The sequence below is a fragment of the Fringilla coelebs genome (genome assembly GCF_963513975.1).
Source record: "Fringilla coelebs genome assembly, chromosome: 26".
In the NCBI taxonomy this organism is placed as follows: Eukaryota; Metazoa; Chordata; class Aves; order Passeriformes; family Fringillidae; genus Fringilla; species Fringilla coelebs.
Genome location: NC_140052.1, coordinates 3,982,619 through 4,052,896, shown reverse-complemented (window position 1 = coordinate 4,052,896; position 70,278 = coordinate 3,982,619). Strand labels below are relative to the sequence as shown.

The 70,278-nt window shown below is 53.7% G+C and overlaps 1 protein-coding gene across 1 annotated transcript; it reads left to right on the top strand.

Moving 5' to 3' along the window:
* Nucleotides 1–22,877: 22,877 nt before the first annotated feature.
* Nucleotides 22,878–38,729, top strand: STC1 (stanniocalcin 1; the record flags this gene model as incomplete). Its single annotated transcript, XM_084221852.1, has 4 exons — nucleotides 22,878–23,016; nucleotides 26,685–26,827; nucleotides 30,113–30,324; nucleotides 38,459–38,729. The coding sequence occupies exons 1-4, from the start codon at nucleotides 22,899–22,901 to the stop codon at nucleotides 38,727–38,729; spliced, it is 744 nt and encodes a 247-aa protein (XP_084077978.1). The 5' UTR covers nucleotides 22,878–22,898.
* Nucleotides 38,730–70,278: the final 31,549 nt, after the last annotated feature.

Here is a 70,278-nt window from a genome sequence, read left to right as displayed (position 1 = left end):
GAGTGCATCCCAGGGCTGTTCCGAGGGCTGTGGGCAGAGCACCCCCGGGATGCTCCAAAGGGGAGAGGGCAGCGCATCCCGGCGCTCGCTGCACCCCAGGGATGCTCCAAAGGGGAGAGGGCAGAACATCCCGGCCCTCGCTGCATCCCAGGGATGCTACAGGGTCGGGCAGCGCATCCCGGCCCTCGCTGCATCCCAGGGATGCTCCAAGGTCGGGCAGCGCATCCCAGGGATGCTCCAAAGGCTGTGGGCAGGGCATCCGAACCCTCGCTGCATCCCAGGGATGCTCCAGAGTCTCCGGGCAGCGCATCCCGGCCCTCGCTGCATCCCAGGGATGTTCCGGGGGCCGGCAAAACATCCCAGCCCTCGCTACATCCCAGGGATGCTCCAAAGGCTCCGGGCAGCGCATCCCGGCTCTCGCTGCATCCCAAGGATGCTCCACGGTTGGGCAGCGCATCCCGGGGATGTTCCGGGGGGCGAGCAGAGCATCCCTGCCCTCGCTGCATCCCAGGGATGTCCCGGGGGCCGGCAGAACATCCCGGCCCTCACTGCATCCCAGGGATGCTCCAGAGTCTCCGGGCAGGGCATCCGAACCCTCACTGCATCCCAGGGATGCTCCAAAGGCTCCGGGCAGCGCATCCCGGCTCTCGCTGCATCCCAGGGATGTTCCAAGGTCGGGCAGCGCATCCCGGCTCTCGCTGCATCCCAGGGATGCTCCAAAGGCTCCGGGCAGCGCATCCCAGCCCTCGCTGCACCCCAGGGACGCTCCCGGGGCCGGGGCTCTCCCGTGCCGGGCGGGAGCGGGGCTGGAGCCGTGCCGGTCTCCTCCAGGCATTGCTGCCATCTATTGGGAGGAACGGGCTCGCTCCAGTCCCGCTGCCTGCCAGGAGCCGGGCTCTGGGAAGGGGAGCGCGCTTCCAGCCCCGCCGGAGGTGCTGCCGTGCCCCGGGAGTGAACGGCTCGGGGGGATCTTCAACCCCGGCTGCTGCAGGCGGAGAAACTCCAGAAAGTTCCAGAAAAGTCCTGGAAAGATTTGGGTGGGAAGAGACCTTAAAGCTCATGCCACGTCACCCCTGCCATGGCAGGGACACCTCCCACCGCCCCAGGTGGCTCCAAGCCACTTCTTGGACACTGCCGGGGATGGGCAGCCACAGCTCCCTGCGTCTTTCCTCGTATTTTTAGGAATTCTGTGGCGGCCCCCTCGCCCTCCCGGGCTCCCAGGTGCTGGTGGCACAGTCTGGGCAGAGGCCCTGCTTGATAATCTCAGATTTGTGGTGTAAGAGAGCAGGGTTAGGTGGGATATTGGGAAGGAATTCCTGGCTGTGAGGGTGGGGAGAGGCTGGGATGGAATTCCCAGGGAGCTGGGGCTGCTCCTGGATCCCTGGCAGTGCCCAAGGCCAGGCTGGAACCCCCTGGGACAGTGGGAGCTGTCCCTGCCAGGGCAGGGGTGGGACTGGATGAGTTTTAAAGTCCCTTCCAAGACAAACCTTTGCAGGGCTCTGTTGTTGCAGTGACACCGGAGCCGAGCACACCCGGGGTGAGTGACCTGCTGAACCGGGCCCGCAGGAAGGAGCCCCACGGACTCTCTGGACAGATTTTATTTTTTTAAGCAGCCAAGATGTGCAGAGCTGGAGCTGGAGCTGATCAGGGTGCTCATATCAAGTGTGTGCTTTCAATTTGGGATGTTCCTGGCCCTGCTCCCGGGAAAGGCTTTGAACTGGAGCAGTGGCCTGTGGCTCCCCACGGCTCTGCTGACACAGGACAGGATTTTGGCTGCTTTGGGACAAAAGTGCTGCTGGGAGGGGTTGGTCCTGTCACAGGATCCTGGAATGGGTTGGCTTGGAAGGGATTTTAAACCCCATCCAGTGCCACCCATGCCATGGGCAGGGACACTTTCCTCTGTCCCAGGGTGCTCCAAGCTCCATCCAGCATTTCCAGGGATCCAGGTGATGCCTCAGGTTTGAGCTTTTCTGTTTTTCACATTCTGTGCTGCTTTAGTGTGTGAGTCTGGGCTTCATATTATGGGATGGTGAGCTTTCTTCACCGAGCAAGGAGACAAAACAATTCCTGCTCCAGTTGGACACCAAGGACAAATTACCCAAATCTCAGCCCAAGAGCACAAACCCCGTGGGCTGGAGAGAGAAAAACAAGCAGGGTGGGGCTGCAGGGGCTAAAGCTGGGATGGGACAATGAACTGCAAGGTGCAAATGGAGCAGAGCTGATCCCAGGGAGAGACCCCGTGCCCGGCAGGGCATTTTGGGGCCATTTTTGTTCATCTTGGGTTCATTTTGGGACCATTTTGGTTCATCTTGGGTGCATTTTGGGACCATTTTGGTTCATCTTGGGTTCATCTTGGGTTCATCTTGGGGCCATTTTAGTTCATCTTGGGTTCATTTTGTGACCATTTTGGTTCATCTTGGGTTCATCTTGGGGCCATTTTGGTTCATCTTGGGTTCATCTTGGGGCCATTTTGGTTCATCTTGGGACCATTTTGGTTCATCTTGGGTTCACCTTGGGTTCATTTTGGGACCATTTTGGTTCATCTTGGGTTCATTTTGGGACCATTTTGGTTCATCTTGGGTCCATTTTGGGACCATTTTGGTTCATCTTGGGTTCATCTTGGGGCCATTTTGGTTCATCTTGGGTTCATTTTGGAACCATTTTGCTTCATCTTGGGTGCAGCCCTGGCTGGGCTCTGGTGCTGCCCAAGGTGGATCCATGGAGGAGATCCTTTGAATAAATCCCTGCTTTATTCTGTAACTCTGCTCAGCCTCTGCTCTGGGCCAGCCTTTCCAGAGCATCACACAGGCAGCCACAGCTCCTCTGGGAGAGCTGCTCCAAGAGGAAAATGTTTGAGGCTGCAAAGACCCCCAGGCTGTTATCACATCACCCTCGGGGTTGATAAGGCTGAGGCAGCTGGAGCTCCACAGAGCTGCCACTGATGGAGCTGAAAACAGAGGCCAGACTAAATTAAGGGAATAAAAAGTATTTCTATTTATTGAAGGGCCTTCAGGTACATTTAGGGCAGACAAAGCCCCCCAGGGCTGCACCCAAAATGGACTCAGAGGTTTCACACTTTTATAAATTTGGTCCATTTGCATATTGGGGTTAATCTTCCAATTACAGCTGCAGGTCATGAACTCATTGACCCCAAATTTGCTGCCCCCAACTCCCTTTGGTTCCCATCTCTGGGCCCTGGGGCAGTGAGGTGCCCTTGGCTGCCAGGCCTGGAGAGGAATTGTTGTGTCTGCCCCAAACGGGAGAGCAGCAGCTCCTGCTGGGTGTGGAGCTCAGAGTTCTGCCCTGAAGAACTGCAGGGTTACAGAGGGATGGAAAATGGAAATGCTGAAATCCTGGAGAGGAATTGTTGTGTCTGCCCCAAACGGGAGAGCAGCAGCTCACAGTGGGTGTGGAGCTCAGAGTTACACACTCAAGGACTGCAGGGTTACAGAGGGATGGAAAATGGAAAAGCTGAAATCCTCAGGCACCACCAGGAGGGCAGGGAGGGAAGCAGAGCAGGATCTGGGATCCCAAATTGCTGTTCCTGCCCTGGAAGGGTTGGGGTGCAGCAATTCAAAGGAAAGGACCAGGAATGAGGCGCTGGGGTTGTGCTGACCCCTCTGGAAAGGATTTGGATCCACTCGGTGGCTTCAGGCTGCCTGTCCTGGATCCTCATTCCATCGTTCCCATTCCCATTGGAGCTGTCCATCGAGGACAGACACTTCCCCTTGGAAAAAGTTTGGGGGATGTCACGAATGGAGCAAATTGAGGGATGGAGGGTGAAAATCCCCTGTGTTCAACCCAGTTTTCCACTGGGTGCTTGAGATTAACTTGTGTTGGGTTTATCCTCTTCCAAACTAAAGAGGGAAAACTGAAGCGAAACTGAAGGGAAAACTGAACAGAAACTGAAACTTTTTCCCCTGAAAGTCAGGGAAAAATCCCATTTTCCTGCGTGTTCAGCAGGAACTTGTGCTGCCCGTACCCCACAGCTGAGGTGTGTTTCAGCAGCTGCTTCGTGTGCATTTCTGTAATCTCTTAATTAGAAGGGGGTTGTGCCTGGGAGATTAATTTTGAGGTTCTGAATGCCTCGATTTCCTGGAAATCTCAAAGCAGCACCTCCTGCTCAGGCCTTTTTTGGTAAAAAAATTGAGCTTTTGGAGGCAAAATCCATTGAAGATGCATTTTCAGGTTAATCTATGAGAAGGGCTGGATTTATCCAGCAGAACCTGGGAGCTGAGAGGCTTTTTGGGAGTTGGGAATTTTCTTGCAGGCACCTAAAAATCAGAACTTCTTAAAGAGGAAAAAAAATCAGAACTTCTTAGAGAGGAAACTTTACCTGAAAGAAACAACTTGCAAAGGGACAAACATCAATAGCCTTGCACATGGCTGGAGTTCCAGCTTCGTGTGCTCTGTTCACCAAGAATTTGTCAGACAAACGTCTGGGCTCTCACACATCCCAAAGAGGCTTCAAGGCAGCTCCATCAGAAAGGGCAGGAAAAATTGGATTTAGGGCTTTTCTCACCCAGAAATTGCCAGCCTGCTCCAGAGCTGCTTGTTTCCCACCATAACCGTGCTGGGGAAACTCTAATTTGATTTATTTCATTATAAACTCGTGTTTAATGACTCAGGAAAGGGAGGCTGTGAGGCTGTGAGGTGTTTTCTGAGGAGGGAGGGATAACCAAGGGAATTAATTCCAGGTGATCCCATAAACACCAGGGGGTGGGCAGCCAGGGGATGGAATTCCACAGATTCTGCAGCATTCCATGGTGCTGGGCACACCTGTGCCAGGGCTTCAGGTGGTTTTAGGGGTGAACTGCTGGGTTCCACCCTCCCAAAATCCCGAGCCAGGAGCCTTTTCCTGGGCAGGGAAACTGGGGAGGGATCAGGGCTGCCTGGAGCTGAGGCTGCCTTTGGAGGTGTGTGACAGGGACAGGGACAGGGACAGGGACAGGGATGGGGACAGGGACAGGGGACAGGGAGAGGGAGAGGGAGAGGGAGAGGGAGAGGGAGAGGGACAGGGACAGGGACAGGGACAGGGATAGGGACAGGGATGGGGACAGGGGACAAAGGACAGGAACAGGGACAGGGGAAGGGGACAGGGACAGGGGACAGGGACAGGACAGGGGACAGGGACAGGGAGAGGGAGAGGGACAGGGACAGGGACAGGGACAGGGACAAGGGACAGGGACAGGGGACAGGGACAGGGCACAGGTGCCAAGTGCTGCTCTGCTGTCTCAGGTTGGCAGCTGTAGCTGGGGCTGTGTGTTCTGTCCCCACCTGTCAGAGCTGGGGCAGTTCTCTGCTGTTCCTCGGGCAGTTTTTATCTCTCCCACACCCAATCCCCCTCCAGGAGATCTCTGCTGTTCATGGGCCGTTAATTATTAATTATCTTCTGTCCACGGCCAGTGAGTGTCCCTGCAGGGCTGATCAAATTCCATCATCCCATGGGGAGAGGCTCCGCCCAGGGGAGGAGCCAAGCATTCCTACCTGGATACAATCGGGATTTCACACATTCCTACCTGGATACAATCTGAGATTTCACACATTCCTACCTGGATACAATCTGGGATTTCACACATTCCTACCTGGATACAATCTGGGATTTCACACATTCCTACCTGGATACAATCTGGGATTTCACACATTCCTGCCTGGATACAATCTGGGATTTCACACATTCCTACCTGGATACAATCTGCCCTGGAACAGCCCAGCAGCCTTTGCCCCCTGCATTCCCAGAGGAGCAGCTTTCTCCTGCCCTGCATTCCCAGAGGGATTCCAGGCCCATCTCCAGCAGCCCTGGAGCTGCAGAGGAAAACTCCCCCCTTGTGCAGGATCTGCTGCAGCAGAGCCACAGCTGGCACTGCAGGAGGGCTGAGCCCCCATGGGATGGGACTGTGCCACCACCCTGGGACTGTGCCACCCCTGGGATGGGACTGTGCCACCACCCTGGGATGGGACTGTGCCACCCCTGGGATGGGACTGTGCCACCCCTGGGATGGGACTGTGCCACCACCCTGGGATGGGACTGTGCCACCCCTGGGATGGGACTGTGCCACCACCCTGGGATGGGACTGTGCCACCCCATGGGATGGGGCTGTGCCCCCACCCTGGGATGGGACTGTGCCACCCCATGGGATGGGACTGTGCCACCACCCTGACACACAGGGGGACAGGGACTGCTCTGACCCTGGCCAGGGGTTTGTTTATTTGTTTGTTTGTTTGTACCATTGCATTTGTATTTTTAATTTTCCCAGTAAAGAACTGTTATTCCTGCTCCCACATCTTTGCCTGAGAGCCCCTTAATTTCAAAATTACAATAAATTAGAGGGAGGGGGTTTGCATTTCCCATTTCAGGGAGGCTCCTGCCTTCCTCAGCAGACACCTGGCTGCTCAAACCCAGACATCGGCTCACAGCTCGAATGAGGGAGCTGAGCCTAAAAGGCTCCTGGGGGAAATGGGAAGGCAGGAATGGGACAAATCCTTTGGAGCAGCCACTGGAATGTTTGCCCATGATCCAGGGAACCCCCAGCTGTGTCCTCCAGCCCATCCCAGTTATCCCAGGCTCTCAGGCTGCTGATTCCCTCCTGGTGCTCCTGAAAATGCCTGTGCGAATCTCACCCCTAAAAATCCATCACAAGTGATTTCAAGCCTGAATTTTATTCTTTTCATTTTATTCCTGGAGCATCTGGAAAACCAAAGGGCTCCAGGAGGTTTGGCAGCTTGGACAGAAAAGGGCTGATTTAACCCTGATCTCACTCAAATCCCTTTGGGCACGGATGGGGCAGGACCAACCCTCCAGGCAGGGAGGATCCCCAGGGATCAGAGCTGCCCCAGGATATTCCTGAGAGGATTAGAACTGCCCCAGGCTGTTCCTGGGGGATCAGAGCTGTTCCTGGGGGATCAGAGCTGCCCCAGGATATTCCTGAGAGGATCAGAACTGCCCCAGGATATTCCCAGGGATCAGAGCTGCCCCAAGATATTCCCAAGAGGATCAGAGCTGTCCCAGGATATTCCCAGGGATCAGAGCTGTCCCAGGATATTCCTGGAGGAATCAGAGCTGTTCCTGGAGGGATCAGAGCTGCCCCAGGCTGTTCCCAAGGGTTTGGAGCTGCCCCAGGCTGTTTCTGGAGGGATCAGAGCTGCCCCAGGCTGTTTCTGGAGGGATCAGAGCTGCCCCAGGCTGTTCCTGGGGGGATCAGAGCTGTCCCAGGCCATTCCTGGGGGATCAGAGCTGTCCCAGGCCATTCCTGGGGGATCAGAGCTGTCCCAGGCCATTCCTGGGGGATCAGAGCTGTTTCTGGAGGGATCAGAGCTGCCCCAGGCTTTTCCTGGGGGAATCAGAGCTGCCCCAGGCTGTTCCTGGAGGGATCAGAGCTGTCCCAGGCCATTCCTGGGGGATCAGAGCTGTTCCTGGGGGGATCAGAGCTGTCCCAGGCTGTTCCCAGGGGTTTGGAGCTGTCCCTCAGGACATTTAAATGGGATTCTGTCCCTGGATCAGCGCCTTTGCCTGCTTCCCAGCTCGGCATTCCTCGCATCCTTGCCCAAATTTGCACTTCAGCTCCCGGGAGCCGCTGACTCCGGCCCCGGCTGGAGGGGATGATTGTGCAGATTTTGCTGCCTGGTGGCTCTGTACCCTAAAATAACCAAAACTCGGGGCTATTTTTGGAAGCAGAGCATTCTCCAAAGCTTCCTGCCTTGATTTCCCTGCCTCCCCCCACTCACTGTTTGCTGCTCACTGCTGTTCCAAGCGTGATCCCGAAATCCTACCTGCCCCAGAGGGAAAAATCCACCATTTCTGTGAATTGGACTCTTTAATTACATTTCTGTACCCACAATTCTTCCAGGCAGCAATTAAGCGCTGTTAATTAGCCAGCCTTCATCCTGCAGCTCCAGGAGATATTTGCTACCCCCAATCCAGACCTTGGCAAGCAGTTCCAAGTGGAAATTTTTCTTTGGAAAAGATCTGAGCTATTTTCAGTCATTATTCCAGGCCCATTTCTCTCTCTGGTGAGCAGGAGGTTCCCAGCTCTGAAACCCCTGGAAATAACACCTGGAAATCCCCATCCATGAGGAATTCTCCATGGGAAGAGCTGGGGAGTCGGGAATTTCCTGCTGTGGGATTGTCAGAACCTTTCCAGAGTCAATTCTTTGGGTCAGTCACTACTCCAGTGTCCACTGGGGAGGAATTCCCTGGATTTGAGGTGGATTTGGTGCTTTGATAATTCCCAATAATGATAAATTTCCCTTGGATGATTCCCTGCTGCAGCAGCTGAGGTCTCCAAGCCTTGCCAGGGGTTTCTGCAGTGAAGGGCTGGGTTTAACTGGGGGGAGAGGAGGAATTTCCAAACCAATTCACCAGCAGGGGAGGTGGAATGGGAAGAGCGAGGACAAAGTGATGCTCAAACCCATCAGCCCATCCCATCTGGTTGGTTCCAGCTTCCTCAGGCGTTATCCAGCCTGTTTTAAACACCACCAGAAACACAAATTATTTGTCCAGGCAGCTCTGGGGTATTTAGACCTGAAGGGAGCAGTCAGGGAGCTCTGGAGGCGCCGTGGGGTGTCCAAGGTCCCCGAGACACCCCCGGTCCCTGTGGGAAGGCAGCTGGCAGGAAACGGCTCCTTCCTGGGGCAGGAATGGGAATTTCCTTCAGCACAGGGATCCACAAAGGCTGGATTCCCACCTGGGAATCCCGGGGGAGGCTGTTCCCACAACTGGGATATGGGATATCCCCCTCCCCACTTCTTCCATGGAGTCTCTGGTATCCAGGGCGGGTGCTTTAGGTTTAAATTGAGGGATTTTGGGGTTGTTTTCTATCAATCTCACGCCCCAAAGATGTTCCCAAGTGTTCCATGGGGATAAAAGATCTCCAAAATTTCCTTCTATTTAAAATTAAAACACTGAGCTGAATCAGGGGGGTTTCCCAGAAAAAAAGAAAGAAAAAAGAAAAAAAAAGAAAAAAAAAAAACAACAACTCTCAGTGTTCAGGAGTTTGTGATGGACAAAGAAAGGGTTTGGGGATGGGGCAGGGAATGGGAATGGGGCCGGGATTGGGGCTGGGATTGGGGGTGGGAATGGGGCAGGGAATTGGGGCAGGGAATTGGGGCAGGGAAGGGATGGGATTGGGACTGGGAATAAGGGAATGGGGCGGGGATTGGGGTTGGGAATGGGGCTGGGAATGAGGGAATGGGGCTGGAAATGAGGGAATGGGGCTGGGATTGGGGCTGAGATTGGGGCAGAGAATGGGGCTGGGATTGGGGCAGGGAATGGGGCAGGGATTGGGACTGGAATTGGGGTTGGGAATGGGGCGGGGAATGGGGTTGGGAATGAGGGAATGAGGCAGAGATTGGGGCTGGATTGGGGTTGGGAATGGGGCAGGGAATGAGGGAATGGGGCTGGAAATGAGGGAATGGGAGTGGGGCAGGGACTTGGGAAGGGAAGGGAATGGGATTTAGGATAGGGCAAGGAATGGGAATGGGATTGGGGCTGGGATTGGGAATGGAGCAGGGATTGGGGCTGGGATTGGGGCTGGGAATGGGAATGGAGCAGGGATTGGGGCTGGGATTGGGGCTGGGATTGGGGCAGGGAATGGGAATGGAGCAGGGATTGTGGCAGGGAATGGGGCTGGGATTGGAGCAGGGAATGGAGCAGGGATTGGGGCTGGGACTGGGAATTGAGCAGGGATTGGGGCTGGAATGGAGCAGGTATTGGGGCTGGAATTGGGAATGGAGCAGGGATTGGGGCTGGGATTGGGGCTGGGATTGGAGCAGGGAATGGAGCAGGGATTGGGGCTGGGATTGGGAATGGAGCAGGGATTGGGGCTGGGATTGGGGCTGGAATTGGGAATGGAGCAGGCATTGGGGCTGGGATTGGGGCAGGGAATGGGGCTGGGATTGGGGCAGGGAATGGAGCTGGCCCCTCCTGCTGCAGGGAAGGATTAAAACCCCTCCTGTCCTCAACCCCAAATCCCAGCCAAACCCCCTAAAGCAGAGGCTCGGACTGGGCCGAATTCCCGGTTTGTGCGAGGCCTGGCAGAGGCTGATTCCTGAGGGCACCAACTGAGCACCCATGTGTGGCTGTTCTCCATCCCCTTCCATCTGATGGGAGAGAAATCTGGGATTTGGGAGCACAGGGGGTGGTTTTCCAGGGATGCAGCATGGCCAGGCAGTGTCACTGTCCCTGTCCATGGAATGGATTGTCCCTTTGGAGAGGGCTCTGTTTCCCTACAGCTGGGCCAGAGAGAGCTGCTGAAAATTAATGGAAATTCTGGATCCTGCTGTTCCCTGGAAGCGCCCCAGGCCAGGTTGGAAGGGGTTTGGAGCACCCTGGGATGGTGGAAGGTCCCTGCCCATGGCAGGGGGTGGCACTGGATGAGTTTTAAGATCCCTTCCTGTTGGAACCCTGGTTGCTGAGAATTTCAGATTTTCTGTGCTGGCAGGCACTGACCCCCAGGAGAACTCTGCATTTGACCTGAGGCCGTGGAGAAGCTTCCAGAATGGAATGACAGAACTGGGATTGTGGGTGTGGAGTCGGGATAGAAGTGTGTGACATCACAGGGTGGGAAATTTAGAGTTTAAAGTTTTAGAATACAGTAATATCTATAAAGAAGAACAAGGTTGTGGGGTGGAGGTTGGTCCTTCTTCTTTACCTGCTCCTTCACCATCTCCTTCTTTTTATCCTCCTTCTTCTTCACCTTCTCCCTCTTCTTCTTCTTCTCCTCTTTCTTCTTCTTCTCCTTCTCCTCTTTCTCCTTCTTCTTCTTCTCCTCTTTCTTCTCCTTTTTCTCCTTCTTCTCCTCCTTCTTCTTCTCCTCTTTCTTCTCCTTTTTCTCCTTCTTCTCCTCCTTCTTCACCTCCTTCTCCTTCATCTTCTTCTCCTCCTTCTTCTTTCCCTCCTCCTCCTTCCCCTTCTCCTCCCTGGCTTTGGGTGGTTTTGTGGAATTGGATAAAAAGTCCCCATTTCAGGCCATGGGTGGTTGGTTATTGGCTTAAAAGCAAAAATCATTTCAGTGTCATTTTTTAATTGGACAGTTTATCCTTAAAAGATAAGATCCTTGTAGAGAGAGAGACAGGGCTCCATTTTTACCTTGTTAGAGACAAGTGCTGCAGAACTCAGGGTTTGTGAGACTGTGACAGAGACAAGAACTGAAAAACCTCTGAGCTGAACAAGAAATTCTGTCCTGTGGTTGAATCCCAGCCCTGGCAAAAAGAAGTTGAGACTCTCCACCTTCCCACCCAAACCATTCCAGGATCCTGTGACTGCTGCTCCACCTTCCCACCCAAACCATTCCAGGATCCTGTGACTGCTGCTCTTATCCCACCTCTTCTCCCTTTCCCTTCCCAGGCTCCTGAAAACTTCACCCATTTGCCTCGACCCCATTGGAGTATTTGAAACTCTGCTCTGGAAAATCTTCCCTCCTGCTGCTTTTGGGGAATGGCACGGAAAGGGGAAAGCTACTTTAAAAGATGTGAACCCTGGAGCTGTCAGAAAACAGCTGGAGGTGAAAATTCCCTCGGGAAGCCCAGGAAGTGTTCAAAATCCCCTCAGGAAGCCCAGAAAGTGTCCAAAATCCCCTTGGGAAGCCCAGAAAGTGTCCAAAATCCCCTTGGGAAGCCCAGAAAGTGTCCAAAATCCCCTTGGGAAGCCCAGAAAGTGTCCAAAATCCCCTTGGGAAGCACAGAAAGTGTCCAAAATCCCCTTGGGAAGCACAGGAAGTGTCCAAAATCTCTTCAGGAAGCCCAGAAAATGTCCTTGGAGGGAGAGGACAGCTCAGATTCTTTGTCACTCCCCATGTCCTTTACACTTTTCCCTTTGGTTTGATCCCCTCCCAGGATTTCAGGTCCTTTCCTTCACTCCCATCCCCAGACCTCTCCTGTGGCTGCTTTGGGAACATTTTCCTGCCTCTTTTCCTCATGAATGAATGGGAACAGCCCTTCTGACTAAGTTAAAATCAGCTTTTCCCTGCTCTGGTTCCTGCACGAGGCTGTCAGGGATTCCTGCACACCTTTTCCTCCTCTATTTTAAGTTCAGTTTAGATCAAAAAGAGGGAGCAGGGGAAAAAATGGGGATAAAAAGGACTTAAATCAACTTGGAACCCGTGGAATTTCAGCCAAACACCACAGAGGGGCCCTGAGCTCAGGGTGCAGCACCCAGAGCAGCAGACGGGAGCAGAGCAGGGTTGGGAACGAGCAGTTCCCGGCTGATCCCAGCCAGAGGAAGACAAAAATTAAGAGGCCAGGCAAAATTAAGGGAATTAATTTATTAATTAAAGCATTTCTATTTATTGAAGTGCCTTCAGGTGCATTTAGGGCAGACAAACCCCCCAGGGGCTGCACCCAAAATGGACTCACAGGTTCCACACTTTTATAAATTTGGTCCATTTGCATATTGGGGTTAATCTCCCAATTACAGCTGCAGGTCATGAACTCATTGACCCCAAATTTGCTGCCCCCAACTCCCTTTGGTTCCATCTCTGGGCCCTGGGGCAGTGAGGTGCCCTTGGCTGCCAGGCCTGGAGAGGAATTGTTGTGTCTGCCCCAAACGGGAGAGCAGCAGCTCCTGCTGGGTGTGGAGCTCAGAGTTCTGCCCTGAAGAACTGCAGGGTTACAGAGGGATGGAAAACAGAAAAGCTGAAATCCTGGAGAGGAATTGTTGTGTCTGCCCCAAACGGGAGAGCAGCAGCTCACAGTGGGTGTGGAGCTCAGAGTTGTGAGAAATGATCCTCACTTTCTGTCCTAGGTTCCAATATAAAAATGCACTTTATTCCCACCCTCAGGAGCTGCTGAAACCAGGAGGGGCATGGGTTTTTTCCTTATCTCCTGTTAATAGATACCACATGACTCAGAGATAACCCCCCCCAGGAGCCATCTCTGTTTAACAGGTAATCAAGGACCCACAGCATGGCTCAGAACGATTCCAGCCCATTGTGAGATGCTCCGCCCACAGGGGAGGAGCTAAGCATTCCCACCTGGATATAATCTGGGGTTTGGGACACCACAAGCAGTTTTTCCACTGCATTCCCAGAGGAATGGCCGCCCTCACCCACTGCTTTTCCAGAGGACAAGAGCCACCAGACGGTTTCTACAGGATCATTCTCGGAATCTCTGCTGGTCAGGATGACCCTGAGATGAGTAAAAAGTCTCTTTTCCCAGCCTGGCAGTCGAAGGAGTCAGAGCTCTTCAGCTGTGGCTCTCAAGGTTGATTATTTTGCTGTTATCTAGAACATTCTTTCCCTGGCCTGCTGAGATCCGTCCAGCAGGTCTGTCCATGGCACACTGACCTCCCTCAGGGTGGTGTTGTCTTTTATACTAAAAACAACCTGTACTTTATTTACAATAACTTCCCAATACCTACCAGCTATGTTAGACAGTGTGTGCCTTCCTTAAACCAGTCCAAAAGTGCCACCATCACCCAGAACATGGAGGTTAAAAAGAAGGAGAAAGAAGGACAAGGCACGGCCAAATTCCTCCACCTTGGGACCCCAAACCTCCATTCTAAAAACCCCAAAAATCTGCTTTTCACCCCGTGACAAACTGACCATTATTCTACTTAAGCTCTCTTGACTTGTCACTCTTCATAAGAAGGTGGTGATTTGCTCCACGGGTCAGAGTCAAAGGCACAGGGGTCCTGGGCTCTGTGCCAAGGTCTCTGAGCCCCAGACCATTCCAGGATTTTAGAATTTCCCCGTCTTCCAGAGCCCTAGAAGGAGAAGAATGTTGAATTGCTGATGTGGAAACTCAGGGAAATACAGAAAACTTCCCCGACTCTCCTCTAAAAATCCCCAGTCTGTGTTCCTGCAGGTGGCACATGGGGACATTTCAGGGTGGGGGCTGGGACAAGAAGCTCCCAGATTATCCCAAAATCCAGGAGATCAAATGAATTCCAGGGATCTTCAGCCTGTGCAGTTCTGGGATTTCACGCCCCTCTCGCACAGGCCATGATCCCATGGGGAGTTTCCCCATTTCCTCTGATATATTTTAATTATGTCCTGCTCACTCAGCCCCTCTTACCTCACTTGTATTCAGGCCTTGGCAATTATTATTCCCTGAGAGTTATCTTTCCATCTTCTGAAAAATCACAGGGATGGAAGGATTCTCATCTTAAACAGCTTTTTGTCAGTACAGCAACCAGAGCATTTAATATACCAACCTTAGGATCTGTGAGTTGTTACTTCAATAAAATTAAAAACCACAAATTGACCTCCTTGGCAAACAAATCCCAGCAAGGCTGGAAAAGTCTGAAGGGACTTTCTCAGGAGTGGAGTGGGGAGGGTGCTGTGTCATTCTCTCTTTTTTTCAAATTTCTTCCCCTCTTTTTTAAAAGTTCTTTTTAAAGAGCTGCCCTGCTGGTGGAAATCCCAAATCCTGCCTGATCCCTGCCTCATTCCCCACCTGGGAAAGCTCTTCCCTGCCTGTGGAGAGGAGCCAGCTCCTCCTGAGAATCCTTCCACAGCTCCCAAATCAGGAAACACAGGGAATGTGTTCAATCCTTCCCTGCAGCAGGTGGGGGGAGCCAGCCCCATTCCCATTCCCAGCCCCATTCCCATTTCTATTTCTATTCCCTTTCCCATTCCCATTCCAATTCCCTGTCCCATTCCAAGCCCCATTCCCAGCCCCATTCCCATTCCCATTCCCCTTCTCATTCCCTACCCCATTCCCATTCCCTGCCCCAATCCCAGCCCCATTCCCTGCCTCATCACCAAGCCCATTCCGAGCCCTATCCCCAGCCCCATCCCCATTGCCACCCCCATTGCCACCCCCATTGCCATGCCCATTCCCATTCCCATCTCTACCCCATTCCCTGCCCCATCCCCATTCCCACCTCCACCCCCATTCCCATTCCCATCCCCATTCCCCCCCATTCCCATTCCCCACCCCCATTCCCACCCCCATTCCCATTCCCCACCCCCATTCCCACCCCCATTCCCATCCCCATCCCCATTCCCATTCCCTGCCCTATTCCCATCCCCATTCCCATCCCCATTCCCACCCCCATTCCCATTCCCCACCCCCATTCCCCCCCATTCCCATCCCCATTCCCATCCCCATTCCCATTCCCCATTCCCTGCCCCACCCCCATGCCCATCCCCATTCCCCCATTCCCATTCCCCCCCCATTCCCATCCCCATCCCCACTTCCATTCCAATCCCCATTCCCATCCCCATTCCCATCCCCATCCCCATCCCCATTCCCACCCCCATTCCCATTCCCATCTCCATTCCCATCCCCATCCCCATTCCCATCCCCCCCCCCATTCCCATCCCCACCCCCATTCCCATCCCCATTCCCCCCCCCATTCCCACCCCCATTCCCATCTCCATTCCCATCCCCATTCCCCCCCCCATTCCCACCCCCATTCCCACCCCCATTCCCATTCCCATCCCCACCCTCATTCCCATTCCCCATCCTCATCCCCATTCCCATCCCCATTCCCCATCCCCATCCCCATTCCCATCCCCATTCCCATTCCCCCCCCATTCCCACCCCCATTCCCACCCCCATTCCCATTCCCATTCCCATCCCCATTCCCCCCCCCATTCCCACCCCCATTCCCATTCCCATTCCCATTCCCATTCCCACCCCGTTCCCATTCCCAGCCCGATCCAGCCGCTCCCAGTGCAGGGAGTTCCGCTCCCGGGGCCGTTCCGGCGGGTCCCGCGGGGCGCTGCCCGGCAGCCGGAGGGCACGGCCGGGTTTATTTTAACCTTTGGGAACGACACCGATGATCCCACAGCTGTCAGCGCGGCCGGGCCGCTCCAGCTCCCGGCAGATCCGCTCCAAATCCGCTCCGGGGCAGCCGCGCGGGGCGAGGGGAGGCGGAATCTCCGCGTTCGTGGGGATCTTTGTTCTGGAGGGATCCTCTTGTGCCTGCCGAGAGCCGCTCGCTGCTCCAGGCAAGCCGCTGCAGGAAGCTCCCGAGTTAATTCGCCGGAGTCAGGCTCGGGAGCAGGGAGGGGAATTCCGGGATTTCAGGGGCTTCTCCGGGCTGAAAACTCCCCCGGGGGAGTCCCTGAAGATCCCTGAAGATCCCTGAAGAAAAGGCTCACCCAGAGCCCCTCAAATCTGGAGTTGGGATCTCCCTGCCGGAGATTTTGGAGCTGCCAGGATTCCCATCCCACCGCTCTGAGATTTTGGGGGGCTTCCTTCCTCTTTTAATCCTTTTTCCTGCTTTTCCTCGGGGTGAGCAGCTCTGTCCTGCACGCAAATCCTGGAGTTCTGTCCCCAAAATCCTCAGCTGGGTGTGGGGTGACCTCCAAAGCCTCTTCCCCCCTGGAAATGCCATTTCCCCACCTCCACAGGGCAAATCCTGGCCCTGTTCCTCCACTTGGACACTGCTCTGGAGCTGGGAATGAGGCAGGGAATTGGGCTGGGAATGGGAATGGGGGTGGGAGTGAGGGAATGGGAATGGGAATGGGAATGGGAATGGGGCTGGGAATGGGAATGGGGCAGGGAATGGGGCTGGGAGTGAGGGAATGGGAATGGGACAGGGAATGGGGCTGGGAATGGGAATGAGGGAATGACAATGGGGCAGAGAATGGGAATGGGGATGGGAATGGGGCTGATAATGGGAATGGGGCAGGGAATAGGGCTGGGAATGAGGGAATGGGGCTGGGAATGAGGGAATGGGGCAGGGAATGGGGCTGGGAGTGAGGGAATGGTGCTGGGAATGGGGACAGGGAATGGGAATGGGGCAGGGCATGGGGCTGGGAATCAGGGAATGGGGCAGGGAATGGGAATGGGACATGGAATGGGGCTGGAAATGGGAATGGGGCTGAAAATGGGACAGGGAATGAGGGAATGGGGCTGGAAATGGGGACAGGGAATGGGAATGGGGCAGGGCATGGGGCTGGGAATCAGGGAATGGGGCAGGGCATGGGGCTGGAAATGGGAATGGGGCTGAAAATGGGACAGAGAATGAGGGAATGGGGCTGGAAATGGGGATGAGGCAATGGGGATGAGGGAATGGGAATGGGGCTGAAAATGGGAATGGGGCCTGGAATGGGGCTGGGAATGGGAATGGGGCTGGGAATGGGACAGAGAATGAAGGAATGGGGTCTGGAATGAGGCTGGGAATGGGGCCTGGACTGGGGTGGGAATGGGGCTGGGAATGGCACAGAGAAAGCAGATGGGGCTGGGAATGGGGTGGGAATGGGGCTGGCCCCTCCACCTGCTGCAGGGAAGCATTCAAACCCCTCTGAGTCCATTTTTCAGGGACAAGCCAGGCCAAGGCAGCGATCCCCACGTTCGCTCGGTGCCCAGCGAAGCTTCCAGCAGCGCCTTTGAAGGACTTTTCCCTTTTCAGAGCATTTTCAGTGCCTGGCAGAGCAGGAGCCGAGTGCTGGAAGTTCCTGATGTGTCTCATCCACGAGGCACATTTGGTTTGAATCAAAATCCCATTGCAGCAGGCAGTGGGAATTCCAGCCTGGGATTACGAGTAATTCCAGGTTATTATTAGCAATCACTTTTCATCAGACACCGCAGCTACAAGAGGCAGAACAAGCCCAGCAGAAAGAGACTGAAACATGGGATTCCTGTTGTTTAAAAAAATCAAATTGTGCAATGCAAACCAATCACAATAATATGAGAAACCCTTTACTTTGCCCTCATTTATGTTGCCAATTCAAGCTGAGCAGAAGACAAAAGTTCACAGAATCATTAAAGTTGGAAAAGCCCTCCAGGATCATCGAGTCCAAACTGTGCCTGACCCAGCCCAGAGTGCCAGGTCCAGTTGGACACCTCCAGGGATGGGGACTCCAAACCTCCCTGGGCACCTCTTCCCAACATTTAACAGCCTTTTCCAGGAGGAAATTCCTGCTGATGTCCAGCCTGACCCTCCTCTGGCAGAGTTTCCCCTCGTCCTGTCAATAATTGCCACCTCACATCGGGCATTAAACAATCTCTGTGACACAGCCAAACCCACCCTGACTTCCTGCACACAAAGCTGAGATATTAAATCCCTGTAATAATCAGATTTGCAGCAGTTTTCTGCCAGGTTTATGGAGCCCCGTAGCCAGATCCAAGTGGCTCTGTCGGGGCAGACTCCCAGGTAACTCCAAAATTGCATCCTGCCTTTTGGAACAAGTTCTGACACCCCTGCCCCTGCTCAGCCGGGTTGTTCACCTGGGCTAAGCAAATTAAAAGGTTCTGCTCGGCCTCTCCCTTACTTCGCTTTTCTCCTGCCGGGTAATTGCAGCTGCTGCCGCGGGATGGGGAATCGCATCCCGGCAGCGTGCGGGGACGCGCCGGAGCCATGGCGGGGAGGGAGGAGGGGATGGAATTCTGCGGTCGGGCTTAATGTGCACCTGCTGGGGAGCTGGTCCGGCGGGCTGCGAGGGCGGCTGGCCCGGGGCCAGGGCCGCCACACAGCCAGGTTTGATCCCTGGAAATCCTGGAGTGCTTCCCGCGGGGTTGGGAGCACCTTCAAATCACAATGAGCAGGAATCGCCTCGCCCTGCTGGACACGGGTCCTGCTGCTCGGCAGCCCGGAGGGGATCCGGAGCAGCCCGGGCTGGTGGAGAGGGGCTGGGATCGTCTTCCCGGCCACACCACCCCGGGATCCTCGCGGTGTCCCCAGCCGCCCCTCTGGGCTTTGGGAAGGGCCGGGGGACCCGAGGTGGGGAAGGGAAGGGAAGGGAAGGGAAGGGAAGGGAAGGGAAGGGAAGGGAAGGGAAGGGAAGGGAAGGGAAGGGAAGGGAAGGGAAGGGAAGGGAAGGGAAGGGAAGGGAAGGGAAGGGAAGGGAAGGGAAGGGAAGGGAAGGGAAGGGAAGGGAAGGGAAGGGAAGGGAAGGGAAGGGAAGGGAAGGGAAGGGAAGGGAAGGGAAGGGAAGGGAAGGGAAGGGAAGGGAAGGGAAGGGAAGGGAAGGGAAGGGAAGGGAAGGGAAGGGAAGGGAAGGGAAGGGAAGGGAAGGGAAGGGAAGGGAAGGGAAGGGAAGGGAAGGGAATGCTGGTTTGCTGGGAAGGATCAGGGAACGATCAGGGAAGGCTGGTTCGCTGGGAAGGGAAGGCTCAGGAGCGCTGGGCCGGGCCGGGCAGCGCCGCTCGCTCCCGCTCCCGGGGCGGTGCAGTTGCTGCCGTCCCTCCGGAGCGCGGGGAGCGGAGGGTCCCGGCTGGGAAAGGGGGATAAAGGTGGGAAGGGATCCAGTTACACAATGGGAGGGAAGGGGGGCCGCCCTCGCAGCCGTTCCCAGCCGGGAGCAGCTGAGCAGAAAGCCGGGGGGGAGGGCGGGTCACTGACTTCAGGTCCCCTTTTCTCTTCTCCTTCGTTTCTTTTCTTGTCCCCCTCGATTTTTTTTGAGGGAGGTTGGATAAAAATCTTAACACCTTGGGAATAGAGGAACAGCGGCACAAAAGGCCGGGCTGTGCAATTTAATAGGGGCTGTGAATGGGAATGGAAAGAAGGGGGGGATTCTCCCAGGGCTAACAGTGCCTTTCTTTTTTCTCTCTCCACACACCAGCCAGGAAAAGAAACCCTCCAGCGTTTCACCTCCAAGGGAAGCCACGGGGAAAATCTTCCAGCAGGTTGTGCCAAGCTCTTAGGCACAAATAGGGAAACTTTTTATTTTGGTTTTTGGGTTTTTTTAATGAGCTCCCTGGGCTGCAAGGCAGCTGTCACCTGAGATAGGGAGGAAGGAAGGTTTTTAGGGAAAACCTTATCCCATAATGGGTGTTCTTGTCTCCCTAAACCTTCTAACAACAGTTTTGAAGGGTATGGCCCTTGAATGAGCCAAGCAATGATTTTGGGGGAGTGGATCCATCACTGGCTGCTCCTTTTTCCCCTCAAAACCCGGTACAGGATTGAAGCCAAGCTCCTCTGCCACCAAAACTCCTCGGAAATCCCACAGCGAGGGCAGAGTGGAAGTTTCCAGGGAATTTTGAGCCCTGGTTGCCTTCAATATGCAAAAGAAAAAATGCAAATGTGCTCTGCTAGCACAGGACTCGAGGCCTTGGGCACAAATTTGCTCCTACAAGTCAAATTTGGCAGCGGCTCAGCACGGGCCCCTCACTCCTGAAATCATCCCCCCACTCTTTTAAAGCAAAATAATCAAAGTTCTGCCCCCACGGGGTCTTTTTGGAGGCTGCACAGTTCCCCTGGTGTTTGAATATTTGTGATATTTGTGTCCTGATGCAGCAGCGCTCACGGGGTCACCCTGCCCATGGCACCGAGCTGAGCCTCACCCTCCTCCTGTCCCTGCTGGTAAGGAAGATACAAATATCAAATGTGGCCCCAAAGGAGCAAATCCCTGGGAAAATAGTAGGAGAAAGAACAAAAAATGTGCTGGGAAAATCTCAGGGTGCCCCTGGATTAATTCCTCCCCACACCTGGGCTCCCCTGGATGTGGACGGGCTCCTGGGGGGCTCTGCAGCTTCAAAAAACCAAAAAAGGCAAAAAAAAGAAAGTGGGGATGTTCAAATTGGGGTGGAGGGATCGAGCTGGGAGTCTGAAATCCAATGGTGGGAGAGGAGAGGAGAGGAGAGGAGAGGAGAGGAGAGGAGAGGAGAGGAGAGGAGAGGAGAGGAGAGGAGAGGAGAGGAGAGGAGAGGAGAGGAGAGGAGAGGAGAGGAGAGGAGAGGAGAGGAGAGGAGAGGAGAGGAGAGGAGAGGAGAGGAGAGGAGAGGAGAGGAGAGGAGAGGAGAGGAGAGGAGAGGAGAGGAGAGGAGAGGAGAGGAGAGGAGAGGAGAGGAGAGGAGAGGAGAGGAGAGGAGAGGAGAGGAGAGGAGAGGAGAGGAGAGGAGAGGAGAGGAGAGGAGAGGAGAGGAGAGGAGAGGAGAGGAGAGGAGAGGAGAGGAGAGGAGAGGAGAGGAGAGGAGAGGAGAGGAGAGGAGAGGAGAGGAGAGGAGAGGAGAGGAGAGGAGAGGAGAGGAGAGGAGAGGAGCCATGAGTCAGCCCCCATTGAAGTGGCTGCCAGAGTAACTTGTGATTTAATCAGGATCAAACCCTCTGGGATTATTCTCGCTTCCAAACTGGACCGGGGCTCTGAAGTGGAGAAACCACAACGCTTTGTGGGGCTGCTGCTTCTTTTTCTTGATTTTTTTTTTTTCTTTATTTAATGAATTTGGCTCGGCGTCCCAAACCGGAGCCGAAACCCGAAACCCTCCTGTTTGAGGGCTTTTGGCGCGCGCTGGGAACATCTGGCACAGCTGTTCCTGTGAGCCCCGGGCAGCGGCACAGCCCCGCTGCCGCTCCCGTTCCAAGGGAACCGACACACCGGGAATGGGGCAGCGCTGCCCGAGCTGGGCTGGCAGCGCCTTCCTGGAGAGAGGGGGGACAGGGATGGGCAGGGTGCAGGGGGATCCCATTTCCCCAGGGACAAAAGGCAGGAATGGGGCAGAGCACCAGGCACAGCCTCTGGAGCCCCATGGAAAGAGCTCCTCCTGCTTCTCTTTAAATTCTCCCTTATTTCAAATTCAGCTGCCATAAACTCGGATAAATGCCCCAAAATGGGGAGTTTTGCACCTCCGTGTGAATGGGATTTGTGCAGCTGGTTTGTCAAATGGGAATTCTGTACCTGGCTGGATCCATGGATCGATCCAAGCTGGATTTCCTCGCCTGGCAGTGCAGAGCTGAGTCCTTCCTTCCCCTTCCCAGCCAAGGTCCTGGGGGTGGCAGAGTGAGCCCCAAACGCGCTCCTGATCCAAAGAATCTCAGCTCAGACCAGCCAGAGCTGATCTTTAAATCCTTGGGTTCGTTCTAAGCTGCAGGAACTTGTAACTTTTTACCTGGAAATCTTTCTGCACTCACCTTTCCCCATTTCCTTCCAGCTCTAAGAGCCCTGCTGCACTTTCATCCCTGAAACACCGGGAGCTTTAAACCGTCTCTGGGATGGGGGATAATCAATCCTGCAGCGCGTTAATCCTCATTACGTGCCCATTAGAACCGAGCTGGAATCAGGCATTAGGGTGCCTCCTCCCGTTATGAAATCTGAAAAACAGGATTGAGTTGGGAGCGGGGTGGGGGGGCGAGGAAAACCACGAAACACCAAAAATTGGGGTTCGGGGCGCAAGCGAAGGTTGGGCTCGGTGATTTTCTGGGGGGAACGGCGCAGGTGAGGGGAGCTGAGGAGGGCGAGGCGAGGTTCGGGGCAGGGAGGGATTTGCATGCGCCTACGTGAGCGCAGGGCTGAGTCCCGGGGCTCGCACGTGCTGGGGCAGGAGGGAGGCACCGGCAGGGAAAGGTGAGAGCCGGGGCAGGAGCGAGGGATCCCTGCCAGCCCCACCCCCACCCCCGAGCCCCTCCGAGCCGCCCCTTCCCCCCTCCCGAGCCGCCCCAGCCCCGCGGTCCCTCTGGGACGGATGGGAGCAGCTTTTCCCCAAGGGCAGGTGATTTTCTTTTGGGGTGGGGGCGCTTTAGGACGGCGCTGTCATTTCCTCGAGCGTCCCCCCCATCCCCTCCCTTTCCCACCGCTCCTCCAAGGATGAACTTTTCGCTCATTGTTCTTTGGCAGGTACTTTTAATGGGCTGGAAAATATTCTTCCTGTGAAGTTGCAGTTTTTGCGGGGCTTGAATGAGTCCAGTCCTCCCCTGGCTCTGCCCAGCGCCACCGATTGGCTCCGCAGCCCGGGGGGGACCGATAAGGGCGGCTATAAAACCCTCGCAGCTCCCGGTCCCCCAGCGAGCAGCAGCCAGAGGGGCCACCCGGATCCTCCGCACATCCCTGCGCTCATCCCCGGCCTCGCCAGGATCCTCCCTCCCTCCCTCCTTCCTTCCCTCCCTCCTGCGAGCGCGTATCCAGCTCCACATCTTTGCTCAAGCCGGAGTGGAAGAGGAGAGGCGCACACATCCAAAAAAAAAAAAAAAAAAAATCAACCACCAAAAAAAAAAAAAAAAAAAGAGAAGGGAAAAAAAAAAAAAAGAAAAAAAAACCAACCCAACCCCACACTTAGCGGAAACTTGTCAAAGAATGCTCCTAAAGTCTGGTTTGCTCCTGCTGCTGCTGATCAGTGCATCCGCATCCTACGAAGCTGAGCAGAATGACTCTGTGAGCCCCAGGAAAGCGCGGGTGGCAGCGCAGAACTCAGGTAACGCCGGCGAGCCGAGCCCGGGGCCGCAGCCCCGGTGCCTTAAACTCTCTCACATTTCTCTGCTGCTGATTTTTCTTCTTCTTTTTCTTTTTTTCCCCCTTCTAAACTTACCGGCTGGCAGCACAAATGTTCCTTGCAGGGCCGGCAGGAGCTGCTGGTGCAGAGCCGGAGCAGGAATCTCCCGGAGGAGCCGGGGCAGGGAAGCGCTGCGAGGATGCGAGCCGGGCTCTCCCCTCCTCCCGCAGCTCCCCGAGGAGTTCCGCGCACTTTTCATCGTTTTTCTTTTCCTGCTTGCATGCATCCCTCTCCCTCCGCGGGCGCAGCGCTGCTCTGCTGTTAAACCCTTGCTTTTTAGGAAGTTGATGGGATCGGCGGCGCTGGGACTGCCCCATTGTTCTGGAACATCTGTCTGTCTGTCTGTTCAAAGAGGGGCGCTTGCAAGAATGCGTAACCCAGAGAGTGTCACCAGCCGATCGCTATCGGGCAGCTGCCGCTGTAAAAATACATCGGTGACATTTCCCAAAACTTGCTTCCACAATGGAGAGAGAGAAAAAAAAAATAAAAATCCATTTGGATGTGCGGACTTTGCCGCTTAGATAACTCGGAGACATTGTCTGGAACAATGGGAATTAAAAATCCGCCTTCTACTGTACTGCAAAGACATGAACGCTCCGATCGGAGCTCATTAGCAGCTGCCTTATTTTAGATCCGCAAGGCTCTGCGGCGTTGGAGCGGGGTGTTCGCTCCATTTGCTTTTGTATTTGGTTGCTATAGAAACGTGGGGTCTCCCTCTCGCACGGTGCCTGAAACAATCAGAGCTCGGCGCACCCGGAGTCTGCTGCGAGCGAAGTTCTAATTGGAACCTGTGGAAAGCTAATTATGGGGCTGGCTCGTGCTGCGGGAGGTTATGAACCGGGGAGGGGATGAATTACCAAATATTCCTCCCTTCAGGCACGTCAGCAGCAGCGCGGAACCACCAGGGGTTAACTGGGGGGATTTTTAAAATATTATTCTTTTTTGGGGTCTTTTTTTTTTTCGGAAAAAATCCCGGTTATAAAGAATTCTCTTGAGGATGCAACTTAGATTGAATGAGGTGTGTTCTCTCGCGGTAAAGGTTCGCTTTTCCCCTTTTCCCACACCTCAGGGCTGGATGGGGGACCCTGGCTTGGCGTTTCTTCCCCAGGAATGTCTGGTAACATGAGCTGCGGAGGCAATGAACGTGCCTTGCCCGGGCGCGGGAGGGGACAGATGCTCGGCTCGCCCAGAAAGGTTAATCCCGGCTAATTTCAGGGCAATCATGTGGCAATTCTGCTGATTCATTGTTAAAATGCGCTGGATCTGCTCTGAGAAAGCCGGGCTGACACGGATACCCTCGTGTTCCGCCGCACCGCTGCCTCCGGGCTTTAATCCTCCCCGCAGCGGCGTTACCTGAACTTTCTCTGCCCAAATTTCCCTTCCCCTCCCGAATCTGCAGCAAAATGACCTTTTTTGGCTGCGCCTGCGAGCTCCAGGGCAGCTTTAGCCCCGAGCTGCTGGATCGAGCCCTGTTGGGTGCTGAGAATTGACTCTGAAGCTCAAATCTTCTTTCTAGGTAATTCAGGCGTTTCAGAAAAGCACAAATGCCTCCCAATAAATGCAATTTCCTGCCAACTTGTTGGCTTCCAGCTCATTTTCCAGCGGTTTTGTGAGCCAAGGCTGCTCCCCAGAGAAGAGACCTGAGCACCCAGAGCTTTCCACGGGCCATCCTCACCCCTGCTCCTTCTTCAGAGGGATTTGGGGTGAAGATGTAAATGCCTGAAGAGAGAATTAGGTTGGGGTGGACATTCGGGTCCCCATCTCAGCAAGGAGTGTGAGGTGTCACCTCTTTTAATCCATGTGTGACCCCTGAGGGCTTTGGTAGCTGGAATTTCTGTTCTTTGGGGTGCTGGTCATGTCTTCAGAGAATTCTGGAATTGTAGAATCACGGAATTATAGAATTATGGAGTCCTGGAATGGTTTGGGTTGGAAAGGGACCTTAAAGCTCATTCCACCCCCTGCCATGGGCAGGGACACATTCCACTATCCCAGGGTGCTCCAACCTGGCCTGGGAACTTCCAGGGATGAGAAATCTCTCTGGGCACCCTGTCCCAGGGCCTCACTGCCCTCCAAGTAAGGATTTTCTCCCTAATATCTGACCTAAATCTCTCCTCTTTTAGCTTAAAACCAATCCCAGCCGTTCGAGTGCTGTGCCTATAAAAAGTCGCTCTCTCACTTTTTTATAATCTGCTTTTCTGCTCCAGAAGGGGCTCTGAGGTCTGAGGTCCCTCTCTCACTTTTTTATAATCTGCTTTTCTGCTCCAGGAGGGGCTCTGAGGTCTGAGGTCCCTCTCTCACTTTTTTATAATCTGCTTTTCTGCTCCAGGAGGGGCTCTGAGGTCTGAGGTCCCTCTCTCACTTTTTTATAATCTGCTTTTTTGCTCCAGAAGGGGCTCTGAGGTCTGAGGTCCCTCTCTCACTTTTTTATAATCTGCTTTTCTGCTCCAGAAGGGGCTCTGAGGTCTGAGGTCTCTCTCTCACTTTTTTATAATCTGCTTTTTTGTTCCAGAGGGGCTCTGAGGTCTCGCTGGAGCCTTCTCTTGTCCAGGAGGAGCCTTCTCTTCTCCAGCTGCTCCTTCTCTTCTCCCAGGCAGATTTTGGGGTCTCAGGGAGGCTCTGAGCCTGGATGGGGTCTGTGCAGGATCTGTGCAGGATCTGTGCAGGATCTGTGCAGGATCTGGGCAGGATCTGAGCAGGATCTGGGCAGGATCTGGGGAGGATCTGGGCAGGATCTGTGCAGGATCTGGGCAGGATCTGTGCAGGATCTGTGCAGGATCTGGTCGGGATCTGGCCGGGGTCTGGGCAGGATCTGGTCGGGATCTGGGCAGGATCTGGCCGGGGTCTGGGCAGGATCTGGTCGGGATCTGGGCAGGATCTGGCCGGGGTCTGGGCAGGATCTGGTCGGGATCTGGGCAGGATCTGGCCGGGGTCTGGGCAGGATCTGAGCAGGATCTGGGCAGGATCTGAGCAGGATCTGGCCGGGCTGTGCAGGATCTGGCCAGGGTCTGGGCAGGATCTGGGCAGGATCTGAGCAGGATCTGGCCGGGGCTGTGCAGGATCTGACCGGGTCTGTGCAGGATCTGGCCGGTTCTGGGCAGGATCTGGCTGGGGCTGTGCAGGATCTGGTCGGGATCTGGGCAGGATCTGGCCGGTTCTGGGCAGGATCTGGTCGGGATCTGAGCAGGATCTGGCCGGGGCTGTGCAGGATCTGGGCAGGATCTGGGCAGGATCTGGGCAGGATCTGTGCAGGATCTGGCCGGGGCTGTGCAGGATCTGGCCGGGGCTGTGCAGGATCTGGCCGGGGCTGTGCAGGATCTGTGCAGGATCTGGGCAGGATCTGTGCAGGATCTGAGCAGGATCTGTGCAGGATCTGAGCAGGATCTGGGCAGGATCTGGGCAGGATCTGACCGGTTCTGGGCAGGATCTGGGCAGGATCTGTGCAGGATCTGGCCGGTTCTGTGCAGGATCTGGCCGGTTCTGTGCAGGATCTGGCCGGGGTCTGTGCAGGATCTGGCCGGTTCTGTGCAGGATCTGGCCGCGGGCCGGGCTCGCTCTCCGTGCGCTGATGTTCCTGTGCCTCTCTCCCGCAGCCGAGGTGGTTCGCTGCCTGAACAGTGCCCTCCAGGTGGGCTGCGGCGCCTTCGCCTGCCTGGAGAACTCCACGTGCGACACGGACGGGATGTACGACATCTGCAAATCCTTCCTCTACAGCGCTGCTAAATTCGACACTCAGGTACGGCCCGGGCGCGGAGGGCACGGGAATCAAACCCGGCCGGGAGTCAAAGGCGGCCGAGAATGAATCAAACCCGGCCAAGAATAAAACCCGGCCGAAAATAAAACCCTGCCGAGAATAAATGGGAGCCGCCTTTTCATGCCCCGGACAAGTCCTGCGGGTTCTAAAGCACGTGCTAAGAGCTCCGCTCAATGCCTGCCTTAATTTAAGCCGTGCTTTGGGCAGGATTAACCCTGCCCTCCCTGCAGCCCTTCCTGCTGTTCCTCTCAGCCCCCCTTTTTGGCTCCGAGCGCATCCTCCAGGGCTCTTTTTCCACCCGCTCCCTGCTCCGGGTGAGGACTTGGCACGGAGGGTTCTGTGGGGTGGGGAGCGAGGTTTCCTCTCCAGGAGGAAATAGAAATGTTCTTCTAACAAAATAAATCTCCTGACTGTGTGACCTGGCACAGGGCTGGGCTTTGACTTGGAAGTGTTTGGGTCTGGGAATGCACGGCCAGATTCGGGCTGCGGGGAGAATAAACGGGATAATATTGGAGGGCTGTGCTCTGCCAAAATCTTTTTCCCTCTGTGCTTTCCTCCCAAAATTCACCCAGCCCCTGGTTCCCGTGCTCCTGCTCCAAAGGACAGGTTTAAAAGCTCATAAAGGCTCTTGAGGTCTGAACCAGGAGTGTCAAACTGCTGGCATTAAATTGATGTTAAATTGGTCTGTGGGGCAGAGCTGCTCCATCTCTGCTCCTGGCACTTCCAGGCCGAAGATTCCCACTGCCTAAATCCTTTGGGAATGGGAGTTCAGAGCATCCCAACTGCCTAAATCCTTTGGGAATGGGAGTTCAGAGAGTCCCAACTGCCTAAATCCTTTGGGAATGGGAGTTCAGAGCATCCCAACTGCCTAAATCCTTTGGGAATGGGAGTTCAGAGAGTCCCAACTGCCTAAATCCTTTGGGAATGGGAGTTCAGAGCATCCCAACTGCCTAAATCCTTTGGGAATGGGAGTTCAGAGCATCCCAACTGCCTAAATCCTTTGGGAATGGGAGTTCAGAGCATCCCAACTGCTGAGAGTGACAACTCCGCAGTAATTGGGAGCATTCAAATCCCATTCCCTGCCGTGTCTGTAATTGCAGGAGGGTAATTAGCACAGCCAGGCCTGGTGGAGTGTCCATAACACTTCGCCTTCCTTTGGATTCTGTTAAAAACAGGTCAGAAACTGCTGTAAAATAGTCGATGGATCGTTAAACACGCACTGTTAGTTTGGTTATTTTGTTGTACAAGGGGTTGGAAGGGGAGTTGTAAGAAATGCAGTACCCAAAGTGCCATAACACAGCTCAGTGAAGTGCACCCTGAGCCAGCCTGGAGAGAGCTGTCATGGCCAGTCAAGGCCTAAAACCTTCATGCAAATGAAGGATCCAAACAGAAACCAACCCAAAGGGACAAAAAACAGGATAAAAAGGGGCTCCTGACCCACAGAATGTGTGCCCTTCCCCTGGAACATCGGGGCCAGTGCAGCTGGGCAGCCCCAGCGCCGCCGCTGCAGCGTCCTGGACAGGAACGATCCTGCCCCATTCCCTGCCCCACTCTCTGCCTCATTCCCAGCCCCATCCCATTCCCATCCCCATTCCCTTCCCCATTACCAGCCCCATTCCCATTCCCCTTCTCAATCCCATCCTCATTCTCATTCCCATTCCCATCCCCATTCCCCATTCCCCATTCCCCATTCCCATTCCCCATTCCCATTCCCCATTCCCATTCTCATTCTCATTTCCATCCCCATCTCCATTCCCCTTCTCTGCCCCATTCCCCTTCTCATTCCCCTTCTCATTCCCATTCCCCATTCCCATTCCCCATTCCCATTCCCCATTCCCCATTCCCCATTCCCATTCCCCATTCCCCATTCCCCATTCCCCATTCCCATTCCCCTTCTCATTCTCATTCCCATCCCCACCCCCTGTCCCATCCCCATTCCCATTCCCCATTCCCCATTCCCCTTCTCATTCTCATTCCCATCCCCATCTCCATTCCCCTTCTCTGCCCCATTCCCATTCCCATTCCCATTCCCATTCCCATTCCCCATTCCCCATTCCCATTCTCATTCCCATCCCCACCCCCTGTCCCATCCCCATACCCATTCCCCATTCCCCATTCCCCTTCTCTGCCCCATTCCCATTCCCCATTCCCATCTGCAGCAGACACTGAGGTGGCTCAGACCCCGTGGAGGATGTAAGCCTGAGATAAGCATTTGCTGAGTCAGAATAGCTGAGCCTGGAGTCCTCACTTAGCTCCTCTGGCCTAGCTTATCTCTCTGTGACCCTACGGGCTATTTGCCCTAACCCTTATAATTGGTCAGTTTTCAATCCCTCCTAACCCTATATAAGCAGCCACCCTGGCCCATTCGGGGGAAGAGCTGCCGTCGGAACCCTTCATGAACCCCCTGCAAATAAACCAGTGTGGAATCTCTGAGGCTGCCTTCTCCTCTCTCTCCATCCGCTGTGCAGATGCCACTGCGGCCGCACCTTAGTGAGCAAAGAGCTGAAATTATAAAAAAGAGCTGAAAATCACTGAGAGCTGAAATCACTGAGAGCTGAAAATCACTGAGAGCTGATAATCACTGAGAGCTGATAATCACTGAGAGCTGATAATCACTGAGAGCTGATAATCACTGAGCTCGCTGAGGTGTCAGGCTATAGGGCACTTATGGCTCAGACACTCGGCCTGCAGAAGGCTGAGCTGCCCGGCCTGAGACTGCTCACCTGAGGAACCCTGGACCCGTCTCGCTATCTGGCTAGAAGAGGCCCAGTGGCGGAACACCCATCCCCACCCCTGTCCCATCCCCATCCCCATTCCCATTCCTATTCCCATGGCCCCCTCACTTTCGGCCTTTCTCTTTCCCCAGTAAAAGCCGGGATCCCTTTCATCCCGGGAGCCCGCTGCCGTTGCTGTGCCATCCCCATCCCCATCCCCATCCCCATCCCCATCCCCATATTCCCATCCCCATCCCCATCCCCATTCCCATTCCCCCTCGCTTTCAGCCTTTCTCTGTCCCCAGTAAAAGCCGGGATCCCTTTCATCCCGGGAGCCCGCTGCCGTTGCTGTGCCATCCCCATTCCCATTCCCATTCCCATTCCCATTCCCATTCCCATTCCCATTCCCATTCCCATTCCCATTCCCATTCCCCCTCACTTTCAGCCTTTCTCTTTCCCCAGTAAAAGCCAGGATCCCTTTCATCCCAGAGCCCGCCCCGTTGCTGTGCCATTCCCTGGCATCCAGCTGAGGGTGTTTTCCTTCCGTGCGCAGGGAAAAGCTTTCGTGAAGGAGAGCCTGAAGTGCATCGCCAACGGGGTGACGTCCAAGGTGTTCCTGGCCATCCGCAGGTGCTCCACGTTCCAGAGGATGATCTCCGAGGTGCAGGAGGAGTGCTACAGCAAGCTGGACCTGTGCGGCATCGCCCGCCGCAACCCCGAGGCCATCAGCGAGGTGGTGCAGCTGCCAAACCACTTCTCCAACCGGTACGGAGGGATGGATGGGAATGGGGATGGGGATGGGGATGGGGATGGGGATGGGGATGGGGATGGGGATGGGGATGGGGATGGGATGGGGATGGGCATGGGGATGGGGATGGGGATGGGGATGGGGATGGGCAATGGGGATGGGGATGGGGAATGGGGAATGGGGAATGGGAATGGGGATGGGGATGGGGATGGGGATGGGGATGGGGATGGGGATGGGGATGGGGATGGGGATGGGGATGGGGATGGGGATGGGGATGGGGATGGGAACAGGAATGGGAATGGGGAATGGGGAATGGGAAATGGGGATGGGAATGGGGAATGGGGAATGGGGAATGGGGAATGGGGAATGGGGAATGGGGAATGGGAATGAGAAGGGGAATGAGAAGGGGAACGGGAATGGGGCAGAGAAGGGGAATGGAGATGGGGATGGAAATGAGAATGAGAAGGGGAATGGGGAATGGGGAATGGGGAATGGGGAATGGGGAATGGGGATGGGGATGGGGATAGGGAGGAACCCGCGCAGCTCCGGGACAGCGCAGCCCCGGAGAGCTCCCTGCTCCTGCAGAGCCTGCTCGGCCTCGGCAGCCTTCTCCCTGCCCTTTGGGAAATGCAGTGATTTCCCTTCTGGAAAATTCATTTGTTTCCCTTTCTGGGAAAATTAATTTATTTTTCCTTTTTGGGAAATGCATTGGTTTCCCTTTTTGGGAAAATTCCTGTGTTTTCCTTTTTGGGAAAATTCATTTATTTTTCCTTTTTGGGAAATGCATTTATTTCCCTTTCTGGGAAAATTTATTTATTTCCCTTTCTGGGATAATTCCTTTGTTTTCCTTTTTCGGAAATGCATTGATTTCCTTTTCTGGAAAAATTCATTTATTTTTCCTTTTTGGGAAATGCATTTATTTCCCTTTCTGGGAAAATTCCTTTGTTTTCCTTCTTGGGAAATGCATTGATTTCCCTCTTTGGGAAAATTCCTTTGTTTTCCTTCTTGGGAAATGCATTGATTTCCCTCTTTGGGAAAATTCCTTTGTTTTCCTTTTTGGGAAAATTCATTTATTTCCCCTTCTGGGAAAATTCTATTATTTTTCCTTTTTGGGAAATGCATTTATTTCCCTTTCTGGGAAAATTCATTTCTTTTCCTTTTTGGGAAAATATAATTGTTCATTTTGGGAAATACATTTATTTCTCCTTTTGGGAAAATGCCTTTATTTCCCTTTTTGGGAAAATACAATTGTTGTTCATTTTGGGAAATACGTGTCTGTCCCTTTCTGGGAAAAGATATTTATTTCCCATTCTGAGAAAATTCATTTATTTCCCCTTTTTGGGAAAATACACTTGTTGTTGTATTTTGGGAAATACATGCATTTCCCTTTTGGAAAAAATATTTATTTCCCATTCTGGGAAAATAAGTTTATTTCCATTTTTGGGGGAAACACATTTATTTCCCTTTTTGGAAAAAGACACTTGATTTTCCATTTGGGATATACACATATTTCCCTTTCTGGTCAAACACATTTGACCTGGTGACTAAACCATGCAGAGAGTTTGGTAAATCCCGACTTAAAGGTGCTCACAGCCATCCCCTTCCCTGTGGCACCTGGGGAATGAGCCCTTGTCCCACAGGATCCTTGTCCTCCAGGTCACCCCACTGCTGCAAGGCCCAGGGAGAATGAAAGGAGCTGCTGGGATTTGTTTGGGGTGCTGGGGGTGCCCCAAGCCCAGGGAAAATGGAAGGAGCTGCTGGGGTTTGTTTGGGGTGCTGCAGTTTGTTTGGGGTGCTGGGGTTTGTTTGGGGTCCTGGGGACCCCCAAGCCCAGGGAAAATGAAAGGAGCTGTTAAAGTTTGTTTGGGGTCCCTGGGGTTTGTTTGGGGTCCCTGGGAGACCCCCAAGCCCAGGGAAAATGGAAGGAGCTGCTGGGGTTTGTTTGGGGTGCTGCAGTTTGTTTGGGGTGCTGGGGTTTGTTTGGGGTCCCTGGGGGAGCCCCAAGCCCAGGGAACCAGGGAAAATGGAAGGAGCTGTTAAAGTTTGTTTGGGGTCCCTGGGGGACCCCCAAGCCCAGGGAAAATGGAAGGAGCTATTGTGGTTTGTTTGGGGTCCCTGGGGGAGCCCCAAGCCCAGGGAACCAGGGAAAATGAAAGGAGCTGCTGGGGTTTGTTTGGGGTCCTGGGGTTTGTTTGGGGTCCCTGGGGTTTGTTTGGGGTGCTGGGGTTTGCTTGGGGTCCCCAGGACACCCCAAGCCCAGGGAGAATGAAAGGAGCTGTTGTGGTTTGTTTGGGGTGCTGGGGTTTGTTTGGGGTCCCTGGGGGAGCCCCAAGCCCAGGGAAAATGGAAGGAGCTGCTGGGGTTTGTTTGGGGTCCTGGGGTTTGTTTGGGGTCCCCGGGACACCCCAAGCCGTGCGTTCACTGGGAGCAGCAGGCAGGCACACAGCTTCTGGGGGTGCTAATTAGATGAGGGTGCTAATTATTGGGGGTCCCACCCTCAGGAGCAGCAGGTTTCTGAGGGAGAAAGGGGAAGAGGGAGAGCCCGGGGAGAGAAGGGCCAAGAGAAAATCTGTGGTGTCCCCCCAGAGCTTAACAGGGAGATTCAAGGTGGGCACGGAATAAGCCACGGGATCACAGATCCATGATGCTGCAGGGGAGGATCAGGGGCTTGGGATAACCAGGGGGGAGGCAGGGAATGCCATTGAACTAACATGGAGCACCATAATTCACCCTTTTCTTGTTAGAAAGAAAAGATAAGGAGAAATAGAGAGCCTCTGTGGTCTCCTTCACCCAGTTTGAAAGGGAGATTAAACTGGGTGCAGGGTCAGATTTGGGCCAAGGGGGTCACAGGTCCAAGGGGGTCACAGATCCAGTGGGGTTACAGATCCAGTGGGGTCACAGATCCAGTGGGGTTACAGATCCAGTGGGGTCACAGATCCAAGGGGGTCACAGATCCAGTGGGGTCACAGATCCAAGGGGGTTACAGATCCTTACAGATCCAAGGGGGTCACAGATCCAGTGGGGTCACAGATCCAGTGGGGTCACAGATCCAAGGGGGTTACAGATCCAGTGGGGTTGCAGATCCAGTGGGGTTACAGATCCAGTGGGGTCACAGATCCAAGGGGGTTACAGATCCAGTGGGGTCACAGATCCAGTGGGGTCACAGATCCAGTGGGGTTACAGATCCAAGGGGGTCACAGATCCAGTGGGGTTACAGATCCAAGGGGGTCACAGATCCAGTGGGGTCACAGATCCAAGGGGGTCACAGATCCAGGGGGGTTACAGATCCAAGGGGGTCACAGATCCAAGGGGGTTACAGATCCTTACAGATCCAGTGGGGTCACAGATCCAAGGGGGTCACAGATCAGATCCAGTGGGGTCACAGATCCAGTGGGGTTACAGATCCAGTGGGGTTACAGATCCAGTGGGGTCACAGATCCAAGGGGGTCACAGATGCAGTGGGGTCACAGATCCAGTAGGGTTACAGATCCAGTGGGGTCACAGATCCAAGGGGGTCACAGATGCAGTGGGGTCACAGATCCAGTAGGGTTACAGATCCAGTGGGGTTTGCAGATCCAAGGGGGTTACAGATCCAGTGGGGTTACAGATCCAGTGGGGTTACAGATCCAAGGGGGTCACAGATTCAGTGGGGTTACAGATCCAGTGGGGTTACAGATCCAGTGGGGTTACAGATCCTTACAGATCCAGTGGGGTCACAGATCCAGTGGGGTCACAGATCCAGTGGGGTTACAGATCCAGTGGGGTTACAGATCCATGGCCCTGCAGGGGAGGATCCAGCTGGAATAAGCCCTGCATTTTGGAGGGGTGAGGCAGAGCACAGCATTTAACCAACATGGAACACCACGGGGAGCCAGCACCCTGACCCTGTACAGCCCCACTGTGCCAGCCCCTGCTCCTCATCTCTGCTGTCCTGCTCTGAAAAGGAAGGGAGGGGTTTTTGTGTTTGTGGTCAGACCAATCAGTGCTGAAATTTGAATTGTGAGGACATGGATACCTCTGAGAACACAGGGGGTTAAAAGCAGGGAACCCCCAGGGGAGCTCTCTCTTGGTTCCTGTAGGTTGAAGAGGTCAGGCCTCCTGCTCTGCTCTGTTCCTGGTCCTGCTCTGCTCTGTTCCTGGTCCTGCTCTGCTCTGTTCCTGGTCCTGCTCTGCTCTGTTCCTGGTCCTGCTCTGCTCTGTTCCTGGTCACAGCAGACACAGGGAGGAGAGATTTTCATGGTGGCACTGGCATTGCCCCAGCACCAAACCTGGGGACAGCCTGGGGCTCTCACTGCTCTGCTTTGGGGCTGTCCCCTGTCCCTGCAGGGACGGCAGTGTCACTCTGCTGCCTGTCACCCTCTCCTGAGCAGGACTGCCCTGTCCCCTGTCCCTGCAGGGATGGCAGTGTCACTCTGCTGCCTGTCACCCTCTCCTGAGCAGGACTGCCCTGTCCCCTGTCCCCTGTCCCTGTCCCTGTCCCTGCAGGGATGGCTGTGTCACTCTGCTGCCTGTCACCTCCCCTGAGCAGGACTGCCCTGTCCCCTGTCCCTGTCCCTGCAGGGATGGCAGTGTCACTCTGCTGCCTGGCACCTTCCCTGTGCAGGACTGCCCTGTCCCCTGTCCCCTGTCCCTGCAGGGACAGACAGCAGTGTCACTCTGCTGCCTGGCATCCTCCCCTGAGCAGGACTGCCCTGTCCCCTGTCCCCTGTCCCTGCAGGGATGGCAGTGTCACTCTGCTGCCTGTCACCTTCCCCTGAGCAGGACTGCCCTGTCCCCTGTCCCCTGTCCCTGCAGGGATGGCAGTGTCACTCTGCTGCCTGGCACCTTCCCTGTGCAGGACTGCCCTGTCCCCTGTCCCCTGTCCCTGCAGGGACAGACAGCAGTGTCACTCTGCTGCCTGGCATCCTCCCCTGAGCAGGACTGCCCTGTCCCTGTCCCCTGTCCCTGTCCCTGCAGGGATGGCAGTGTCACTCTGCTGCCTGGCACCTCCCCTGAGCAGGAGTGCCCTGTCCCTGTCCCCAAGGACAAGGGACACAGGGAGCCTCGGGGCTGCTGCAGTCACGCTGCAGGGCAGGGATTTCTCGCTGCCAATCCTGGAACAATCAGTGCTGATCTTGTGATTGGGATAAAAGGGACCTTTTGGGGAGGCTGGAGTAAATAACTCTGGCACTGGAGGGCACACTGGGTCCTGGGCCTGGCCGTGCCCTCAGCTCCTCTGGGGTGGCCTTGGCTGGATCCAGGAGCATCCCAAACCCCCAGACCTGTCCCAGGACAGGTGTGCAGGTGATTAACGCATTTCATGTTGCACCGACCAGCATAAATTTATTCTGAGAATCCCAGGATATCCAGAGCTGGAAGGGGCCCACAGGGATCATGGAGATCCATTTTCTGTTACAGAAAACTCTCTTGTAGATGGAGATTTATTTTCTTGTCTATCCAGAAAACGGCAACGTTGGGAAGGCAAAATTATACTGGGGGGAGTGAAAATGAAACCTGTGTGTCTTTCCCTTCCCCCAAGCAAATCTGGGGGGGAAATTGGAACCTTTGGGAAAGGATTTCTGGAGGGCTGGCAGAGGAGCAGGCAGCCCAGGTTAAACTGCTGGACTGGGGAGCTCAGCAGCCCTCAGAGGGGACATGGGGACACTTGGGCAGTGCTGGCCACGCTCCTGTGACACCGGCAGCTCCTCCCCCGGGCCGGCAGAGGATATTGTGACAGAGGAGGAACAAAAGCCGCAGGATTTCCCAGCTCCGAGGTGAGGGCTCCGGGAGCATCCTGCTTTCCCAGCCCCAGGATCAGCGCGTGCCCCTTGGCCCGGCCCAGGGGAAGTCCCTAAAGGTCACCTCATCTTCCTGCCATCGATCCCGGGCAGGAGCAGCAGGGAGGGAAATCTCAGCTCCGAGGGCTCTGGGAAGGTGTCCCAGCGTGGCAGGCACGGGGCTGGGTGGGCTCCGCGTCTGGCCCTGGTTTAAGCCGGGTCTGGGGCTGGCTCAGCTTTGCTCATCTCCCTTTCAGACCCTGCTGAGCCGGGCTCAGAGCGAGCCAGAGCCTGCTCCTTTTGTGCAGCTCAGGCTTTGACCTCACCCGACCTCCCCTGGCTGCTCCAAAGGCCGGGCTGGGAGTTGGGAAAGGATTTTCAATGGGAACTCTCATTTCCCTCTTCCTTCCCCTCCTCCACCTGCGCGTTGTTCTCCTCTCTGCTCCTGGGGAAAAATGTCACCGTGACCTTAAAGAGCTTAAAATAAGTTCCCCGAGGTCCTTTCAGGCAGAAATCCCAGCCAGTGTGGGACTGCTGCCCTTTATTCCCAACTTTGTCTCCCTGGGAAGATGTTCCCTGGCACAGGGGGATGCCAGCCCTGCTCCTCGGGGGAATTCTCAGCAGGGCTGGGAATGCAGAGCAGCACCCCTGTGACCTGGATTCCCAAGGCATTCACAGAAGGTTAATTCAATTTATTAAGAAATTCATTGCTTTTTATACCCCAGTTCACTACAGGTGGACCTGATTGGTCCTTTAATTAAAACACCATCACCATTGGCTGATTAACAACTTATAAACCATTTATAACAATCTTTTGATTGTTTATAAATTTATAAATAATCTAATGAGAATAACAAGAAAACAGATATCAGAGAAACAACACCTGCAGGCTGCTTTTAATAATTTGCCATCACTTTTCATCTCCAGCTCATTCCCCAAAGCTTCCCAGCCCAATGCTGGGAAAACTCATCTTAGCTTGTCTCTCTCAGGAGCTGCCCCCACACCTGGGCCAGGAGTTTGTGCCCAGGGCTGCTGGCAGGGGAAATGCAGCTGGAGGGGAGGCAGAGGAGGGGAAACCTCGCTTGGGGTGGGCTGGGAGTGACCACAGATTGTCCCAGGGAGCTGTCCCAGGGAATCCAGGGACCTGCCAGGCTGGGGCTGGGCTGCTTCTCCCAAAGGGAAAGGGACAAGAGGGACAAGGGGAATGGGAGTGACAGTGGATTGTGGAGCTGAAGGTCTGTCCCAAGGGAATCTGCCAGGCTGGGGCTGGGCTGCTTCTCCCAAAGGGAAAGGGACAAGAGGGACAAGAGGGACAAGAGGGACAAGGGGAATGGGAGTGACAGTGTGTCCTAAAGGTCTGTCCCAAGGGAATGTGCCAGGCTTGGGCCGGGCTGCTTCTCCCAAAGGGAAAGGGACAAGAGGGACAAGAGGGACAAGAGGGACAAGGGGAATGGGAGTGACAGTGTGTCCTAAAGGTCTGTCCCAAGGGAATCTGCCAGGCTTGGGCCGGGCTGCTTCTCCCCTTTCTGCTCCTTGAAAGGGAAAGGGACAAGAGGGACAAAGGGAATGGGAGTGACAGTGGATTGTGGAGCTGAAGGTCTGTCCCAAGGGAATGTGCCAGGCTGGGGCTGGGCTGCTTCTCCCCCTTCTGCTCCTTGCAAGGGCTGTGCAGGGACAAGAGGGACGAGGGGAATGGTGCCACAGGGATGGATCCGTCGTGGCTCTGCCTCGGAGCAGAGGCCAGGCCAGGCGGGGATCCCAGGATCTGTTGTTGCCAACCTCAATTATTTTCCTTCCCAAAGCTCCAGGAACTCGGGTGTTTAGCAGAGAGTAACCCATTCCTAATCTCTCAGCTCCTTGGTTCACCTTCCTGATCCACCAGGATCACTCCAGACCCACTGTGCTCACCCCTCACCTCCCAGAGCTGGGGCAGCTGCTGGTTTAGGGCAATTAAATCAGAGTTTTGGTCATGGTGTCCCTTCCCTGTGCCAGGGGCACAGCACCTCCACACCCAGGGTTTGGAGTGGGTGTTCTGGGAGCCCTCAGCCCCCCTGGGAGCTGGGAAACCCTGCTGCTTTTGTTCCTCAGCGTGTCACAATACCCTCAGCCCCACGGCCAGCCCTGCCCAAGTGTCCCCATGTCCCCTCTGAGGGCTCTGAGCTCCCCAGCCCGTCACTTTAACCTGGGCCTGCACAGAGCTGCCTGCTCCTCTCCCGGTCTGGGTGCAGTGACAACAACATTGGACTTGGCAGGCATTTCCCAACCTTAAAAATTCCACCAAAACACCATCAAAAATCAACTCCAAACTCTCTCTGGCTGAGTTAAACCCCTGATTCTTGCAGTTTTGCCCCCTGTCTGGGTGACTCCATGGGCTAACGAGGTCGCTGTGCCGCAGGTATTACAACAAGCTGGTGAGGAGCCTGCTGGAGTGCGACGAGGACACGGTGAGCACCATCAAGGAGAGCCTGATGGAGAAGCTGGGGCCCAACATGGCCAGCCTGTTCCACCTGCTGCAGAGCGACCACTGCGCCCAGGGCCACCCCCGCGCCGAGCTGCTGCGCAGGAGGCTCTCGGAGCCCCAGAAGCTGAAGCTGCTGCTCAGGAACCTGCGAGGTGAGGGCTCCACGCCCGCCCACGCCAAGCGCGGCTCCGCCGAGCGCGCCTGACCGGGCGGGGCGGGGCGGGGCGGGCGCGACCGAAGCCGAGGGCTCTGCTCTAGGGGTGCTGCACCCAAAGCCAGTGGACTGTAGGGGTTTTAACCCCCAGGAGCTGGGTTTAGTTCCTTAGGGCTCGTTTAGTTAGTTCATCTTCTCTGTTCCTCTCCGACAACACTTCTGCATGGGTCTGTGTTCGGTGTCACGGCTTTCCCGCCAGCCAGGCGGCTCGGTCTCTTCTCTTCCCCACAAAAAAATCTGTCATCCCAAAAAATCTTAGTCCTTAGTAGATCCTTACAGTGGTTGGGCCTTCAGGCACCAAACTCCCAAGGTTTGGAGGCTGAGTTTTGTCCCAGACTGTTGTGCTGACAGCACCCAGGCCCGGAGGTTCGGCGCTGAGGGGAGGAGCTGCTCCTCCCCTGCCGGTGACAAAGATGCACTAAAAACTCTCAGACATCCCAAAAACACCCGTGGGATCCATGTCATGAATCTGTGCTGGCCATGGACGAACATGGATGTCACCTTCCTGGTCCTGTAGTGTCACCCTCAGTCCTGATCCTTCCAGCAGAGTGCTGTGAGCACGTTTAAGTCGGGATTTACCAAACTCCCTGCGTGGTTTAGTCACCAGGAGCTGCAGCACGGTGCAAAATGAGCTCAAAGTGCCCCACAGAGCCCACAAGCAGGAGAGGGACGTGTGCCACCATGGAAAGAGTTGTGGCTGGAGCTGGTCAGGAGGTCCCATAATTGTGTGTTGTACTTCAAAGCTCACATCTCTGTACTGTATTTAACTGCCTGAAGCTTTAAACCAAGCCTAACAGAAACAAAGCCTGTCTTAAGATTAGAGTATTAAAGGCCTTGCTCTAACTGTGGTATAATTAGTGCTAAAATCTGTCTGTACTGTACATAAACTCCACCAGAGTCTGCTTCAAAGGAGCAGAACAGAATAACTTTATTGCCTAAACTGAGTTTTGTAAGTCAGCTCTTTCATTATTATTATTATTATTATTATTATTATTATTATTATTATTATTGCTTTCTTTTTCCTGGAAGCAGCACCTCTGTCATAGTCAGGAGTTCACATTCCACTCTGTGGCCTTTTAAGAAAGGAAGAGGGGAAAGGTTTAGGATGGGAATTGCAGGACCAGGAACAGACTTTCAGCGCTAAAATTGAGGCAAAATCCATAAAAACCCAAGTTCAGGCGGGTCAGCCCCGTCCCCACAGGGCTGCCAGGAAATGCACTTAGACCCAGGGCAGAGCTGCTGGGAATTCAGGAATTGTCAGATCCTTTGGGAATCTCACGGGGCAGAATCCCCATCAGGATTTCTGGGGCAAGGCAGGGAAAATCCGTAATGCCCTCAAGCTCCAGCAGGAAAGCCGAGGACACGATGAACGCTCTGGGAGCTGCCTTTCCTCCACCCTCCTCCTCCTCCTCGGCCGGCTCTGGGATGAGGAGCAGAGCTGGAGACCCCAGAGCTGCTCCCCAGCACAGCCAGGCCCTGGTGAGCCCAGAAATGCCCTTGGTGCTGTGGGACCCACCAAATGCCCTTGGTGCTGTGGGACCCACAAAATTCGCTTCACGGTGTGGGATCCACCAAATTCCCTTCATGGTGTGGGACCCACCAAATGCCCTTTGTGATGTGGGATCCACCAAATTCGCTTCATGGTGTGGGATCCACCAAATGCCTGTTGTGTTGTGGGATCCACCAAATTCCCTTTGTGATGTGGGATCCACCCAATGTTCTTTGTGATGTGGGATCCACCAAATGCCCTTTATGGTGTGGGATCCACCAAATGTCCTTCATGGTGTGGGATCCACTCAGTGCCCGTTGTGATGTGGGACCCACCAAATGTCCTTCATGGTGTGGGATCCACCCGATGTCCTTTGTGATGTGGGACCCACCCAATTCCCTTCATGGTGTGGGATCCACCAAATTCCCTTTGTGGTGTAGGACCCACCCAATGTCCTTCGTGGACTGGGATCCACCAAATTCCCTTTATGGTGTGGGATCCACCAAATTCCCTTCATGGGGTGAGACCCACCCAATGTCCTTCATGGTGTGGGATCCACCCAATGTCCTTTGTGATGTGGGATCCACCAAGTGCCCTTCATGGTGTGGGATCCACCAAATTCCCTGTGTGATGTGGGATCCACCAAATTCCCTTCATGGGGTGAGACCCACCAAATGTCCTCAATGGTTTGGGATCCGCCCAATTCCCTTCATGGTGTGGGATCCACCAAATTCCCTTTGTGATGTGGGATCCACCAAGTGCCCTTTATGGTGTGGGACCCACCAAATTCCCTTCATGGTGTGGGACCCACCAGGCCAATCCCAAATCCACGCCCTGCAGTCCCTGCAGCGTGGGAGACTCTGCCTCCGAGCGTTGGAGAGCTGATAAAGGAGGGATCTCCTTTTCTTACGGAAACCTGAAGCAATATTTTCTTTTTTTTTGTGTTGTTTGGGAAACCACAAAGCCTTTAAACCAGAACTTGCTGCTGAAATATCAAAACCAGATGCAGTGGCAGCGTTTCAGATGTCGCTGTCTTCATGAAATGTAGAAGTGCTGGCAGAGAATTGGGAGCAGCAAAAAAAATATTGCTGACACCGGTGGAGGGTCGGAATTTGTAATTTTTTTGGGATACTCCAAACAGAGCCATGCAGGGCAAGGAAGATGCAAAGTTGCTCCTTCCTGAATCAGGCAGGGATGGAGAGGCGGACACAAAGATCTGAGAGGTGAAATCCAAACGCTTCTGGAATATCCCGACCCTAAAATTGGGATTATATTTAGGAATTGATCCCAGGAGCTCATCCTGACTTCCCACCCCGCGGCCATTGGGACCCAGGGAATTCTGCTGGGGTTTGTGCCTCCAGCCCATGCTTTTTTTGGGAATTGGTCACAAAAAGTCCTTCCCTGCCTTGGGGCAGAGGTCCAGCCCCACCTGGGCATGCTCCAGAGCTCCCACTGTGGATCCCAAAGCTCCCAGGAGCTTTCCAAGGACACCTGGGCAGGGCCATTCCTCATGGAAAGTGGCTTTTGCAACCCCAAAAAGGTGCCTAGAGCAGATTTGGGGCTGGGGAGGAGCCTGGGGCCTCCCAGTCCCATCTTTTTTTGGGGTTCCATAATGAAATTTCCCTTTCCAGCAGCAATTCCAGCTTTGTCTCCTGGATGAGGGGGATTGTCCCTGCTGGGGTTTGCCGTGGTGGCCCAGGGCATCACCCCTGGAAATCCCCCAGGGAACTCCCCCTGTGCCATCCCCGTCCCAAAGAGCCACAATTCCCAATTTTTGAGCTGCTTTGAGGCCACTTTGGTGCCTGTGCTGGAGCAGGGAGGAATTTGGGATCCCTCACCCGAGCTGGGCGCTCCCAGCTCTCCCTCCCAGCCGAGGGGATTTGGGAGCTCTGCCCATCCCTCGGGAATGAGGGAAAGGTTGGGATTTGGGTGGGAGGGATCCCTCGGGGTGGGGAATGATCCCCACCACCAAGTCCAGCAATTTCACCCCGGAGTTCATCTCTGCTTCGTGGTTTTGGTCTCTCAAAAGGATTTTTCTTCTCTCGGGGCGGGGAGGTTTGCATGAGTCTCGTGGTTTGTTTGCACTTTAGACGTTTTTGTGCCATTTGAAATTTGCATTATTTGTATTTATAATTTAAAGAGACCTAGAAAAGGGAAAAGGGAGAGAGTTTGGGGGTTTTGGGGGGGTTTTGGGTTTTTGGGTTTTTTGCTGAGTACTGGAATAAACAGTGAGCATATCTGGTATATGTCCTTATTTATTGTTTCCATGACATTTGTAAAGCTCCGTGTGTTCATATAAAGGTTATTTGAAACATATCATAGCGAGGAGAGAGAGGCAAGTTATTTTCTTTGCTTATTTTTATAATTAAAGATGCATAACGTAATGAGGCCTACGTTGGATTTTCTTCTGCAATGAAATAAAAACTCAAATTTAAAGGGTTTTGGTGTCTGAGTCTTTATTGGGCTATTGATGGCAGCAGGATAAAAATTTTTAATGTGTAAAATAAATTTATAAAATAATTGATAATGCTTTTATAAATTTAAATATAATATAAATTTAATATAATTTAAAATAATTTTTTTTTTCCTTGGATTGAGCATCAGAGCTCTGCTGTCTCCTCTGGCTGTTTGTGGCCTGGCGTGGTAATTGCATTTTTTTCACCCTACTTATTAAGGCAGAAACACTTTTTAATGAATGCAGCTGCAATGCCCCTGCAGGGAAATAAAACACCTGGAAACTGGAATTCCATGTGCATTTTATCCAGCCAGGAAATCTCAGATTTCCACTGGAAGATAAAATTCAACATTTAATAATCAGCAGAGGGAAAGTGGGATCTTAATTCCAACTCTGCTCCAAAAGCTGCTGCAAAGTTTAAAAAATCCTTTTCCCATTGCATGAGAGTGTGAGAATAAATATTGGGAGTAGAAGAGGTTTATTAAAAGATTTCTTGCCCTAAAATCATGGAAAGGTTTGGATTGGAAGGACCTTAAAGCTGAATTTACGCCACTCCCTGCACTATTAATGTTGCTGCATTATTAGTAGTTGTATTAGTAATAATTTTATTTTTCATTATAATAATAATTATCATTATTATCGTTGCATAATCATTAATAAAATTAAGTCATTAAATTATTAAGGTGACTAAAATAAGTATTAAAATTAATTAATTATAATTAATATTTATGCATCATTATTATAATCATTGGCACCATTGGAAATTCCCTCAGACACTTCCACCTGGAGCTCCCAACCTTGACAATATTCCAGAATTTTGACGAGTTTTTAAGGTTTGGGAGTAAAATGGACACATTTAGGTCAGTGCTGGTAATGGAGGAAGCTGAATTCCCAAAAAAAATGGGCTCTGTTGTCGAAAAACGGGGAGGAAAATCATCCTGGAAAAGGAAATTTTTGCTCAGTGATGAAGAAAATTGTGCTAGAAAAGGAAATTTACACTGGATAATGAAGAAAAGCGTCCTGGAAAAGGAAATTTTGGCTCGGTGACAAAGAAAAAAGCCCTGGAAAAGGAAATTTATGCTTGATAACCAAGACAAAAGTGCTGGAAAAGGAAACTTCAGCTCAGTGACAAAGAAAAGAGTCCTGGAAGAGGAAATCTGGGCTCGGTGGTGACGGAGAGCTCGGGAAGCACTAAAATCCTGGTTGATCTTCCCCTGGAAAAACCCCAGGAATTTGATTTGGCCAGGATCCAAAGGATTGGCTGGATGTTCTTTTCTTGTCCGTGGGGTTTCTGCAGTTTCGTGACGAAACAAAGGGAAAACCAATTCAGATTTTCCCAGTCCTCACCCTTCCTGCCAGCTTTGGGAGGGAGGGAGAGGAGTGGGATCCCCGACACTTCCAAAGGGCTGGGAATGAAATTCGGGACCAGACTTCCCTTCCTGCCTCCCAGGAACTGAGAAAAATAAAAAAGCAGGGGGAAAAAATTCCCTCAGAAATGAAGGACAAGAAAAACTCCCACAGAAATGAAGGACAAGAAAAACTCCCACAGAAATGAAGGACAAGAAATACTCCCACAGAAATGAAGGACAAGAAATACTCCCTCAGAAATGAAGGATATTGTCTTTGCTGCCGTGATTCAGCCATTCCGAGCGGGAATACGGAAGGAGTTCAAAAAATAAAAGGAGTGGAGTTGGTAAAAATAGAAATCAAAGCTCAAATTGCCTTGATCCAGAGGTGATTCCCATTGGGATGGGTGAGGAGCAGAGGAAAAGGCAGGAGAAATGCAGAGGGAGGAAGATTTAGCCAGGGAATTCTCAGGACCCCGAGATTTTGATGAATTTTTATCAATTTTAGTGGAAAGCAGTGGTCAAAAATTAATCTGAGGGATTGAGAGGATGACGGGGCTGGGAATCCCTGAAAACCACGGAACCATGGATGGGTTGGGTTGGGTTGGACCAGATCCTCCAACCCATGGGATGGTGGGGCTGGAAATCCCAGAAAACCATGGAGCCATGGAATGGTTGGGTTGGATTGGATTGGATTGGATTGGATTGGATTGGATTGGATTGGGTTGGATTGGATTGGGTTGGATTGGGCAGGACCAGATCCTCCAGATCCTCCAACCCATGGGATGGTGGGGCTGGAAGTCCTGGAAAACCATGGAGCCATGGAATGGGTTGGGTTGGACAGGACTAGATCCTCCATCTCCAACCCATGGGATGATGGGGTTGGGAATCCCTGAAAACCACAGAGCCATGGAATGGTTGGATTGGGTTGGATTGGGTTGGGCAGGACCAGATCCTCCAGATCTTCCAACCCATGGGATGATGGGGCTGGAAATCCCAGAAAACCATGGAGCCAAGGAATGGTTGGATTGGATTGGGTTGGGTTGGGTTGGATTGGATTGGATTGGATTGGATTGGATTGGATTGGATTGGATTGGATTGGATTGGATTGGATTGGATTGGATTGGATTGGATTGGGTTGGATTGGGTTGGATTGGGTTGGGCAGGACCAGATCCTCCAGATCTTCCAACCCATGGGATGATGGAGCTGGAAATCCTGGAAAACCACTGAGCCATGGAATGGTTGGATTGGATTGGACCAGATCCTCCAACCCATGGGATGTGGGGCTGGAAATCCTGGAAGACCATGGAGCCATGGAATGGTTGGATTGGATTGGGTTGGATTGGGTTGGATTGGATTGGGTTGGGCAGGACCAGATCCTCCAGATCCTCCAACCTTTAGGATGATGGAGCTGGAAATCCTGGAAAACCATGGTGTAATGAAATGGGTTGAGTTGAGTTGGAAAGGACCAGATCCTCCAACCCATGGGATGATGGGGTTGGGAATCCCTGAACACCACGGAGCCCTGGAATGGTTGGGTTGGGATGGGACCAGATCCTCCAGTTCCAACCCTGCCGTGTTCCTGGGCAGATCCCAGGGAGGATTCCCTGCTTCCAGACTCCCAAAAAGTCACTTTTCCCCATAAATTTCCACCTTTTCCAGGAGCCAGCCCTTCCTCGGTGCACAAAGCTGGATTTCCAAAGACTTCTCCTCCCCAAAAAAGCCAAAATCGGAGTTGAAAAGAACATCAGAGAGGTTTTCTGTGACCCCCCAGGATCCAACCAGAGGTTGGAGAACCTCAGGCACAAAATACCTGGGAGAGACCCAGGAGTTTGATTCCAGGAGCAGTTGGAAAAACCAGTAAAACCAGTATGAGCTCATGGGGGATGGCATATTTCCACACAGCAGTTTTTTTGCTTTCCCTCTTTGATTTCCATTTTTAAGCAGAGTGAAAGTCCAGGGTGAGGCAGATTGTGGCTCCAGAGGATGATCCCTGTTTCCTGTGCATCCCTGTTTCCCTCTCCAGCCTTTCCCCTGCTCCAGATGGAATCTTCATGTCCTAAAAAACCAAACTGGTCATGGCTATTTAAAGGGAAACGGGATAGGGTTAGGATTAGGGTTTAGGGCCAGGGTTAGAATTAGGGTTAAGGTCATGGTTTAGGGTTAGAGTTAGGATTAAGGTCGTGTTTTAGGGTCAGTTTTAGGGTTAAAGTCATGGTTTATGATTAGGTTTAGGATTAGGGTTAAGGTCATGGTTTAGGGTTTGAGTTAGGGTTAAGGTTGTGGTTTAGGGTTGGTGTTAAGGTTAAGGTCTGGTTCAGGGTTTAAGTTAGGGTTAAGGTCGTGGTTTAGGGTTACAGTTAGGATTAAGGTCGAGGTTTAGGGTTTGAGTTAAGGTTAAGGTCGTGGTTTAGGGTCAGTTTTAGGGTTAAAGTCATGGTTTAGGATTAGATTTAGGATTAGGATTAAGGTCATGGTTTAGGGTTAGAGTTAGGATTAAGGTCGTGGTTTAGGGTTAGTGTTAGGGTTAAAGTCATGGTTTAGGATTTGGTTTAGGGTTAGGTTTATGGTCATGGTTTAGGGTTAGAGTTAAGATTAAGGTCGTGGTTTAGGGTTAGAATTAGGGGTAAGGTTGTGGTTTAGGATTAGGTTTTGGGTTAGGGTTATGGTCATGGTTTAGGATTAGGGTTGAGGTTAAATTTGTGCCTTAGGGTTAGAGTTAGGGTTAGGGTTAGAGTTAGCGTTAGGGTTAGGGTTAGGGTTAGGGTTAGGGTTAGGGTTACAGTTAGGGTCAGTTTTTGGTTCATCCACCTCCACCTGGGACAGGAGTCTCAGTTCCTCTTTGGAGTTCTTGGGATGCTCAAGCTTTCCCAGCCATCCCTGATATTTTGATAAATTTCCGTCCATCTCTGACCTTGGGTTTAATTTCTGCCCCTCCTGGTGGAGTTTCCAGCCCCAGCTCTCTCCCTTGTGCTGTGAAGGAGCCTCTTGCTCCTGGCAGCCTTTGGGAGACCCCAGCTTCTCCTCAGAGCTTTGCCTTTCCCCAGGGTTTTCAATATTTTTTATTTCAATTCATTTTCTGGCCTTTTTGGGGTGACCTGCAGCAGTCTCAGAGGTCCCCCAGCCCAGTGATGGATTTGAAGTGTGGGAGAGGCACAAAGAGCCAATAACTCCTGAGGCATTTCCCCTGCCATGGGAATTCTGGGGTCAGGTGTAAGCTGGGCTATTCCTGGCATTTCAGCGTGGGATGACATCAGAGAAACAAAAATGAAGCAATTCTGGGTTTAGGGGTTTATTTAATCCAGATATTCTCAGTTACGTTTTCAGGCCAGAATCCAGGGGATCTTTCCTCAATCTAAATAAATCTCCTGTTAAAAAAAAAACAAACCCAAAAGCAAAACAAAGCCCAAACCCAACAGATGTGGAAGCAAATCCCAGCATTTCTGCCATGGCTTTGAAATGCCAAAATCGTGGAATTCTGGAATAGCTGGGCTCGGGAGGGACCTGAGAGCCCATCCAGTGCCCCCCCTGCCATGGCCTGGGGCACTGCCAGGGATGGAGAAATCCTCTGGGAATTCCACCACACCCCTGAGGGGCAGAACTGAGTGAGTTTGGGATGCTCCGAGCCGTGATCCCGCCGGGAATTTCCGGGAGATTCGGGCGAGGCTGGAAGGGACCCGCGCCTGCCGCGGGATGAAGCACTCCGGGGTTTTTATCCCGGGTTTGTTTTTTTTGTTTTGTTTTGGTTAGTTTGGGCTGTTTTTTCTTTTCCCAGGATATCTTTATCCCTGTTTTTTGTTGTTGTTGTTGTTTTGTGTTTTTTTCACGCCTCTTGTGCCACCTGCTGACCGACGGCTCCGTGTCCCCGCAGCCCCGGAGCCTCCCCGCTCCCCCTCCGCCATCTCCCGGTTCCTTCCTTCCCTCACCCCGCTCCCACCGCCAGCCCCGACCCCAATTATTCACGGGAAAAAATCCCGTTTCAAAAGAACTCCCAGCACTTTGAACCCCGCTGGATTTTGTCTCCTTTGAGCCAGCAAAGCCCCAAAAATCAGCAATTCCCATCGCAGCCGTCACCGCCCCGCTGCTCTTTAACGGGGGCTGGAGGAGCCCGGCGGGATTTTCCACCTTTCCAACCCCCGGATTTGGGGATTTGGAGGAGAAGCGAAGCTGCAGATCCCGGCCGGCCAAGCAGAGGGCACTGCTGGCTCACGATTCCAGCCAGGGCTCTGCTCCCTGAGTCCATCCCAAAGTCCCGGCACGGGAAATTTCCGCCGGGAGCAGAAATCCCAGGAGCAGCAGCTGAGGAACCCTGTGTGCCCCTTCATCCCCCTGATCCAACAGGGCCTAAAAAATCCAGGAATAAGAAGTTCAAAAGTGGGAATAACACCCAGTCGAACAGAGCAGTGATGGAGAGCACTGGGCAATGCTCAAAATGGAAAAATTGGGGGAAAAAGAGATTAAATGGACACAGGAGATGGGAGCCTGGCCGAGTGTGGGGTTCACCAGGATGCCCTGACACCCAGCTCCACCCCAGAGGCACAGAGCGGGTTCCCCACGAAAATCCACTAAAGTTTCATATTTTTATCCCATGGATTCTGAAATTGAAGATTTTTTTTCTTCTTTTTCCCCGCTGATGTTTATCAGAAAGCCCCGGGGAGGGAATCTCATCCCCCCGCAGCTCCTTCTCCTCTCCACTTTTATTTTGCTGATGGAAAAGGACAGAAAGCAGCTGGCAGGGAGCAAAGGATGTAGAAAACCCTTTCGAGTTGAATTTCAGCTGTAGCAGAGCATCCCCAAACCCCTCGGAGGTGCCCATGCACGGCTCTGTGCCCCTTGTGCACCCCCTCATCACTCCATTTATTCATTCCTAATATTCCCAGCGTCAATATTCCCATTATTCCCTGACCCTTTAAAACCCGAAATGCGGCAGGACTGAAGCGCTGGGGGGGTGTTGGCTCTGCTGAGAGGCGGATTCGGGTTTCCAGAGCTTCGGATGCTCCTCCGCCGCCGCAGCTCCTGATGCATCCCGGCGATAGCTCCGAAACCCGACCCCGCGGGAGCCGCGACGGTGCCGCTGCCATGGGAACGCTCCCGTCCCACCCCGGGGTGGTTTTCTCCCTGTTTCACCTAACCTGGTTAGAGGGAGCGGTAATGGCCCTGCAGAGCCGTAACCGGATCGAGGGGCGCCGGCCGTGCATCCTCCCCGGGGCCATCCCTGCCCGAACGCTGCGGCCTGAGCTTGGGGAGCACTCGGGAGGGGTCCGAGCCCCTGGGAAGGGTCCGAGCCCCCTGGGAAGGGTCTGAGAGCCCTGGGAAGGGTCCGAGAGTCCCGGGAAGGGTCTGGGAGCCCTGGGAAGGGTCTGAGACCCCTGGGAAAGGGTCTGAGAGTCCTGGGAAGGGTCTGAGAGTCCTGGGAATGGTCTGAGAGTCCTGGGAAGGGTCTGAGAGTCCTGGGAAGGGTCTGAGACCGCTGGGAAGGGTTTGAGAGTCCTGGGAAGGGTCTGAGAGTCCTGGGAAGGGTCTGAGAGCTCTGGAAAGGGTCTGAGAGTCCTGGGAAGGGTCTGAGAGTCCTGGGAAGGGGCTGGGAGCCCTGGGAAGGGTCTGAGAGTCCTGGGAATGGTCTGAGAGCTCTGGGAAGGGTCTGAGAGCCCTGGGAAGGGTCTGAGCCCCTGGGAAGGGTCTGAGAGTCCTGGGAAGGGTCTGAGATCCCTGGGAAGGGTCTGAGAGTCCTGGGAAGGGTCTGAGAGTCCTGGGAAGGGTCTGAGAGCCCTGGGAAGGGTCTGAGAGCCCTGGGAAGGGTCTGAGACCCCTGGGAAGGGTCTGAGATCCCTGGGAAGGGTCTGGGAGCCCTGGGAAGGGTCTGAGATCCCTGGGAAGGGTCTGGGAGCCCTGGGAAGGGTCCGAGCCCCTGGGAAGGGTCTGAGAGTCCTGAGAAGGGTCTGAGAGCCCTGGGAAGGGTCTGAGTCCCCCCTGGGAAGGGTCTGAGTCCCCCCTGGGAAGGGTCCGGGCCCCTTGGGAAGGGTCTGAGACCCCTGGGAATGGTCTGAGAGCACTAGGAATGGCCTGGGAGCCCTGGGAAGGGTCTGAGTCCCCTGGGAAGGGTCTGAGAGCCCTGGGAAGGGTCTGAGTCCCCTGGGAAGGGTCTGGTCCCCTGGAAAAGGTCTGAGACCCCTGGGAAGGGTCTGAGACCCCTGGGAAGGGTCTGAGCCCCTGGGAAGGGTCTGAGTCCTCTGAGAAGGATCTAGTCCTCCCTGGGAAGGGTCTAATCCTCCCTGGATTGCACTTGGGAATGGCCTGAGCCCCTTGGGAAAGGTCTGAGCCCTCCTGGATGGCACTTGGGAAGAGCCTGAGACCCCTGGGAATGTCCTGAGCCCCTTGGGAAGGGTCTGATCCCCCCTGGGAAGGGTCTGATCCTCCCTGGGAAGGGTCTGATCCCCCCTGGGAAGGGTCTGATCCCCCCTGGGAAGGGTCTGATCCCCCCCAGGAAGGATCTGATCCTCCCTGGATGTCACTTGGGAATTGTTTGAGCCCCTTGGGAATGTCCTGAGCCCCTTGGGAAGGGTCGGATTCCCCCTGGGAATGGTCTGGTCCCTCCTGGATGGCACTTGGGAAAGCCTGAGACCCCTGGGAATGTCCTGAGCCCCTTGAGAAGGGTCGGATCCCCCCTGGGAAGAATCTGGTCCCTCCTGGATGCCGCTGGGAAAACCCCAAAGAAGCGGCAGGAAGGCTCAGCAGCGGCTTTTGGCCGGGGCAGCACCTGGGAGGTGATTTAGGAACCTCACCCAAGGCTCCGGATGCTGCAGACGCCGCCTGCCAGCCAGGGAGGGCTGGATGTGACCTGTGGGACGGGCACCGAGCGGGATGGGGGCGGCCCCACGGCCCCAGAGCCATCCCGGGACCGATCCGGGCCGAAAATCCATTTTCCATCCCTCAACCCAGCGGCGCCTCGTCTTTCCGCGGCTCCCGAGAGCCAAACCCCGCCCGCCCATCGATGCCGGAGCCACCAGGGGCGGATGAAGCCGCTTCCCCCAATTCCTTCCTGCTCGTCTCGATCCCAGCCAAGCATCGCACCCCGGCGCCGAGGTGTAAAATGAGCCCTGCGCGCTCGCAGCCCCAAACAAAGCGGCCAGACGGGGCCAGGATCCCCCGGGCTCCGGGAAAGGGCTGGGAGCGAGCGGGGCGCGGGTCGGGGCTTGGAGAGGGCGTTTGGAGCGGGGAAACTGAGGCAGGGGCTGGCACGGGGGGAGGATCCGGCCTGAGGAGCCGCGGCTGGGTCGAGGAGCTGCAGGCTCGTTCCTCTGTGGGAGTGGGGATTTTGAGGGGTGGGCTGCAAGTGCAATAACACGAAAATGGCCAAAAATGGCTAATATTGGCAAAAAATGGAAAAAATGGCAAAAAATTGCAAAAAATGGCAAAAAAAAAAAGGCAAAAAAGTGGGGGGAAAAGGCAAAAAAGAGGCAAAAAACAAAAAGGAGGGGGAGCATCTCAGAGGAGAGTGTAAGAGGAAAGAAATCACCGAGCAGGGCCTGGGCTTCCCCCCGGCAAAGGGATTCAGGAGATGCTGCGGGGATGCTGAGCCCTGAGCCTGAAAACCTGGGCAGGTGAGCTCAGTGATTCCAGCCAAAATCCCCACTTGACGCTGGAAAATGGGAATCGTGGAATCCCAGAAAGGCTGGGAAATCCCTCGGGTGAGACCCCGTGAGCCGGGATGTGAAAGCACCGGAGCCAAACCCAGGGGCTGGGAATGAGCCCGGCTGTTCCCAGGAATTAGAACCGACCCGGGGGGGGCTCCGAGCGCTTTTCTCCCCGAGCCACTGGATTTATTTTCCCTCCTGCTGCAGCCCCTCGCTCCCTTGCCTGCTTGGGGCCGTTTATTTATCCAGCCTCCCCTCCCGGGCCGCTTTCCCCGGGGCGGGAGGCGCCGGCCCAGCCCGGCCCGGCTCTGTCAGGGCGATCAGCGAACACCCGCCCTGAGCCCGGCTGGAATTTTAATTGAAATCGCCGCTCCCTGGGCTCAGATAAGGCGCAGCATCACCTCCCCCGGCATGGGGGGCTCCCCAGGATCCCCCCGCTGTCCCACGGGGTACCAGGACACGACCGCGCTGCCCGAATTCATGGGGGTGCCCTGACCCCTCTCCACGCCCTGGTAAGGCTCTGCCAGCTCAGCCGACAAGCACTGGGACAAACTGGGACAAACTGGGACAAACTGGGAGGGAGCTGGGACACACGTCCCTGTGCCAGGATCCCCTCCCCTCCCGCAGGAGCTTGGTGGTCTGCGCTCCTTATCAGCGCTTATCTGCCGGAGCCGCTCGCTAATGTGACCTTAATGGAGCTCAAATGGACTCGATTTGTTTGATCGCGGCTCAGCCCGGAGCCCGGCACCCCCTGCCCCCCTCCCTCCGCTCCGTGCCGCCTCCCTTGTTTTGGAAACAGGCAGGGAAGGGAAGGGGCTGCTCCTTCCTCGGGCTCAGGGGGCAGCGCATGGGGAGCCGGAGCACCCCGGGCGGCAGGGAGAGCCCCCCCGGCACTGCCCCTCCGTCCCCTCCGTCCCCTCCGTCCCCTCCGTCCCTTCCGCCCCCTCCGTCCCTGCTCCCCCCGAGCCCCGCGGACCCCCCGGGCCGGGGCTGCTCCGTGCAGGGCCGGAGCGGGGAGCGGGGCCGGCAGCGCCCGGTGCCCCCCGCGCCCGGAGATGCTGCCCACGCCCTTCTCGGTGAGGGACATCCTCAACCTGGAGGCTCCCGCAGCCCCCGCGGCCCGAGCCGGGCAGGACGAGCCGCGTAAGTGCCCGCGGGACGCTGCGGAACGGGCGGAGGAAGCACCGGGGGGACCCCGCGGGGCCGCTCGCGTTCCCCCGGCGCGGATCCCGAGAGCAGCGTTACATCCTCGCCGTGTCCCGGTCACATCCACCGCCGCTCCCGGCGGTTCCCCTTTTTCCTCCCTTTTCCCGTTATCCCCCTTTTTACCCCCTGGTTTGGTTTTCTTTACGGTTGTTTGGGGCATTTTCGGGCATCTCGGTGCTCCCCGGCGCCGCCGCGCATCCCCCGCTTCCCCCGGGCATCCCCGCGCATCCCCCGGGCATCCCCGCGCATCCCCCTCGCATCCCCGCGCATCCCCCGCGCATCCCCCGCGCATCCCCCGCGCATCCCCGCGCATCCCCCGCGCATCCCCTCGCATCCCCCGCGCATTTCCTCGCATCCCCCGCGCATCCCCCTCGCATCCCCCTCGCATCCCCCTCGCATCCCCGCGCATCCCCCGCGCATCCCCCGCGCATCCCCCGCGCATCCCCGCGCATCCCCCGCGCATCCCCCGCGCATCCCCGCGCATCCCCCGCGCATCCCCGTGCATCCCCCTCGCATCCCCGCGCATCCCCCTCGCATTCCCCGCGCATCCCCGCGCATCCCCCGCGCATCCCCCGCGCATCCCCGCAGCTCCGGCTGCCCTCGGCACTTTCCCCTCTCCATTCGGATGGAGCTGCGGGCTGGATTTGGGATTTTCAGGGGTTTTCCGTGCCCGAAGTCACCCATCACCGCCGCTTTCGATGTCACCCCCGTGTCGCGCTCCCTGAGTCGGCCCCGCTGGGGACACGCCCGGCCCCGGGGGCGCAGAGGATCCCCGAGGGCGATCGGGGCTGTCCCGCCTCTCCCGGCAGCTCAAATCTCCAAAATTTCCTCTGCTCCCGTTTCCCGAGCGCCCGGCGGCGGCAGAGCGGGGGAACCAGTGGGAGCAGAGCGGGAGCACTGGGCAGACTGGGAGGGGGAGAGGGACAGGGAGGATTCTGTCCCCTCCACACCTTCCAGAACCTTCAGCACCCCCTGGAACTCCCCAATTCCCTGCCGGGGTATCCCAGCGCATCCCAGCCGAGCTGGACCTGATCCCGGTGTTCCTCTGCCGCACAAATTCCCAGCAAATCAGAAATCCCCCAAAAGCAGCAACTCCCCCCAGATTGAACGATTTTCCCTCCTCCGCTCCCAGCTCCTCCGGGGGTTTTTGTTTTGCCGGAATTCAGGGAAATGCGGGATTCTCCTTTCCTGGAGCTGCAGGCGGATCCTGCCGGAGGTCGGGATTCCACGGCAGGATGGTGGGAAAGGGGATTTGGGGTCTGGAATGCTCCAATGGCTGCGTGCCCGCCTTTCTTTGTGTCCCTCGGACAGCGGGGACAGCCCCAAAACATCAGAGGCGTCATTAGGAGGGGGAAAAAGGAGATTTTATCCAGAATTCGTGTAACAGCTCGATTAAAAAAAAAAAGGGGGGGGGGGGATTTTATTGAGTTCTCAAGAAATATCACGGGAAAATTCATATCAAATTTACCAAATATCAACCCTCAATTTATGAACTGTCAGCCCTACTCCATCCTACTCCCAAGGGATGCCATTCCCGATTTGATCCCTTCCTCCGGCTGGGAACGGAGCTGGATTTGGGTCTGACTTTGCTTTGTTTTTCTCCCTGCCGCAGGAAAATCTCTGCTCGCCCCGAGCTTTGAGGCCGAGGAGGATCCCGGGGAGCCGCGGCCGGCGCCGGGGCAGCGGCAGCGGCGGAAGCCGCGCGTTCTGTTCTCGCAGGCTCAGGTGCTGGAGCTGGAGCGGCGCTTCCAGCGGCAGAAATACCTGTCCGGGCCCGAGCGGGAGCAGCTGGCGCGGCTGCTGCAGCTCAGCCCCACGCAGGTGAAGATCTGGTTCCAGAACCGGCGCTACAAGAGCAAGCGGCAGCGGCGGGAGCGGGGCCCGGCGCCGGCCGCGCCCGCGCTGCCCCCGCGCACGGTGCCGGTGCCGGTGCTGGTGCGGGACGGCGAACCCTGCCCGGGGGGATCCCGGCCCTTCCCGGTGCCCTGGGCAATTCCCGGCCCTTTTTCCTTCGGATCCTGCCGCGGGGGTCGCGCTTGCGGGGCGGGGTGCGGGTACCCCGCGGTGTCGCCCGGGGCCACCCCCGGCGGTGCCCAGCGGCAGCGCCCGGCCCTGCCCGCGGGAATCAGCGCCGGGAGCCGCAGGTGAGGGGGGAAAGGCACCGGGAAAGCTCCCGATGCTCCAGAGCCGAGCCCTGACCGGGCAGCAGCCGCATCCAAAGGATTCCTGCCAGCCCAGAGGATTCCTGCCAGCCAAATCCAAAGGATTCCAGCAGCCCAAGGGATCCCAGCAGCCACATCCAAAGGGTTCCCGACGGCCCAAAGGATTCCTGCCAGCCGCATCCAAAGGATTCCTGCCCAAAGGATTCCTGCCAGCCCAAAGGATTCCAGCAGCCGCATCCAAAGGATTCCAGCAGCCCAAAGGATCCCAGCAGCTGCATCCAGAAGATTCCTGCCATCCCAAGGGATCCCAGCAGCCACATCCAAAGGATTCCTGCCCAAAGGATTCCTGCAGCTGCATCCAAAGGATTCCAGCAGCCCAAAGGATTTCAGCAGCCGCATCCAAAGGATTCCAGCAGCCCAAAGGATCCCAGCAGCCACATCCAAAGGATTCCTGCCAGCCCAAGGGATCCCAGCAGCCAAATCCAAAGGATTCCAGCAGCCCAGAGGATCCCAGCAGCCTCATCCAAAGGATTCCTGCCCAAAGGATCCCAGCAGCCACATCCAAAGGATTCCTGCCACATCCAAAGGATCCCAGCAGCCCAAAGGATTTCAGCAGCCAAATCCAAAGGATTCCTGTCAGCCCAGAGGATTCCTGTCAGCCCAAAGGATTCCTGCCAGCCCAGAGGATCCCAGCAGCCAAATCCAAAGGATTTCAGCAGCCAAATCCAAAGGATTCCTCCCAGCCCAAAGGATTCCAGCAGCTGCATCCAAAGGATTCCTGCCAGCCCAGAGGATCCCAGCAGCCACATCCAAAGGATTCCTCCCTGCCCAAAGGATTCCTGCCAGCCCAAAGGATTCCAGCAGCCACATCCAAAGGATTCCTGCCAGCCCAGAGGATCCCAGAAGCCATATCCAAAGGATTCCAGCAGCCCAAAGGATTTCAGCAGCCAAATCCAAAGGATTTCAGCAGCTGCATCCAAAGGATTCCTGCCAGCCCAAAGGATTCCAGCAGCCCAGAGGATCCCAGCAGCCACATCCAAAGGATTCCTGCCAGCCCAGAGGATCCCAGCAGCCACATCCAAAGGATTCCAGCAGCCCAGAGGATCCCAGCAGCCACATCCAAAGGATTCCAGCAGCCCAGAGGATCCCAGCAGCCTCATCCAAAGGATTCCTGCCCAAAGGATCCCAGCAGCCACATCCAAAGGATTCCTGCCACATCCAAAGGATTCCTGCCAGCCCAAAGGATTCCTGCCAGCCCAAAGGATCCCAACAGCTGCATCCAAAGGATTCCAGCAGCCCAGATTATCCCAACAGCCACAGCCCAAGGATTCCTGCCAGCCCGGACAGCGGAACAATCCCTGGAAAGAGAGAGGGGGATGCTGCCCCATAGCCCCACCGTGACTTTCAGCATGCAACAATTATAAATTATTTATTATTAAACAATAGTTTGGCGTCTGGCCCCTCCACCTCCCGAGGGATTTGCTCCCCCAGGATGCCACCAGGAATTTTCCTTCCTCAGGATAACGGGAAAACAGGAGCTGTGCACATCCCTGTGCTTTTTTTTTAATTCACAATATTTAATGCTTTGTATTCCTGTAATTTCTAGATTTATTTCTGATTTGTTTTTCTTAAGTCCCAGCCCAGGTATGGATTTCTGTCTTTATTATTGATATTATTGTTACTATTATTAGTATTTGCAAGTAAAAACTAATCGGTGAAATTGTGGTTTTGCTCTCTTGTCATTTCTTACTTTGCGTTTTGAATTTTACCATCTGCAATTTGCACCTGAACACCCAAACCTAAGCCAAAGAAAAATCAAAATCAAATCAAACCCTAATAATCCAGGCAAAAATCACCTTGGGATTTGGGAATGTCACAGGGTCCGTTTCCCTGCATTTCCACAGGGAATTCCTTTCCTCTGCAGTTCCACAGGGAATTCCCTTTTCCCTTCAATTCTACAGGAAATTCCATTTTCCCTGCAATTCCACAGGGTCCTTTTCCTTTCAGTTCCACAGGGAATTCCTTTCCCCTGCAGTTCCACAGGGATTTTTTTTCCCCTGCAATTCCACAGGGAACTCCCTTTCCCAGCAGTTCCACGAGATCATTTTCCCTGCAATTGCACAGGGAAATAATTTTCCCTGCAGTTCCACAGGGAATTCTTTTCCCCTGCAACTCCACAGGAAAATCCCTTCTCCCTGCAGTTCCACAGGGAATTCCCTTTCGCCTGAAATTCCACAGGGAATTCTTTTCCCCTGAAATTCCACAGGGAATTCTTTTTCCCTGTAATTCCATGGGGAATTCTTTTTCGCTGCAGTTCCACAGGGAATTCTTTTCCCCTGAAATTCCACAGGGTCCTTTTCCCTGAAATTCCACAGGGAATTCTTTCCCCCTGCAATTCCACAGGGAATTCTTTTTCCCTGTAATTCCACGGGGAATTCTTTTCCCCTGCAGTTCCACAGGGAATTCTTTTTCCCTGCCCTGGGAATCGCTGGGATCGCAGTGCACGGGCTCACCTGGAATCCCCAACAACACCGGGAGTTTTCCTTGGAGGTCCAGCCACAAATCCCAGGAAACTCCCCCAAATACAGGCAGGAATCAGGAAGGAAATGGATTCCCTCAGGAAAAAAATCCTGGAAATGGGAACGGTGAGAGCTGGAGGAGCTCCGGGCAAAGCCCCCCGGGACGGGCTGGGATTGTTGGGATTGCCCCGGGCAGGGCCCGGATCTGGGCTCGATGATCCCTGTGGGTCCCTCCCAGCTCAGGATATTCCCAATTCCTTCACAACTCTTCCCAAATTCCCTTTCTCTGCCTAAACCCAGCCTGAGCCAATGGAGATCCGGAGCTTTTCCAAGCTCTCCGTGAGCTCGGGGGGGATAATTCCCAAACCAGAGGCTGCAGAAGGAAAAAGGGCTGGAAAAGCCAAGTTTGGGGCGCGTTTGCACAACCGCTGGCGGCTTCGGGCGGCTGTAACCAAACACCTCCTGTAAAATCAACAAAGCCCTCAGGGGATTTGAGGGAAATCTTTTGTTTCCCTTTTTAAGGGTAAAAAAACCAGGCCCGGCTGAAGGGGCTGGGTTTGGGAATTAAAGAAGGCATCGGTGCTGATATTCCAGCAGGAAAAGGGGTTTGGAGACAGCAGAGCTGGAGGAGGTCACCGATAAATTCATATTTAGAGATTTATTTAAATAGGAACTGCCCGCAATTCCCAGGGACGCCGCTCATGAGCATCGCCAGAGCTCCCACGGGACCTTCCCCCGGAGATGGATTTGCCTTGGGATGGCGCAAGGTGAATTTTCAATCCCCGCGTCTGGGGGGTCCCGAGGCTGTTTGGGTTGTTTTCCAAACAGAAACTCTGGAAGAACAACCGCAGATCAATCGGATCCTCAGGAAAGGATCAGTTCCAGCAGGCGGCTCCCCTCGTGCTTTTTCTTGGATTTGGGAAAGTTTTGCTCCTTTTGGGTGACCAAGACTTTGTTGTTAAAGGTATTCCGGCTTCTTAAATGAGTTGAGGGATTAGTCTGAGGTTCAGGCTCAAACTTTCAGCCTTTCCCGTGCCAGGATTTGCCTCTGGAGCTGCTCTCCCTGGCTTTTAAATCACCCCCAAGCTCTCGTTGGAGCGGCTTTGCAAAGCTTTGACATTTCCCCATTTTCCGACACGCTCGGAGTGCATCAGAGCGGAGGCGTTTCAGGAAAACCCTCAAAATAAATTTAAAACCCACCCAATCCTTTTCTTTCTCCTCTTTTCCCCCTGAAGCAGCGCTTTCCCAAAGAGCTCGGGGGTGGAAATCATTCCCGAAAGCGAGGGAAGCCGAGCTGGGACCGGGGCGACGGATGCAGAACATCCTCCAAGGATGCTTTCCCAGGAAAACCCAGTCTGGACGCATTTGATCCCAAAATCCCCGTCCTCGGTTTCAGATCCAGGGGGATCTGTGAGCAGGAGGCGCCGAGGGGCGGCTGCGACCCCGCAGATCCGCAGGAGGGACGCCCGGAGCGGGCGGGGGACGGCAGCGCCCGCGGCCGCGGGAGCCGAGCCCGGGCGGAGGGCGGACACCGCGCCGGGCGCTCCAATCAGCCCCGGGAGGTTTGGCCCGGGCCGGATAAATGCGGGCCCGGCCCGGGCGGGGAGGCAGCGAGCCCCGGGCAGCGGGAGGAGCAGGGCATGAGCGGCGGGGCGCGGCCGGGACGGCGGCAGAGCTCGGCCCGCGTCCCCCCGGCCATGAGCGGCACCCCCGGGGCGGCCCCGCAGCCCCGGGCCGGCCCCGCACGGCCCCGCACGTCCTTCCTCATCCAGGACATCCTCTGGGACGAGCCCGAGCGGGCCGGGAGCAGCGGGAACGCCGAGCTGGGAGCGGCCGGCGAGGAGAGCAGCGGGGCCAGCCCGGCCCCGGGAGTGCCCCCCGGGGGTCCCCATCCCCCCGGAGCCGCGGGGACAGCCCAGGGACCCGACCCAGGTAACGGGGGAGCGCCGGAGGGGAGCGGGAAGGGCGTGCTGGGGAGGGGATGGAGAGAGGATGGAGCGGGGATGGAGCGGGAATGGAGCGGGGATGGAGCGGGGACGGAGCGGGGACGGAGCGGGGACGGAGCGGGAACGGAGCGAGGACGGAGCGGGGACGGAGCGGGAACGGAGCGGGGACGGAGCGGGGATAGAGCGGGAATGGAGCGGGGATGGAGCGGGGATGGAGCGGGAATGGATCGGGGATGGAGCGAGAATGGAGCAGGAATGGAGCGGGGATGGAGCGGGGATGGAGCGAGAATGGAGCGGGAATGGAGCGGGGATGGAGCGGGGATAGAGCGGGAATGGAGCGGGGATGGAGCGGGGACGGAGCGGGGATGGAGCGGGGACGGAGCGGGGATGGAGCGGGGACGGAGCGGGGATGGAGCGGGGATGGAGCGGGAATGGAGCGGGGATGGAGCGAGAATGGAGCGAGAATGGAGCGGGAATGGAGCGGGGATGGAGCGGGGATGGAGCGGGAATGGAGCGGGAATGGCTGTGCTTGGGACAGGGAATGGATTGGGAATGGATGACCAATGGATCAGGGATTGATCAGGAATGGATGAGGAATGGATCAGGGATTGATCAGGGATTGATCAGGAATGGATCAGGGATTGATCAGGGATTGATCAGGAATGGATCAGGACAGTCCGTGCTTGGGTCAGGGAATGGATTGGGAATTGACCACAAATGGATCAGGAATGGCTGTGCTTGGATCAGAGAGTGGACGAGGAATGGATCAGGGATTGGATCAGGGATTGGATCAGGGATGGATCAGGGAATGGATCAGGGATTGATCAGGGATTGGATCAGGAATAGATTTGGGGTTGATCAGGAATGGATCGGGGATGGATCAGGGAATGGATCAGGAATAGATATGGGGTTGATCAGGAATGGATCGGGGATGGATCAGGGAATGGATCAGGAATGGATCAGGGGTTGATCAGGAATGGATTGGGGATGGCTGAGCACAGGTCAGGGAATGAATCAGGAATGGATCAGGAATGGATCAGGGGTTGATCAGGAATGGATCAGGGGTTGATCAGGAATCGATCAGAGATGGATCAGGAATGGATCAGGGATGGCTGAGCACAGGTCAGGGAATGGATCAGGATCCAGACCCAGCCGTTGGAGCCACTCTCGGATTAAACTCCAGGAATGTCCGAGCTGGAGCAGAGGAGAATGAGGAATTCAGAGACACAGTGAGAACCTTTCCCCGGTGCCCCAAAGGGCTCCAAGCTCAGAATCTGCTGAAAACGTTGCTTAAAAACCCCAATTCGATGCATTTCTACAACAGCCTGGGAAAAAAATTCCCTTTAATGCAGATCCCAGAAAAAGCACCTGGGGCAAGGGGCTGCCCAGAGGGGGAGAAGCAGGATCCCAAACTCCCAGGATTTCTGGAGAGGGAACTCGGCCGTTCCCTGCCCAAACATCCCAGGCCAAGCTCAAACAGCCCCAAATCCCTCTGGAATTCTCCAGCCCTGGCTCTTGCTCCAGCAGCCCTGCCAGGGGAATTTTGGCTTTCCAGCCCAATTCTATTGACAGAAATTCCTGCATGAAAGCTCTGGGATTCCAGGGACAACCAGGATTCACAAAATTAGGAATTCAATCCCTTGGTTTTTTCCTGAGCTTCTGTTCACACCTGAAGAAAATAAAGGGAGAAATGACCAAAAGCCAAAAGAATTGGCTGATTTCCATTCGGATAATGCTCAAAAAAGTATTAACGAAAAATGAATTTATCTGAGGGTTTTAGCTGTTGTGGGTGAGACTTCCCTGGAGCTCAGCACCTTCCTGGCTGCTGACTCTGGCGATCCATCGGGAATTAGCTGGAGATCCAAGGCCAGGACTGAAGTTTGAGATGTAAAGGGTTAAAACTGCCCTAAAATCTCTCGGCATTGCCTTGGAGTTCTGGGATGGAAACGGCAGGAATTTATTCCCTGCTCTGCCCCCGCAGCCTGCCCCGAGCTGCTCCCCTCTCCCCATGCCCGGGAGGAGCTTGAGCTTTTATTTCCTTGGGGAATTCTGATTTTCCCACAGGGAGGATATTCCAAAGCAGGGCTTGATACGAATCCCACCCAAAAAATTCCTTTGGTGTCATTTTGGACATAACAACAGAACCTTGGGATTTAGGGAAACCTCCACCAGCACTGGAAAAATTCCCTTTGGGGGGATTTTATCCTATCCTATCCTATCCTATCCTATCCTATCCTATCCTATCCTATCCTATCCTATCCTGGGATTTTATTCCATTTTGTCCTATCCTATTTAATTTAATTGAGGATATTATTCCACCTTATCCTATTTTATTCCAGGATATTATTCCACTCTATCCTGTTTTATCTGGGGATATTATTCTAATTCCTATTCCTATTCCTATTCCTGTTCCTATTTGCTGTTCCTATTCCTATTTCAGCCCTGAAAAATATCCCTTTGGAGGGATTTTATCCTGTCCTATCCTATCCTAGTCCTGGGATTTTATTCCATTTTGTCCTAGCCTATTTAATTTGAGGATATTATTCCACCCTATTTTATTCTGGGATTTTATTCCACCCTATCCTGTTTTATCTGGGAATATTATTCCAATTCCTATTCCTATTCCTATTCCTATTCCTATTCCTGTTCCTATTTGCTGTTCCTATTCCTATTTCAGCCCTGAAAAATATCCCTTTGGGGGGATTTTATTCTGTCCTATCCTATCCTATCCTATCCTATCCTATCCTATCCTATCCTATCCTATCCTATCCTATCCTATCCTATCCTATTCTATCCTATCCTAGTCCTGGGATTTTATTCCATTTTGTCCTATCCTATTTAATTTAATTGAGGATATTATTCCACCCTATCCTGTTTTAGCTGGGGATATTATTCTAATTTTTATTCCTATTCTTATTCCTATTCCTATTCCTATTTTCTGTTCCTATTCCTATTTCAGCCCTGAAAAATATCCCTTTGGGGGGATTTTATTCTGTCCTATCCTATCCTACCCCATCCTATCCTTTCCTAGTCCTGGGATTTTATTCCATTTTTTCCTATCCAATTTAATTTGAGGATATTATTCCACCCTATCCTATTTTATTCTGGGATATTATTCCACCCTATCCTGTTTTATCTGGGGATATTATTCCTATTCCTATTCCTATTCCTATTTGCTGTTCCTATTCCTATTTCAGCACTGAAATAATCCCTTTGGTAGATTTTATCCTATCCTATCCTATCCCATCCTAGTCCTGGGATTTTATTCCATTTTGTCCTATCCTATTTAGTTTGAGGATATTATTCCACCCTATTTTATTCTGGGATTTTATTCCACCCTATCCTGTTTTATCTGGGGATATTATTCCAATTCCTATTCTTATTCTTATTCTTATTCCTATTCCTATTCCTATTTGCTGTTCCTATTCCTATTTCAGCCCTGAAAAATATTCCTTTGGGGGGATTTTATCCTATCCTGTCCTATCCTAATCCTGGGATTTTATTCCATTTTGTCCTATCCTATTTAATTTGAGGATATTATTCCACCCTATTTTATTCTGGGATTTTATTCCACCCTATCCTGTTTTATCTGGGGATATTATTCCAATTCCTATTCCTATTCCTGTTCCTATTCCTATCCCTGTTCCTGTTCCTATTCCTATTCCTGTTCCTATTCCTATTCCTGTTCCTATTCCAATTCTTATTCCTGTTCCTATTCCTGTTCCTATTCCTGTTCCTATTCCTGTTCCTATTCCTATTCCTATTCCTATTCCTGTTCCTGTTCCTGTTCCTATTCCTATTCCTGTTCCTATTCCTCTTTGCTGTTCCCATTCCCATTCCAGCCCTGGAAAATTTCCCTTTTTGGGGATTTTATTCTATTCTATCCCTATCCCTCCCCCTGTCCCTATTTCCATCCACCCCTCGGATCTCTGTTCCTATGGAATTCTGGAGGATATGAATTAAAACCCGGGATTTAGGGAGACAAAACTCCCCTATGTGACTCTCACACCATTAAATTAAAGCACAGGAAATATGGAAAATAGGAATGGAAAATAGGAATAGGAAATAGGAATAGGAAATAGGAATAGGAAATAGGAATAGAAAATAGGAATAGAAGATAGGAATCGAAAATAGGAATTTTTTCTTCTTTGTAAAGAGGGAAAACAAGTGATTTTGGAGGGATTTTTTTTCCAAGTGGGAATTTTTGTCCAGGTGGGAATTTTTGTCTGAGTGGGGATTGATTTCTGTCCAAGTGGGGATTTCTGTCCAGGTGAGGATTTGTGTCTAATTGGAGATTTTTGTCCAGGTGGGAATTTGTGTCCAAGCTGGGATTTGTTTCCAAGTGGGAATTTCGTCCAGGAGGGATTTTTGTCCATGTGGGAATATTTTGTCCTGGTGGGAATTTTTTTTTCCGAGTGGGAACTTTTTTCTGAATGGGAATATTTTGTCCAAGTGGGAACTTTTTTTCTGAGTGGGAATTTTTGTCCAAGTTGGGATTTTTGTCCAAGTGGGAATTTTTGTCCAAGTGGGAATTTTTGCCCAACTCGGAATTTTTTTCCAGGTGGGGATTTTTTTTTCTGAGTGGGAATTTTTGTCCAAGTTGGGATTTTTGTCCTGGTGGAGATTTTTTTCCAAGTGGGAATTTTTGTCCAGGTGGGAATTTTTGTCCAACTGGGAATTTCTTTCCAGGTTGGGATTTTTTTCTGAGTGGGAATTTTTGTCCAGGTGGGAATTTTTTTCCAGGTGGGGATTTGTGTCTGAGTGGGGATTTTTGACCAAGTGGGAATTTTTGTCCAACTGGGAATTTCTTTCCATGTTGGGATTTTTTGTCCAGGTGGGAATTTTTGTCCAGGTGGGGATTTTTGTCCAGGTGGGATTTTTTTTCCGAGTGGGAATTTCTGTGCAGGTGGGGATTTTTGTCCAGGTGGGAATTTTTGTCCAGGTGGGGATTTGTGTCTGAGTGGGGATTTCTGTCCAGGCAGGGATTTGTGTCCAAGTGGGAATATTTTTCCAGGTGGGGATTTTTGTCCAAGTTGGGATTTGTGTCCGAGTGGGGATTTTTATCCAATTGTGAATTTATGTCCAGGTGGGAATTTGTGTCCGAGTGGGAATTTCTTTCCAGTTGGGGATTTTTTTCTGAGTGGGAATTTTTGTCCAGGTGGGGATTTGTGTCTGAGTGGGGATTTTTATCCAATTGTGAATTTCTGTGCAGGTGGGGATTTATGTCCAGGCGGGGATTTGTGTCCAGGTGTGGATTTGTGTCCAGGCGGGGATTCCTGTCCAGATGGGGATTAGTGTCCGAGTGGGAATTCCCGTCCTAATGAGCATTCCCCACCATTTCTTTCCCGTTTTTCCCCAGAGGCGCCGCTGGAGCCGTTCCTGCCCGCCGCCCCCCCGGCCCCGCCGCCCCCCAGGCCGGGCAGGCGCTCCCGAGCCGCCTTCTCGCACAGCCAGGTGATCGAGCTGGAGCGCAAATTCAGCCACCAGAAATACCTGTCGGCCCCGGAGAGAGCTCACCTGGCGCGGCACCTGCAGCTCACCGAGACCCAGGTGAAGATCTGGTTCCAGAACAGGAGGTACAAGACCAAGAGGAAACAGGTGGTGGCCGGGATGAGCCGCTCGGACTCGCGCCAGGATGCGCCAGAATTCCCGGGAATGTCGCTGCTGGCGCTCAGGGGGGCCTGGCCCTACCTGCCCTGCCTCTACTACGTCAATTCCTGGAGCCCCTCTTGGTAGAAATGGCTTTTTGAGGTGGAAAAATTCAGGTTTTTCAAAAATCCGGAGGGGAAGCGACAGCGTTTTGTAGCGGCAGCGTGAAATTGTCTCGTCACTGACGCTGAAATAAGCAAAGAAACGGCCCAAAAATTTAATATCAGTTAATTCAGTGTTTGATTGCAGTTTGATAGGGCAGCCCATCCCTGGGAGTGCCCAAATCCAGGCTGGAGCTGAGATCACCCGGCCTTGCCTGTCCTGGGAATTCCTGGCGCCCCTCCTGGTAGTAACTGCATTTTTAGGTGGAAAATGTCATTTTTTTTCCCCTAAATTTGGGGTGGTTTAACTCTGTGTTGCTCTTCCTAGAGCTGATTAGGGGGTGGGACCTCTCTGGCCACCAAAGAGAAATCAAACCAAATTTTTAATATCAGTTAGTTCAGTGTTTGGTTGCAGCACTCTGGGAATTCCCAGGGAATCCGTGGCTGCTCCATCCCTGGAAGTTCCCAAAGCTGGCCTGGATGGGGTTTGGAGCCCCTCCTGGTAGAAATTGCATTTTTAGGTGGAAAATGTAAATTTTTTCCCCTAATTTTGGTGTGGTTTAACTCTGTGTTGCTCTTCCTAAAGCAGATTAGGGGTGGGACCTCTCTTGCCACCAAAGAGAAATCAAACCAAATCTTTAATATCGGTTAATCCAGTGTTTGATTGCAGCACTCTGGGCATTCCCAGGGAATCCATCCCTGGAAGTGCCCAAAGCTGGCCTGGATGGGCCTTGGAGCCCCTCGTGGTAGAAAATGTAATTTTTAGGTGGAAAATGTAATTTTTTTCCCTAATTTTTGGGGTGGTTGAACTCTGTGTTGCTGTCCCTAGAGATGATTGGGGGTGGGACCTCTCTGGGCACTGACATTGAAATAATCAAAGAAAAACCAAACCAAATTTTTAATATCAGATAATTCAGTGTTTGATTGCAGCACCCTGGGAATTCCCAGGGGATCCGTGGCTGCTCCATCCCTGGAAGTTCCCAAAGCTGGCCTGGATGGGGTTTGGAGCCTCTCGTGGTAGAAATTGCATTTTTAGGTGGAAAATGTAATTTTTAGGTGGAAAATGTAATTTTTTTCCCCAAATTTGGGGTGGTTTAACTCTGTGTTTCTCTTCCCAGAGCTGATTAGGGGTGGGACTTCTTTGGCCACCAAAGAAAAACCAAACCAAAATTTTAATATCGGTTAATCCAGTGTTTGATTGCAGCACCCTGGGAATTCCCAGGGAATCCGTGGCTGCTCCATCCCTGGAAGTGCCCAAATCCAGGCTGGAGCTGAAATCACCTGGCCTTCCCCATCCTGGGGAATTCCTGGATCCTCTCCTGGTTTTTTGGGAGGAAAATATCCAGTTTTTCCTTAAATTCAGAGCAGAGAGATTGGCAGTTTTGCTGCTCAAAGTTTGCTCCTCACTAACACTGAAACAACCAAAGAAACAGCCCAAAATTTTAATAACAATTAATTCAAACTATTAATAAATTGTTTGACTGCAACACCCTGGGAATTCCCAGGGGATCCGTGGCTGCTCCATCCCTGGAAGTTCCCAAAGCTGGCCTGGATGGGGTTTGGAGCCCCTCCTGGTAGAAATTGCATTTTTAGGTGGAAAATGTAATTTTTAGGTGGAAAATGTAATTTTTTTTCCCTAAATTTGGGGTGGTTTAACTCTGTGCTGCTGTCCCTAGAGCTGGTTAGGGGGTGGGACCTCTCTGGGCACTGACATTGAAATAACCAAAGAAAAACCAAACCAAATTTTTAATATCAGTTAATTCAGTGTTTGATTGCATTGCTCTGGGAATTCCCAGGGGATCCGTGGCTGCTCCATCCCTGGAAGTGCCCAAAGTTGGCCTGGATGGAGCTTGGAGCCCCTCCTGGTAGAAATTGCATTTTTAGGTGGAAAATGTAATTTTTTTCCCTAAATTTAGGGTGGTTTAACTCTGTGCTGCTGTCCCTAGAGCTGGTTAGGGGTGGGACCTCTCTGGCCACCAAAGAGAAACCAAACCAAATTTTTAATATCAGTTAATCCAGTGTTTGATTGCAGCACCCTGGGAATTCCCAGGGAATCCATCCCTGGAAGTGCCCAAAGCTGGCCTGGATGGGGTTTGGAGCCCCTCCTGGTAGAAATTGCATTTTTAGGTGGAAAATGTCATTTTTAGGTGGAAAATGTAATTTTTTTTCCCTAAATTTAGGGTGGTTTAACTCTGTGCTGCTGTCCCTAGAGCTGGTTAGGGGTGGCCTCTCTGGCCACCAAAGAGAAACCAAACCAAATTTTTAATATCAGTTAATTCTATGTTTGATTGCAGCACTCTGGGAATTCCCAGGGGATCCGTGGCTGCTCCATCCCTGGAAGTGCCCAAATCCAGGCTGGATGGGGTTTGGAGCCCCTCCTGGTAGAAACTGCATTTTTAGGTGGAAAATGTAATTTTTTCCCTAAATTTGGGGTGGTTTAACTCTGTGTTTCTCTTCCCAGAGCTGATTAGGGGTGGGACCTCTCTGGCCACCCAAGAGAAACCAAACCAAAATTTTAATATCAGTTAATCCAGTGTTTGATTGCATTGCTCTGGGAATTCCCAGGGGATCCGAGGCTGCTCCATCCCTGGCAGTGCCCAAATCCCTTCCCCACCCCGGGGACAATGGGGCAGTGACAGACGCGCTTTGCATATCCGGGTGTTGGCCCCGCCGAGCCCTCCCGGGCTGCCGGAGCCGCAAATCCCGGCTGCAGGTGCAGCTCTGCAGTTCGGGGGTTGCAGTTTTGTTTTTCCAGCCCCAGGATTCCATGGATCAGCCCAACCCCCCGAGCTGCGGCACCACAACAGCAGCAGGATCACCCCAACAAGTCGGAAATTTCCCATTTGCATTTCATCAACAGCAAAAATTCAACGTTTCAAAAATTTATTCTGCTTAAAGTCTCATCAATTCCACGAGAAAAGGAGATTTCCTCTGTTGTTTCCTTTTTTTAGATGGAAAATATCCCTAAAATTGGATATTAAGGAATATTTCCTTAAATATTTCCCGAATACCTCCTTAAATTAATTTTAATGGATTTTCTCAGCTGGAAATGCATTTCCTCAGCTGGAGGGACTCAGCAAAACTCTGATTTAATCTCCTGGGATTAAAATCCACCGAGGTTTCTTCCCTGGGAATGTTCCTGTGATCCCTGCCCTTCCCACGAAAATGAAAATTCCCTCCCGGAGCAGGGAGGCGCCGCCAAAGGGAAGGATCTGCCGGGATTTTCCCCTTTCCCACAGGATTTTTTGGGATTTCTCTTCCATCTGCCGAATCCTCCGAGCTCCCAACCCCGAGGAGGCAAAAATTCCAGGGGGAAAATTGCAGGGAGGGGAGGGCGGGGAGCGGAGCATCCCCGGGCTGGGAGCCGGGAGTTTTTCTCTCGTTATCAGAATTTCTGCGCTGCGGGGGCCGGGCCGTGCCTTTGGGATCATCTCTTTGGGGACAGCGACTCTTTGGAAAAGTAACTTTTCCTATCTGCAGCTCCGCTTTTCTGCCAGTGCCCGGCACCCCCCGAGGATCCGGGATTGCAGAGGGAAGGACAGAGGGAAGGACAGAGGGAAGGACATCTCCTCTCGCTGTTGCAAAATGTTCCCATCCCGGCTCTTATCCGCTGGCAGCAACAAAAATCTCTTTATTCGCCTCAAAATAAAATCGCTTTGTGTGCCCCGAGGGCACCTCCTGCCCAAAGGCCGCGGGTTCCGCTCCCGGAGCCGCGGGGCGGTGGAACCGGCTCCGACACCGAGCTTAACTAAAACCGGCTCGGACACCGAGCTTAACTAAAACCGGCTCGGACACCTTAACCTAAAACCGGCTCGGACCCCAAGCTTGGGCTAAAACCGGCTCGGACACCGAGCTTAGCCTGAAACCGGCTCGGACACCGAGCTTGAGCTAAAACCGGCTCGGACACCTTAACCTAAAACCGGCTCGGACACCGAGATTGGGCTAAAACGGGCTAGGACACCGAGCTTAGCCTAAAACCGGCTCGGACACCGAGCTTGAGCTAAAACCGGCTCAGACACCGAGCTTAAGCTAAAACCGGGTCGGACAGGCACGGACACCGAATTTAAGCTAAAACCAGCTCGGACAGGCACCGACACTGAGTTTAAACTAAAACCAGCTCGGACAGGCACGGACACCGAATTTAAGCTAAAACCGACTCGGACACAGAGTTTAAACTAAAACCGGCTCAGACAAGCACAGACACCGAGTTTACACTAAAACCAGCTCGGACAGGCACGGACACTGAGTTTAAACTAAAACTGGCTCGGAGAAGCACAGACACCGAGTTTACACTAAAACCGGCTCGGACAAGCACAGACACCGAGTTTAAGCTAAAACCGGCTCGGACACTGAGTTTAAACTAAAACCAGTTCGGAGCATCCCGCACTGCACGGGCTGGGATGGGAACGTTAAACTGGGAAGGACTGGGCTGGGAAAAGGGGATTAAACTGGGAATGAGACCTAAACTGGAAAATAAATCTAAACTGGAAATTAAACCTAAACTCGATATCAGATCTGAACTGAAAATGAGATCTAAACTAGAAATGAGATCTAAACTGGAAATGAGATCTGAACTAAAAATGAGATCAAAACTGAAAATGAGACCTAAACTAAAAGTGAGATCTAAACTGAAAATAAAATCTAAACTAAAAGTGAGACCTGAACTAAACCCGAGCTCTAGGCTGGATTTCCTGGGTGCTTTTTGGGGAGCTGATTTTGCTCCTGCTCGGGGTCTCCAAGCCCAAATCTCCTGGTGGTGCTGCAGGTCCCGAGGGCTCTGCCCAGACCCCACAGTTCTGGTTTAATCTCGGGTTTAATCTCGGGTTTATCTCGGGTTTAATCTCGGGTTTTATCTCGGGTTTTATCTCGGGTTTAATCTCGGGTTTTATCCCTGGGTTTGGCCCCGTTCCCTCTGCTCTGGAACCCTCTGGAATAAAACTGCAGGAGCTGGGCCAGGAGCGAGCGGCTGCCGAGGGTTTCTGTCCCGGGTTTGGGGTTTTTGTCCAGGATTTGGGGTTTTATCCCAGGTTTG